This window comes from Myxine glutinosa, chromosome 3 (genome assembly GCF_964187855.1).
Source record: "Myxine glutinosa chromosome 3, kmMyxGlut1.1, whole genome shotgun sequence".
NCBI classification, from domain to species: Eukaryota; Metazoa; Chordata; class Myxini; order Myxiniformes; family Myxinidae; genus Myxine; species Myxine glutinosa.
In genome coordinates this window covers 32,306,796-32,367,743 of record NC_136263.1, presented here as the reverse complement: position 1 = coordinate 32,367,743, position 60,948 = coordinate 32,306,796, and the positions used below count along the sequence as shown (strand labels likewise).

The 60,948-nt window shown below is 45.5% G+C and overlaps 2 protein-coding genes across 2 annotated transcripts; one reads left to right on the top strand and one right to left on the bottom strand.

The window, feature by feature from the left end:
• Positions 1-478: 478 nt before the first annotated feature.
• Positions 479-4,963, top strand: LOC137423700 (ATP synthase F(0) complex subunit g, mitochondrial). The gene is made up of 3 exons (XM_068111130.2): positions 479-601; positions 2,974-3,134; positions 4,791-4,963. The coding sequence occupies exons 1-3, from the start codon at positions 499-501 to the stop codon at positions 4,887-4,889; spliced, it is 363 nt and encodes a 120-aa protein (XP_067967231.1). The 5' UTR covers positions 479-498; the 3' UTR covers positions 4,890-4,963.
• A 6,080-nt stretch (positions 4,964-11,043) lies between these two features.
• Positions 11,044-46,250, bottom strand: EIF3I (eukaryotic translation initiation factor 3 subunit I). Its single transcript, XM_068111131.2, has 11 exons — positions 45,604-46,250; positions 31,367-31,459; positions 29,500-29,587; positions 26,440-26,505; positions 23,507-23,656; positions 19,754-19,881; positions 18,969-19,079; positions 15,788-15,877; positions 15,243-15,316; positions 11,505-11,597; positions 11,044-11,309 (listed from the first exon to the last, which is right to left on the bottom strand). Exons 1-11 carry the CDS (start codon positions 45,604-45,606, stop codon positions 11,228-11,230), a joined length of 978 nt encoding a protein of 325 aa, XP_067967232.1. The 5' UTR covers positions 45,607-46,250; the 3' UTR covers positions 11,044-11,227.
• Positions 46,251-60,948: the final 14,698 nt, after the last annotated feature.

The following is a 60,948-nucleotide window of genomic DNA, read 5'->3' as shown; positions in this document are numbered from 1 at the left end:
TTCTCCAAATAGATAATTTCGTCTCGATAGTCACAATTTTAATTTTGAACTAATATTTTTACACTTGCAATAAAAAAATATTCACATCATCCTTCCACTTCCAGCGCTTTCAGATAAATGATCCTGATTCATCGTTAGAACCACCATATGCATATGAATTGCCTGTCACTCAATGTCTGATTCAATGTGGATGCGTTCTCGTATGAACTGTGAATAACACCAATTAACTTGCGCACAAAATAAATATAAACTAATAATTGTTTTTGGCATTAAAAATTGGGGAAGGGGAGGTTAATTGTTTTATGTGAAAAAATCCAATTGGATCGGGAATCCGGAACTGCATTACTGCAGTAATTATCGCGACACTTCGTTTTAACTTTGATTAATAAATCTGTTTATTATATTATTAAATACATCAAAATAAGAAAGAGAAAAGTCGTATGTTCAAGTTGATTGACAGAGTTTAAAATTCCAACAACAATTACAAGGTGAAGAAGAATGGTAACTGGTAAGGGGAGGAAGAAGAGGTCGGCAAACATGGCGCAGGCTGTGCAGCGGGTTGTTAGCGGCGTGCTGAAGAAAACGCCTCAAGTGGTTTCAGGTAAAGTTATCTTCTTATTCTTCATAAAATGTTTTTGTTTTTGCTGCTGTGTTGATGCGCGCATTATTTCCTCTTTTTTTATTTTATTTGTTGTAGGCCTCTAATGTAGTTTTGTGTGAAAGTCATCGAATGTCATTCCTCTGAACCCGGGTCCGTCGTGGTGAGGAAATGTAAACCAACACGCCGCTGTATCGTTGTTTATATATCATGCTCGGTGTTTTTGTTTTCCCGTGAAATGTTTCTATAAAAGGAAGAACATGATTGAAATTAGGTACTGCCACAGGTATACACAGAAAGCTGGGATATTAACGTCGAATTGGAACTCCCCGCCTCCAATCAGGTCTTCCCGGCACGGATGGCTTAGCCGGTTTTGATTTCACAATTTAATATGATTAACAGACATCCCCGGGAGAGAGAGTGTTACAGTGCCTTATTCGCTACTGTTGTTCCGCAATCAGCAATCTCCTCTTCGTCCTCCTCCGCCCCTTCTTTTACTTCTTCTTTTACCTCTTCCTCTTCTTTTACTTCTTCTTGTATGTCTTCCTCCTCTTTTACTACTTTTATTTCTTCCACTGCTTTTACTACTTTTATTTCTTCTTTTTATTTTTACTTATTTCTTCCTTTTATTTCTTCCTCTTTTCTTTTATTTCTTCCAATTTTCTTCTTTTATTTCTTCTGCTTTTACTTCTTCTTTAACGGCCACAATTCGTTCTTGTGAGTTTTAGTCAAGGCCCTTATGGATATTTTGGTTCAAATTCTTCCAAAAGTAGCAAATTTGGCGCAGATGTTGCCCATGCCATACTCTTTCGATGTTTGACGGGCGGTATGATCCGGGGACCATACCGGTCCATCCCGCCATGTCACCTGACCTATGACGTCATAATTAGGATATGCATCCAATCACGTGGCGTACTATAAGTGGTCAAAGTTCAAAATGAATCGATCGAAAAATGAAGGTAGGGATCCATTTTTAAGGTTTTCATAACATCCAATATGGCCGCCAGGTCACATGACCTATGACGTCATATTTATGACATGTATACAATCATGTATACATGAACCCGGATCATGATCGCACAAAAATTAAACACAAGGATATGGCATACAGTTCATAAAACATCAAAATCCGTACCTTTGTAATTAGACTGATGAACTGCATATGCCTGAAAATTAGGAAATAGACATGTAAATATTTCCTCTAATTGTCAAAAATAAGGTCAGAGTTCGATTACCCAACCCAGAAACATAACATGGTGAACCTCGCGTAAATCGTGACAAAAAAACTCAAAAACCGACATGTTTGACTCAAAAATGACCTTTAAGATGACCTTGACCTCGAATCATCAAAATAACATAATTGGATTCCTCGACCTCGAAAACCCCTGAAAAGTGGTATCATACATGATTCCAACCCTTTTGGTTATTTAACTGATTTTCCTCTAATCCGGGTGGCGGCCATTTAGTATTTCGCCAATATGGGGCCCCCGGGGGGGGGGGGGCGCGCCGCCCGTCAGAAATCGAAAGTATGGCATGGGCAACATCTGGGCCACATTTGGTGCTTTTGGAAGAATTTGAACCAAACGGCCCCAAAATATCCCTAAGGGCCCTGACTATTTGGTTGGGGGAATGGCTTTGGCTCAAGTTGTTCACGAACCGGCTGGCCAGGCCTGACGCTCCACCACGTCGTTATGGCAGGAATTTGTAATTTGTTCCGTATGCCGGCAACAACTCACCTACTCTTCACGAAGGACGCCGTGGGATTTATAACGTCCACCCACTGATGCTAGGAGACGGCACGCCCGTTTAACGTCCATCCGAAGGACGATGCTCGCATTGATGAATCGCCCTGCCTGTGAAACACCGGGATGACGGTTTATATCTGGGCCAGGATTCTCAGGCCCAGGCAAGACAGCTTAGAGGTGAGTGCGTGTACCTGTAGACCATCCTGCCAGCCCTTTCCCCCCACAATCTCCCCATTGTGGGTAATGCCAATGATCCCTGATGCTTTCAACTTTATAATGTGAAAGAAAGACAGTTGAAAGAATGGTGAATATCCAATGGAAAATTATGTTTTCAGTCAAAGCAAGCGAATACTTGTAGGAGGAAGGAGAAGAGCAATGGTAAAATTGTTGTGGAATTTCATGAGGGTTGAGAAGATGAGGTGCTGGAGTTGGGTGTTGTCTTGTCGATGTAGAAACGCCAAGGAACTGGGTTGTATCAAGGGCTTATGACAAATTCTAACTTGTGGACCGTCAGATACGACATTCTTTAGAGAAAGGGGTATAAACCCATTCCGTTAACGAAGCTGGAGCCATCCGCAAAATGGTAGCAAATTGTATCCGTTGCTTAGTTTGCAATTATTCTTCCTGCAGGTGCCGTCTCCTATTGCCGACCTCATTTGATTACGTTCTTGAATCTGGCGCGTGTGGAGCTGACTCCTCCACGGATTTCAGATGTGCGTCCTGCTGTGGAAGTGTTGCGGGAAGGGGTGCAAGCCGCTAAGCTAGGGCATTACAAGCAGCTCTCTGTGAGGGTAAGACAATGTGGCTGTGACCATGCAAGACTGTTAAATGACTGGTGATGTCATATTGGGGGTTTGAACTCAAGTTTAGTCGTGCTTCAATCTCGTAATTATTTTTTCGGCGATTGGTGTTTATTACCTCCACCACCGAAGATGCATGGAGGTTATGTTTTCGCCCCTGTCTGTCTGTCTTTGTTTGTTTGTGAACAAAATATCTCAAAGTTGTGTTCGGATTCGGACGAAATTTGGCAGAGATGTAGCGTATGTGACGAGAACTAAATTATTAGATTTTTGTGACGATCCGGATTCGGATACTAGAATTTAAGCGATTCTTCACCATTGAGTGATATGGCCAACCTGGTGGAGGTATGCTCTCTACTGAGTGCCGTTCTAGTTTTTTTTTTTTTTAAAGTCATGAAACCGAGAGTGGTTTGAAGAAAATAATGGTAAAATAGGGAAGTTTCTTCATCTCCAAATGGCAGCAGAAAGTGACTTTCTGTCGACAAATCAAACTCTGGCCAAGAAGCGGTGAAATGATTGGCCACTCAGTTACAGGCGGAAAAGAGAAACGGAAGATCAACGGTGGAACCAGCATCCAATAATTATTTGTCTTTGGCCATGTTGATTGTCCTGATATTCTAATTACCTGTGCCACGAAGGTGGCTTTTTATTTATTTATTTATTTGCATACTGAATCGAGGCTCGTGAAAGAGCTAACATTTATTTCACAAACAAATCAACCAGACAAACAAAATATATAAAAAGAGGGAGCGTAAGACAAGATGGGGAGAGAAGGGGAAGCACACAAACACAACATTTGAGAGCAGGGAGATGTGTGGGAGGGAGAGGGCTTGGGGAGAGGAGGTGTGGGGAAGGGGGGGGGGGGGGGGGGGGAGAAGTATAACACACAAGGACATCAAGGACTTCCAGGACAGGAGTTGGTATTTCAAAAAAGTGGAATTGGGGTGAAATTAGCGGGGGTAGAAAAGATGAAGGTTTTGGATGGGGGAAGATAAGAGATGGTGGTGAACAGCTGTTTTAAAGACCTGGAGGGAGGAGTGGGATTGAAGAGTGAGGGAGTTTGTTCCAGAGGCTGGAGAAAAGAGGAATGAAGGAGTGAAGGTGAGCAGAGAGTCTTGATTTTGGCAGTTTAACCATGAGGGTTGCAGCTGGAGGTTGTTTTCACCCCTGCCTGTCTTTGTTTGTCCGTCTGTGAACAAGATATGTCAAAAAGTTGTGGACGGATTCGGACGAAATTTAGTGGACAGGTTGAGAATGTGACACGGACGAAATAATTACATTTGGGTTCAGGCCCGGATCCATATCTGACCTATCGGTGGGATACACAACGTAAAGTGTTCAGCCTGGTGGAGGTTTGTGCTCTACCGAGTGCTGTTCTAGTTTCTTTTGATTCCTTTGAAAATGATTTTCCAGTTCAAACATCATGGAGTTGTCCCGTTCTACCTCTTAGACAAATGCGAACCTCCCTTGCCAACATCTTGAAATCTGGTCCCTGTGTTTAACAAATGTATTCGCCCTAACAGTGAATTTGTTTTTCTTTGACAAAGTCTTTCCTCACTTGTGCACATTATTCAATGACAAATATTTTTTTAAATCGGCGGTTTTAGATTTGCTGTTGCTGCTTATAAATTGATTGTGTTGTGACAGGAGGCTGTTCGTGGTGGACTGGTTGCCATGGAGGTGGCCATGTGGTTCTTCGTGGGTGAAGTGATTGGTCGGGGCAGCCTCATCGGCTACAACGTTTGATTTGCTTTTGTGTTGTGTTGTTAAATGGTGGGGAAGAGTGTGCATATCTGAATAAAAAGAAACCTTGAAGCTTACAGTCCTTATCCTGTCTGTCATTTCAAACAAAACTGGGATGTATTGCTTTTCCTGTGACTACCACCGTTTAGAGGCCATTTTTCCCCGCAAAGCGGGGGTTGGCCTTTTCGGGGACCGTGGTTGTTGTTGTTTTTTTGGTCCCCTTTTTGAAGCAATGTTTTACGGCCGGATGCCCTTCCTGCCGCCAACCCTGTTTGTCGCCTTTTTAAGACAAACAGGGATTTACCAGTGAACTGGTCCTCAATTTGCCGACCTCGGAAGGATGACAATCGCCAGCATTCTGTGACTGATGGTTAAAAATTGAAGATTGTTACCTCCGCCACCGAAGGTGGATGGAGGTTATATTTTTTTGTTTGTCTGTGAACAAGAAATCTAAAGAAGTTGTGGACGGATTTGGATGAAACTTGGTGGACCGGTTGGGTGTCTGGCAAGGACAAATAGATTCGATTTTGGTGAAGATCTGAATATGGATTCGGATACGAGTTTTATTTAATTTTTAAGTGATTTTTCACCATTGAGTGATCGGGGAGAAAAGTGATATATAACATATTTTAAAAAGTTATGGACGAGTTACGACTAAACTTGGTGGACGAGTTGGTTAGGTGACAAGAACAAGCTGATTTGATTTTGGTTCAGGTCCGAATCCAGATCATCAGTGGTATACAAAAACGTAAACTGTTTACCAGGTGGAGGTATGCTCTCCACTGAGTGCCGTGCTAGTTTTATCGATGTATTTTAGAATAAGCTTTCAGGACATTGGGGGTTTTCTTTTTTTTCTAATCAAGCTGTTGCAAAATATGTGGGCACGAACCATATCGGGAAGAATAAAACTTCCATTTGCATGAACATTTTATTCTCTCCCACATTTCGAGCTAATTGCTTTAGCCAAATTGTACTCCAACACAGTTCTTATGTATTTGTATACAGATATCCCCTGCTTAGCAAGGGGTTGCGTATCTTTATAACCTTTCATATAGCGAACCTTCGTTATGCAGGAATTTTTTTATTCTACATTTTTAAAACATTTTTAACACTAAAAAAAATTAACATTTTTACCAGAAATTAAAGTTTCCATAAAGTCAAAAAATGAAGATACCACCCAATTTTGAAACATTGCATGGCTGCTTGGTTTGGCATTTTTAACAAACGATAAAAAATTGAACCCCTGAACTGTGGATTGCAAAGGAAACAAGTCTTTTGCTGACATGATCGGTGCAGTGAAAGTTTTCAATTTAAAGCTTAACCTTCCGATAGAACAAGTCCAGAAAAGGAAAATGGACCACCTTCCTTCTATGCTCCAAACACTAGCAGAAAATGGGGTTGCTGGTGGAATCGTGGACATTGACAAGTAGTGATTGCGTGAGCAGACTTGGTCAAAAGTTCAACCATATATTTAATGATTTTGAGGCGATGGAGGATGCACACCAGGTTACGCAGTACAAGTGGACAGCATGTAGTGTAAAGTTCAATTTTCCTTCACTTTATGTAATTTAACTAATTACTAAATTTGTGCCCTTATCAATTCATTTATTTTCAATTTGTTTTAGTAGCTCTTGAAATGTTTAATTTATCAAAAGTAGCTCGCATTGAAAAAAGGGTTTGACCCCTGATGTAATAATAATAATAATAATAATAATGCATTTATTTTATACTAGGGCATGCCCGTACTATATATAAGCTAGGACGTGCCCGTACGTGGGTGCCCGTTCCTTGCCAAAAAAAAAAAAAAAATTTGTGTAGGGGTGTGTGTGTGTAAACATCCTAGGGCGTGCCCGTACGTGGGTGCAAAAAAACATGTGTGCAAACAACAACAAAAAAAAAAACTTTGAAACCACGTGGCAGTAACGACCACAGAACCCCCCCCCCCCTCTATTTACATGAATGGTTTGGTCCATTCGCAACGACCACAGAACCCCCCCCTCTATTTACATGAATGGTTTGGTCCATTCGCAAAGCCAAAGCGAACGACCACAGAACCCCCCCCTCTATTTACATGAATGGTTTGGTCCATTCGCAAAGCCAAAGCGAACGACCACAGAACACCCCCCCCCCCCCCCCCTCTATTTACATGAATGGTTTGGTCCATTCGCAAAGCCAAAGCGAACGGCGAACGGCTAAATCGCCATAGCTCGGTAAGTACTTGTCCGATTAATTTCAAACCTTGAAAAGGCACATCCTCGGGTCCCCAGCAATATACCTGGCAAGTTTCAAGTATATCGGACCGGTAGTTGTCGAGAAACAGCGGTCACAGACAAACAAACAAACAAACGTACAAACGTACAAACAAACACACAGAGATTACTGGAATTATAGATAGATAGCACTTTTCAGGAAGCCCAAAAGTAGATACAAAATTGTTTTTTTGGAACTAGCAGAAGCCCATAGTAAAAATACCACAATTACAAAAAGGAAGCCTTTTATTATTGTGCTTTGTTGAGTTAAAAAAAATTATGTACAGAGAAAAAAAAATTCCAAGACCTGTTGCCTATACACTGCCTGGATTAAATATTTGTCTGATTGTAAAAATTAGAATTTTAACATTTGTTTAGATTAATTAACAAAACAGCTATTGTCATGTATAATTAATCATCCATTTCACACGGTGAACGTTATTCAGAAAATGAGCAAAAGATCCTCCCCCGAGTAGGGAAGGCTAACCCCCGCTCTATTCGGGAAAATGGCCTTTAAAATGCATGTTGTTGTTGTGTTGTACCCTCCCCCAGTAACCAAAATTTTAAAATGGTTGCCCTGCAAGGAAAAAAATATTTTTGGGTTTCCCTGCAGGGCCACCCCCAAAGAGGGTTGGTGTCGAACACTGGGTACACAGGCGTTGTACCTAGTCAATATACCTTTTGTTTGAGTGGGAAAAGAGGGGGATCCCTGTATTTAAATTTATCAAGACCCTCAGTGAATATTGTTTCCTTGGCAAAGTCATTTCTCAGTTACACATGACTTCCATGACAAATACAAAAAAATCAGCTGTTTTAGATGTGCTTTAATTGATTTTCCTCTGAACCAATTTTAGCCGTTTCTGGCTGAAAATTCCATCTCGAGGTGGCTGGCTAGGACAAACAGGTTAAACATGTCACTAGCACATGACAGGTGTAATGTAAAACCTACCTGTCCCATGGCCAGACTGGAAAAAAAAAAAGTAATGAGCTGGGAATACATCTGCTATACACCCCCATCTCATTTGACGTGAACATTCATCCATTTTCACTCTTAGAAATAGTATTTGTCTACACTTTATGGTCAAAAGTATGTGGACACCCAAACAACATCACACCTGTATGTGCTCGTCGAACACCTCATTCCAAAATCATGGGCATTAATATGGAGTTGGTTCCCCCTCTTTGCTGCTACAACAGCCTCCACTCTTCTGGAAAGGCTTTCCACTAGATGTTGGAACATTGCTGTGGGGATTTGCTTCCATTCAGCCACAAGAGCATAGGTGATGTTGGGCGATTAGACCTGACAGTTGGTGTTCCAATTCATCCCAAAGATGTTCGATGGGGTTGAGTTCAGAGCTCTCTGCATGTCAGTCAAGTTCTTCCACACCAATCTCGACAAACCATTTCTGTGTGGACTTCGCTTTGTGCATGGGGGCACTGTCAAGCTGAAACAGGAAAGGGCCTTCCCCAAACTGTTGCCACAAAGTTGGAAGCACACAATCGTCGAGAATGTCATTGTTTGCTGTAGCATTAAGATTTATCTTCATTGGAACTAGGTGGCCGAGCCCGAACCATGAAAAACAACCCGACCATTATTCCTCCTCCACCAAACTTTAGAGTTGGCACTATGCATTTGGGTAGTTGCGTTCTCCTGGCATCCGTCGGACTGCCAGTTGGTGAAGCGAGATTCCTCACTCCAGATAACGTGTTTCCACTGCTCCAGAGTCCAATGGTGGTGAGCTTTACACCACTCCAGCCAATGCCTGGCGTTGCGCATGGTGATATTAGGCTTGTGTGCGGCTGCTTGGCCATGGAAACCCATTTCATGAAGCTCCTGCCGAACAGTTGTGCTGACGTTGCTTCCAGAGGCAGTTTGGAACTCGGTAGTGAGTGTTGCAACCGAGGACAGACGATTTTTACGTGCTTCAGCACTCGGCGGTCCCGTTCTGTGAGCTTGTGTGGCCTACCACTTTGTGACTGAGCTGTTGTTGCTCCTAGACGTTTCCAATAACAGCACTTAGTTGACTTGGGCAGCTCTCGCAGGGCAGAAATTTAACAAACTGACTTCTTGGAAAGGTGGCATCCGATGACGGTGCCACGTTGAAAGTCACAGCTCTTCAGTATGGCCCATTCTACTGCCAATGTTTGTCCATGGAGATTGCCTGGCTGTGTGCTTAATTAGCTCAGGGATTTTGGGTAAATTTATCCCCTGACGCACGCACGCAATGCGCATGCACGCATGCAATTTTCACACACGGAGCCAGGAGTGAGAGACGCACAGCGAGGCCTGGTTTTTCTGCCCACGCGCTGTGCGGAAGAGCGAGCGCATTCCCCCACCAAGGCCTGAGATGATCGTTGACGATTACCTCTAATTTATTCCTTTGTTCCTTATGACACCGCACTAGACATAGCCAAGCCATGCAATCAACACCCTAATTAAGCTCACTAATTAAAAAGCTAACCGGAAGCCAGGCATGAAACACTACCGCTGATTACTCCGACTTGGGAAGCGCACAGGACAGGCAGCTCCGTGGAGACACGCCCAAAGAGCGGTGATTGGGCGGGGAATTTGATCGACACAATGACTAATAAGAAGGGACTCGCTGATTGGTGAAGGAAGGACAAATGACATCAGAGCCTTAACAATAAAGGAACGTGCTGGCGGACATTTTCTCTCTCTACTTCTGGTTTTGATCGTGTGTAGTCAGCATTTATATCTCTCGATTCTGGATGCGATAGTGGACAGTCGTGTCGACATTCTTGCTCTTGTGCCTTCTCGTTCTGCATCCATAGTGGACGGTTGCATTTTGCTATCTTGCACGAGGAGGATTCATCACCCGCGGCCGTGTTCCGAGATCTTGCTAGTGAAGAGGCACGGAAGGAGCTGCGATTCCACAAGCAAAAACGATGAGCTGCGCGGCAACTCCCGTTCGCGTCACGCACGGAGCCAGGAGTGAGAGACGCACAGCGAGGCCTGGTTTTTCTGCCCACGCACTGTGCGGAAGAGCGAGCGCATTCCCCCGCCAAGGCCTGAGACGATCGTTGACGATTCCTGGCGAGACGCACCGGTCAAGTTGAGCTAAGTGCCATAGATAACACCATTTAATTTTTATATCATTATATTTCCCTTTGTCTATGTTAGAGTCTGTGTGGAGGGTCCCTCAATTTAGGAGTTTAGTTTTATCATGTTTCTTTGTTACCGGCATTTTCTTAAATAAACCTGTATTTTTGTACATTTTAATTCCGTTTTGAGTTATTTATTACAGGTTGAAGACTGCCGTTGTGATCTGTAAAAGTAAGCTCTTCAGCTTCTCCCCCCACACGTATTCTCCGCTATATTTTGAACTGAATGCCTCGGAGTTAAAGCTGGTTTGGCAATCCATTTCCTTGGATGGTTTTAATCGCCAGGAACACGACAATATATACCTGTCAGCAATGGGTGTGGCTGAAACAGCCAAATCCACTCATTTGAAGGGGTGTCCGCATACTTTTGGCCATGTAGTGTATGTTCTATTCCACTGTTTTCTTTCAATCGTTGGTTAATCCTCCATTCATTACCAGTTTGACTCAAGGCCAAAGCAGTAATACAATCGCATATTAAGGCAATGTTTTCTTGAAAATAAAAGATTTGACAGAGGAAACAATTTTGGATGTGTGTAATTCAGTAGGTGGGCTGGCAGGATGGCCCAGAGGTACGCACATGCCTCAGAGCTGTCTCATCTGGGTTTGAATCCCTACCCAGCTATAAACTCATCCTGGTGTTTCACTACTGCTAGGAATGCAATAGCAAACCACCTAATATAACCCTTGCTCAGGAAGCTGCTTCAGCAGCACTGACACTCAAGTATGGTACATCAGAGATAATTCAGAAGATGCAAATTTTAAGCCTTTAACAAGGAATACACACAAATGTTTACATAATTTATTTCATGGATTTACAACATTACGGTAATCATGTCATAAGAAAGAAAAAAAAAAGTAATCATTTGAGTGTATAACAATGCTGTGGGAGCAAACAGATTGAAAACTTCAGCTGTAAGTGATTTAGAGTTGGTTCAAAAAGTGAACAGAAGCAGATGCTCCCATAACAAATCAACACTCAAACTGAAAATCAAAGTACTGGGAATCGAAGTTGTGTATACGCACGTAGCCATCCTCTCCACCACTGCTGTAACTGAAGAAAAGAAATGAACAAATGTTACAGAAAAGCCATTTTGGGATTGGCCATTTAATTCGCTACATTTACCTCTGTTACCATGTGCCTCACTCAGATGTGCCTGGATGGTTCGGCTTGCTGTATTTATAGGTACGAGAAACTCCAAGCAAACTGAAATACCGTGATATATGGAGCAGCACATCCAATCCTCACCTTTTTCCATCGGGATGGAAGCTGACACTATTTATTGGACCAAAGTGTCCTTTTACGCGACCAAACTCTTCCTCGAAAATGGAATGAAAGAACCTGCAAAATAAAACGATGAACAACTGCATTCGGCATAACATACCAAAGAAAGAATAAACTGGTTTTTTTCATAGAACATACCCAGAAGCTAAATGAAAGTTGTTGAAAGATTGCAGGTTGGCAGTGGGAGTTGAGGACTTGGTCGCATTATACATGAGGCGGTTTTTCCATGGTCCCTGCTAGTTTTCCACGCCAATGAGCCTATATGAACTAGTCCCAATCTCTCCCGACTATTTTGTCATTGTTCCAGATGTGTATACAATAATTCCTAAATTAACGTTGTTTTGTTACATCGTCGCTGATACAATAGGGAGCATACATACATCCTTGTAACGTTACAAAGTTCGCTGTTGTGTTTGCTGGTGGGCCACAGCGAACTACTTTGTCACATAGACGTAGAGACATACGTAGACGCTCAACAGTTGTATCATGCCATTTTGTTGTTTGATCGTGATTTAATCCCTTACATATGAGTCGCAAATGCTCACTGTGACAGTCGTGAAGCCGAAATAAGAAAATAATAAAAACAGTTGGTTTAGAAATCAAATTAGACTTTTTAAAGCGTTTTGCTGCTGGAAAACAAGCAGTTGATATTGGGAGAGTGCTTGGGCTGTCCCATTAATGCCAACACTTTCCACCTCCAGAACCAACCTCCACACCCAACACTGGGTGAGTTATCACTTATCATACTAAAATACGCAACTTGGTCCATGTTCGTCTGATGATTTTTGACCGTGATACATTCGGTCGTTACTTATTCAATCTCAACCAATTTGAGAGGACTAAAGGTCATGTAATGGAGGTTGTGGCGATTTAACTTCCCCCTACCCCAAGGGGGTTTTCCCTGCAAAAGGGGTTGCGTGTTGAGGTGTATATCTGTGTTAAGATAGCTTTATTGTGGCGTTTTAACAAGGCCACTTCCAATAACAAATGTAACAACACCACTAGATATTAAAAACTTTGTCGAATGGTAGCAGAATCATTGCCATGGATAGAGGCAGCTCGGAAATATGCCGTCTGAAGATTATTATTATTATTATTATTATTAGATATGTTGAAGGCAGTGGGAAATTGGGGTGTGAAGAGAATGACAGATCTGCAATCTGGTGGTGAAAGAAGGCCGCATTCCAGTGGATTGGGAACTGAGTACCCTCGTCCCTCTATACAAGGGGAAAGGTGACCCTCTGGAGTGTGGCTCGTACCGAGCGATAAAGTTATTGGAGCATGGAATGAAGGTATTGGAAAGGGTGTTGGAGAGGAGGATAAGGAAGAAAGTGAAGATTGACGAAATGCAGTTTGAATTTATGCCAGGAAGAGGAATGACAGACACGCTTTTTATTGTGAGGCAGTTGCAGGAGAAGTACATGGAGAAGAGGAAGAAGTTGTTTCTTGGGTTTGTTGATCTGGAGAAAGCATTCGATAGGGTTCCACGTGAAGTAGTGACATGGGCATTGAGGAAGCTAGGAGTGGAGGAATGGTTGATCAGAGTAGTGATGGCAATGTACGAAAGAGCGCGCACATCGAAGGACGAAGGACGGGAACAGTGGTGAGTTTGAGGTGAAGGGAGTGCATCAGGGGTCGGTACTAAGTCCACTACTATTTGTATCTGTGATGGAGGTGCTGGCTCGGAACGTAAACGAGGGTTTACCGTGGGAGTTGTATGCAGATGATCTGGTGTTGATTGCAGAAAGTATGGATGGACTGAAGGAGAAGATGAACAAGTGGAAGGAATGTATGGAGACAAAAGGTCCGAGGGTGAATATCGGAAAAACGAAGGTGATGGCAAGTGGTAAAGCATGTGGTGAGGTGGAAAGAACTGGGAAGTGGCCCTGTGCTGTGTGCAGGAAGGGTGTCGGAGTGAATTCCATTCAATGTACAATGTGTGCTGAGTGGGTTCATCAAAAATGTAGTGGTTTGAGAGGTGTGAAAACATTTTGCTACCTCGGAGACATGCTGAATGGAGAAGGTGGATCAGACTCGGCAACGGTTGCTGGAGTGAGATGTGCATGGAAGACGTTTCGGGAACTGAGTGGCGTGCTGACGAGGAGGGGAGTGTCTTTGAAGCTGAAGGGAAAGGTGTATGCTGCATGTGTGAGAAGTGTTATGATTTATGGGAGCGAGACATGGGTAATAAACGTAGAGCAGCAACGAAGGCTGGAAAGGGTAGAAATGCGAATGGTTCGGTGGATGTGTGGAATATCGTTGAGAGAGGAAGACAAATGATGAATTGTGAAAGATGATGGGAATAGAGCCTGTGATTGATGCTGTGAAGAGAAACAGTTTGAGATGGTTTGGTCATGTGTTGAGGAAGGATGAAAGTGACTGGTTGAGAAGAGTGATGGAAATGAATGTAGAAGGAAGTAGAGGACGGGGAAGACCGAGAAAGACATGGCTAAAGATGGTCGAAGAAGAAATGCGGGCAAGGGGGTTAACAAGGGGAGATGCAGAAAATAGGGCAAAATGGAGAAGATTGTCATGGGGACCGCAAGGCTAACCCCCACTCTTGCAGGGAAAATGGCCGTAAAATGCCTGTTGTTGTGTTATTATTATGAACAAGAAGATGAATTCCCGGGTTTGACCGATCTCGTTTTATTGCTAAATTTTGCTTTTGCCTTGGTCTGGAGAACTGAAAAGTGATCCCTACCTCAACAATCAGCTGAACAGACTAGGTAGGCTCTCATACATGTAGCCTAAGCGAGTTTTTAAAGAAGATACTTCAACTTTAGTTTTGTATGTAGTAGATGGGAGCGACATTTTTTTCCATGCCATCCCTACATAGAGAGTACTAGCGTACTCTCTGATAGCATAATATTAGTGTTATTACAAAACGATACGAATAATATCCCGTCTCCCCAAGGGATATTCCTCCTTGAATAAATGGCATGCTGACGTGTATGAACAGCTTATCCTGCCGTTTTGGTGGGAGCACCTCCTAGCAGAAGCAAAAATATTATAAACTACAAACACGCATGATTACCTTTTGAAACAGTCGCTCCTACTATTTAATACGAAACTGAAAGGTTGGAAACCCGGGGAGTGTTCAGTTACCAATCAGCTAGCTAGTGCTTGCCAAGTCTGCCATTCCTTGACGGTTTCGCATTGAGAATCCAACAGACGTCAAATGAGGACCAAGCATGCAATGCTCACATATTTATCATTGTCTTTTGTCTCCTTTGGAATGGTTTCGGCTGCATTTGTTGCTGTTCCTCTTTCCCCTATGGCATTCTCTTTGTACCAGTTCTTGAAAATATTTTGCAAGGGGAAATTTGGTTTTATACCAGATGGCTTTTCTGGCCTTTCCCCGCCCCCCCCCCTCCCCCCTCATGCTCGTACACAAATTGGATTTGATAATCTGAGCCTTTTACATACATGGTCAATCCTACACTACGGTTCTGTGCATCTATTTCCATGAGGCCGCTGCATGTGAATCTCCACTTGTACTTACATTTTATGTGAGCATTTTTTTTCCTAACATAGCATTGATAAATTAAAGTGGAATCTCATCTCGCCAGATAAAGTACAGTATAATATCTCTGCATGAGAGAATGAGGCACAAACTTTCCTTTTACACTCACGAAAGGAATAAAGCACATGAAAGAATAGGTTACCAAGGACATGCAAGGCAACAATTATAAACACACTGACCTGGCCTCAAATTTCCCAATGCGTGTGGAGGTGGTGGTCACATCCATGGCCTCTTGGCCACCACCAAGGATCACCTGCCCGAATAGAGATAATCGCCACACAATTACATTTAATGGGCTTGTACAATGGAAGCACAAAGACGGTACTTTCACATTAACATGGAAAGTTCAAAATGTATGAAGTGCGGAATATAGATATCAAGCGAGAGGAAATGTGGAGGAGTAGGGAATGCAGCAGGTGCAAGTGAGAGGGAGTGTGGCAGGCTCAAGCGAGGGAGAGTACAGCAGGATGGGGGCTTTATTTCAGCAGGATGGGAGGGCGAGTTGGGAGAGAGGGATAAGGGGGCAAGAGAGGGAGGGCAGGCATGCAGGCCCAAATGAGAAATGGTCTCATCTAGATCTCCTCTTTCTCTCTCCTTTAAGTGAGGAGTCTCCTGGTCTCTCAGTGTCATTGGAGGTACACAATGTGACTTGTGAATAAATAAATTAGTTGCATCAATTGTCCCTCAACTCAAGAGAATAAACGAGAGAAGAGAATGGACTCACATGACTGTGGATTGGTGAAATAGTAGCGGAGTTCACAGGCCGTTCCGTTTTATAAGTTTTCAGCAACTCGAGCGTTTCAATATCAAAAAGCTGCAAAGTAAAATTTAAAGAGAATAAGACACAGAAACATGAATTCATTTCTTTGAAATATCACCCTCCTCTTAAGTGTGGCATTCAATACCAATCCTCAAAAACGATTCTCGGTAACATTTATTTATACGAAACAGATGCAGGTTGTTATGACTCATCCAGTCAAATTAAATTAGTAAAGGTTTATAAATGCAAAAGCTGGATTTGGAAGTCAGTAGAGCCAACGTTTTGGTGAGAAGCCACTCGCCTTGTTCACGGCAGATGTTGTAGTAAAGATGAAGCTTGTAAATCGTCACGTGACACCAACCGTTGGTAAGATGACGTGGGACAAGGCTATTACATCTCTTCCTCATTTGCAATCGTCACGGGATGCCCGGATTAGTCAACAGACCAATTCGTCTTGCCAACGGTTGGTGTCACGTGACAATTTACAAGCTTCTTCTTCACAAACAGTGAACCAAGTGTGGAGTCTCGCCGAAAACGTCGGCTCTACTGACTTGTGTCTAGCTTTTGCGTTTATAAACTTTTACTGATTTATTTGTATTTTCAGTTGTTTAAATTTAAAATAGAGATAAAAACAACACGGAAGAAAGGACTTCAAATTTAGTTTTTTTGAGCTTGAAAGGCAATTAAAAACGACACCGATAGTCTAACAATGGCGTAGCCAGGCTTAGATCTGCTGTCCCAGTCATGTGAACAGATCCTCAGCTCTGATTGGTCGACCTTTGAGGAACATACATACACCGGACAGACAGACAAAAGCTGTTCCAGACAGCATTGCCCTATGGGCTACGACAAAAAATATGGCTGCCGAACCACGTGACCAATGATGTCATCATTTTTTTTTTTTTTACTCAACCAATTTATCCCGAGATCACTCAAGAAATTTCATACTGATCCGATAAAGCGTTCTACTTGTCCATTTATGACGTCACAATGAAGGCACCTATGACATCATCATTAGCATATATGTTATTCTCCATGGGGAGTACTTTACAATGAGCCACCTTTCATTTTTTTCCATGGAGTGGTTTCAGAAATAGAGGTGCAAAGTTTTTCCAAGATGGTGCCCTACCACGTGACCTATGATGTCATAATTATCATTAAAAAATTATATGGGAGGTGGTGCTCCTATGGTGAACATTTTGTGTCAATCAGACCAATGGTTGCAGAAAAAAGGACTTTTCAAGGGAATAAACATGCAAAATGCCAGCGGAAGGGACATACATACATACACCGGACGGACAGACAAACACTGTTGCAGATCTGATTGCCTTATGGGCTACGCCGTTAAAAAAATAAGAATTTTGTCTCGTCAGCAGAATTCGAAGTGATAAATGAGAACATTCATCTCCGATAGTTTTACGGTAAATGTATTTCATCGAGTTATGGTCACTGCATGATCAGAGGGCGATGCAGAGCAAACCACCACCGTTTAACAGCACAATTAGTTATTAACATTTTCATTACCCAAGCATTGTGCTTCCATTAGTTATGTTCATAGCACAAAGCTCAAATTGTTGGATTAAAGTGTAGTAATTATTTGGAACCAACAATTGCACGAAAAGTTAATAATAAAACCAAGAATTGTGGTGTTTCACACGTGCACGGTACAGACAATGGTGCCTGCTATTCAAATAGAATCCGTCTAATGGTTTTGGCCTCAGTAGCTCCACAACATGGTTCAATATCGGAAGCTCCTCCAAACAATCCGTAATGTAAACGAGGCTATTTACTCGATTTCATCCACAAATTTATTGTACAAATGCTATACAACAACCAAAATACAGCCATGATTCTTATAACCTCCTTCACACTAGTGATATCCTCTTACTTTTTGAAGGTGCACAAAGTGGAGTTCATGAATAGTCAGCAGATTTACATTGAGTCAAGATAGCCCCATATTTTTCAACATGCCATAGACAAGAAAAATCGTTTTCAGTCCATTTACCTGAGAATGAAATCCTTCAAGACTTCAAATCAAGTTCAGGGTTAGATACTTAAGGACAATGTCTACATCGAGGAAGGCCACAATCCATAGATTTATCGGAAAACAGCAATAACTGACAAAATCCGTTCAATCATTGCAGCCAAATGTGTGTAATAAACTTTTTTTTCTCGTAGAACCCTCGTGTGCCCGCAGCGTGGAGGCTGACATCCATGTCGTGGAGCATGCGCTCTAACCTCAATTAAATGAATGGCATTAAAGATATCAATCTGAACTTCCATAGTGATCATGCATCATGTGACGTAAATGTGTACCGAAAAACGTCATTTAAAATAAATAAAGAAATATTTATTAAAAATTGTATGGGTGCTTTTTTAGGTGATCACCCTGTAGTTCCTAAGATATGACCTTTCAAAGGTGGCGGCATTGTTGACTAGCAAATCTGGTCCTCTGCTCTTTGCCCATATTAGAAGACATTTGCGATAACATTCCCAGATTGCAGACCTGACATGACCTCACCTTTAGACAGGATTAATTACCTCTACCACCAAAGGTCGACGGAAGTTGTGTTTTCACCTGTGTTTCTTTGTGTCTGTGAGCATGCATGGTTTTGGACGAAACTTCGTGGACAGGGTTTATTCGATTTTGGTGAAGATGCGGATACTAAGAGTACAACTTTTTAAGTGATTCTTCACCACTGTGAGATGGATAGGGTCATAAACAATATATAGCACTACATTTCAAAAAATTGTGGACACGTTATGACAAAACTATGTGACAAGAACAAGCCAATTCGATTTTGGTTCAGGTCCAAATCCAGATCCTTTCTATCATTTGGATACAAAACAAACTGTTCAGCCTGGCGGAGTTATGCGCTCCACTGAGTGCCGTTCTAGTTTTAAAAGTTTTATTTAACAGAAGGCTACACATCTATTCTACATAGCTTAAAATTCTAGCAGGGGGTCAGAAAATAGAAATTGAGAAATTACCTTTTGATTCTGAAGTGGTCAAAAATATAATGCAGAAAAGAAACATAAAAGGTTGACAAAATATATTATGGGGGATGAGAAGAGGGGAGCTATTTTTTATAACTGCTTCTCCAAAATAAGATGTGCATACAATTGAGACTAATGGAAAAAATACCTTGGCTGTGGTGTCCTTAGACGCAGTAATGACCATTGTGAGGTCTTGCGACGCTTGGATGTCGTTCACCTGTTTGACGTGCTCCTTTGTCTGTGTTAACATCTCTCCTGACTAGGAAGTGACAAGGGAGGGGGATGAGGGGAGGAGAAGTGTTATTATATATAATAAAAACAATAAATAAATAAGGAAAATTACAGGTCGGGAATTGCCCAGATTACCCAAAAAGGAATTATTTATTTTCTCTCATCTGGACAAAATCTCAGGCACCTTTTGAGCTGGGAAGCTGATATTTGGACATGATAATAACCAGGTGATTTGCCTATAAAAGGGGATTGTTGATGCATTGATTAATCAATTAATCGATTATTTATTTCTTTTTTCGAATAATTGCTGAATTTTCAAAACGTTAGATTTTGATGAAACTGGTGGTTTAGGTATGCTATTAGCCAATTGATTAAGAAATGAATAATTATTTACGATTATTTATTTCATTTACACAATTAATCAATCAATTAGTGTACACTGCTCCCTCCCAATTCTGTCTCCATGTACTGCATGGCTGCATCGTTGGGTGCCAAAAGGCACGATTATTATTTTTTTGTGCTGCGTGTCTCCGCTGGATGATATGTTTGCCTATTTATTTGACAAGGGGGTGGTGTATTTTGAATGTAGCTGCACTTGTTTTCTTTACATTCATTTTACCCACAAGTTATTGTTGAGAAACACACATGTGAATTTGCATACACAAATACATCCACAGAAAGAATGGTTTTTGTGTGACACACCTTCTTGCTATACTGGAGGAGCTGCCCATTTTCGAGGCCCACCACAATGTATTCTCCAAGCGAGCCCCATACTGCACTCGTCACCTTGGACTCCTTGAATGGTATAGTCAAATAAGGCTCGTTTTGAGCTGCAAGGTTAGAGAGTTAAACACAACATTTGTTTGGAAAATACACACTGCAAGATACATTGCTAGCCATGTGTGAGAAGTTATTTCTGTATTAGAATATCTCAACATTAATACTGGCTTTGCATGTTTAACCTCCTTTTTCAACCGTTGGGGAAGAAATATTTTTTAAAAGCCCAAACTTTACGGCCTTCATTTTATTGTTCCTTGTACTTTTAATCTTTAATCCAGAAATATACGTTATTTGAGAAAGATATTAAATACTTCCAGAAATAAACGTTATTTGAGAAAGATATTAAATTCTCAAAACAAAATGAAGTTAAATAAATAAAAGCCCTGCTCACTATCTCAACTGCCTGTGTAACCATTTGTCCTCAAACCCAATCGGAAATCCATCTCCATCATGCCAATCCCCTCCCCCTTCCCATATTTATCAATCTTAGCCACACCCCAATAAGCCTATTACATAATATATATATTGTTACGTTTGTGGAGGTAGGCATGACATACCTCATAGGAAAGGCAGAATCGTATAAATTAGCATGCTCCGAGTGTGAGGCAAAGAATAAGAAACACATCTCCATGTACATAAGTAGGGTAAATGTTCAGGTTAAGAGTGTTTGCATATCCCCATAAGGAGGGTGGTTTTGGGCTAAGTAATTAAAGGGCTTATGGTTAAAATTCCCCTGGATGTGCTTGCGTTCCTGTGATTTTTCCCTAATGTTCTTATAAAACTCAGCCGGCCAGGCAATGGACTCATTCGCTCACCACGCCGCCAGACCCAGCACATTTGGCAATCGGCAAGTAAATCCTGACGTCATCCGAACATTCCCAAACAGAGATTAGACTCCGCCCCCCGACGACTCATAACGAGGCCATGCCTGGCCTTCGTGATTGGTGGAGGCACGATGGGATGATTGAGTAGCGCTCAGTGATTGGACAGAGTGTGACGTCAACGGTCGAACATTCGAGAGCTGAAGGGAAAAATACGCCGCCTCGCCAGCCAGCTATCTATCTCTGTCTCTGTCTGTGTCTGTCTCGGTCTCTCTGCATTTGTTGGAGGCAGTCGCATTCCTCTTCTGGTTCTGGCTTGGTCATGGGCGGTGGCGCATCTTTGGCTCGTGTGCGCTTGTGGAAAGAGAATGAACAAGAGAGGGTCGGGGCAGTCGGCATCGCGAGAAGTACCTCACGTTGGGACGTCGAGCAGCGAGACTTGTCTTGTTTTTGTTCTGTGGGTTCGGATTAACCCCGTGTGTTCCTGATTAGATAAGGCTTCGGGCCTTTCCCGTGTGCACCAGACGATCCCGCCAAGGTTTGAAATACGCCTCGGAGTTGAAGCTCGTTTCGGCTATTTGTCTGAGGCCGGTCTTCATCAGCCATGGACAGGACAATATATATATATATATATATATTGTTGCAGTTTTTAGAACCTTCACTTTATCAAATTTAGTATTCAAATTCCTTATAAATAACCCCTGTGTACATTCCCCTTTAATTGGCTGTTAATTGAAATGAGTGCACCTTAGTTAGTCCATGAACACCACGTAGGCCACCATAGGACCTTCTCAATAGTTATTTCATTAGTCTGTGTTTCAGTTAAGGCTATGTTCCCACTAGTCGATCTTACGTTGCACCAAATCAAATAAGATAGATCCCCTTTTCAATAGCCCCAAAAGTCCATTGCCAGCAGCGTTTGCCTCCATTACGCACGTGGTCAGCTCGGAGAAGAAGGGCGTGGCCCGCCCCTCGTCATCGTGGGCGGAGCCAGGAAGAGCCCGTGCCAACCAATCGGCACCGCGGAGGGCGACCCGGTAGGTGTGCCCTCATAGCCCGCGGCTTGATCTCGGGGAGGGCCATAAAAGTGTGACTGAGGGACTGCTTATGCAGATGAGTGAGGGATCACGAATTGAGAGTTCTGTGGTGGAGGTGCTTGACCGAGTTGAATTCTGGGGAGGAAGGCGCTTGAGAAAGAGGTACGAGAGAGAGAGGAGAGACGCTGCTTCAAACGGCCCAGCCGCATGCAGCTCTGACGTACTGCTTCGAGCAAACCTTGCCGTGTGGACCCGAGCGCTGAGTCGGCGGCCGCTCGCCTCCAGCCCTGCCGTCCTGTACGGAATCGAACCTCATCCCTCCAGCCCTGTGGTCCCACCTTCTCCCTCCAGCCAATCCTACCTGCAATTCCCTATTCGTGTGTCTGTTTGTGTTGTCCTGTGGGGTATAAGTAAGTCTGTATAAGCTAAGAGTTGCACTGTGCCTTCTGTTCTTTTTCTGTAAATAACTTTGTTCTTCTTCTTTGGGTTTTGGTGTAAATAATAATAAATATCTGTTCCTTCTTACCTTTGGTTCCTTTTTTCTCATCCGATCGCTTTCGTCCTGTCCCCTATTGAATATACGTGGCACGATTTGGCAGAACCGCTCAGAATCGGGTTAGTGTTGTTAACGGCTCGGATTTCGGATTGCTAAACCGCTCGGCAAACTCCATCTTGTCCGGGATTCGAGCGGAGTTATCCACCTGCCTTGGAGGGATTGGCGGAGGTGTACGGGAATCCCTTGACCAATCACCTCGGCCAATCCCACCCCACAGGGGAGCGGGGTAGCTTCAGGATCGGAGACGGCCAGTGCAAAATACAAGGGGGATTAACCCCCCCCCCCCCTTTGGTCAGGGGAGCGCCGTCCCCGTAACAATATATATATCTATCTATAATTCCAGTAATCTCTGTCTGTCTGTCTGTACGTTTGTCTGTGACCGCCGTTTCTCGACAACCACGGGTCCGATATACTTTTAACTTGCCAGGTATATTGCTGGGGACCCGAGGATGTGCCTTTTCAAGGTTTCATATTAATCGGACAATTACTTACCGAGCTATGTCCAAAAAACGATTCAACCAATCAGAGAGCAGCGAACGATCGCGTGTGCCGAACGTGGCGGGCACACTCTGCCTCGGATGGCACATTTGAGAGCGTATTCATTTATTTCACGTTTGCAAACTATGTTGGCGTTAAACTATGTTTTACAACTAATAAAAACGAATTTGCGATTCATTCGCTTTCCTGCGCGTTTGTGCACGCGATGGCGATTTCTTTACCAAACTCCGGAAGCCGTTCGCTTTGGACCAAACCATTGCATGTAAATAGAGGGGGGGGATTGTCACCACTCGCAAGCCGTTCGCTTTGGACCAAACCATTTCATGTAAATAGAGGGGGGGGGATATAATTTTAGATATATATATAGTACGGGCATGCCCTAGTTTTAAAGAAATGAAGCAACTCTGACACTAAATGCGACATGACACTGCTGTCATGCACATCATTTATGCAACAAACACATCACATCCAAACCATTTGACCCTGCTTATCATATATTAAATTCAAAGTCAGTATTAAGCTTTTTGACAAAAAATGATTACAGTCAACTTATTCAAAATGAAACAAAGAATCTATGGTAAATACTGAAAACTCCATCGTGACTATTGCTTATTGTGTCCAGGACAGATCATTTCAAAGTTAAAAAATAAGTAAACTAAAAAATACCCAATACAGAATAAGGTTCATGTCGAGCCTATTATTTTGACTAAAGCCATTGAAAAAAAAACAAATCAAAAACAAATAAGTAAAGTGGACAGCTTACTGATCTGACGAGAGTCACGCATGTCAAATAAATGAATGAAACAGTCGTATCCCATCTGTTTGTCAGTGGAAAACATTATAATATTTCCACTGTAGTCAAAGCCACATGTCCTCACTGCAGACTTGGTGTCAAAAACATTGGTTTTCTTCCCTGCAAAGAAAACATCAAAATGCACCATGAAGTAATCTGCCCATGATAAAGCATCAAAAGCACTATTACCAACCACAAATGCTCCGTCCCAGAAAATATAAGCAGAATTTAACAGCCTCCCAATTCACTGAACCATGTTTATTCAATGTTTCACAGCCACGTCTTCTTCATGAGATGGGGCAGAATTTCCTCATCCTGGAAACAGGCCAAGACTGAGAGTCAGTGGCCAAAAACGATATATAGCATGATACTTCAAAAAGTTGTGGGCGAGTCGTGATAAAACTTGATGGACGAGTTGGTTATGTGACAAGAATAAGCCGATTCGATTTTGTGGGTCAGTTCCAAATCCAGATCCAGATCCGGCCTATCAGTGAGATACAAAACTTAAACTGTTCAGCCTGACGGAGGCATGCGCTCTACAGAGTGGCATTCTAGTTTTTAGTTTTTGCGAGCAGACAGGTCACCTGATCGAATATCCCCCTGTAAAGAGCAATGCACTTTTGATGCAATACCATGTCCCCACTGGTAAGGCCAAAGCCAGAGGGAGACGAAGTTATTTGCTTCTGCTGCATTATAATTGCCATGCTTTAGGAAGGTGCAAATTGGCGCGATCATTCATTCCCGGCGCACAAATTGCCACTTATGGCACATCCAAGCTTTCTTTGGTGAATATTACAACATAAATATATATATATATATATTTTCTTTTTCTGCACCGTACAAGTGTCGATGTAATTTACCTCCCGCTGCAGCCATGAATCATGTACGGAGGTGCGTCTGAACAAGCAACGGCATTTTGAGCAGCAATACTCCCTCATTTTCATGAATGTTCAATGGCCTTTTCATAACCTCCTTTTGCACGTTATGTATTTTTAGCAATTTCATCAAACACTGTATGTAGTTTGCACTCAAACGCCTCCTAATTAATGGAGTTCCAAATGACATTTGCACATCTTAATAGCATGACAAAACCAACAACCCTCTACTGTGCGTTTATTGCATTACGGACGAGACGGAAGCTTTATTTTTTCGCTTCTTTGTTTAAGACATCACTATGATGAACATTACTGATCCCAATATACCTTTAGAAACCTTTAATGAACAATTGGCATTTTTGCACCATTCATAACGATGTGTTGTCACACAGACTCATGACAATGAAATTGCACATTGTGCTATCAAATCAAAACCCCTCTCATTCATGGAAGGTGCATCAGATGTTTGTGCAATTCACAGGTCATAATGACACCTATTAGCTGGAAACGCCATGATAATTGTGCTTTGCTGTGCTCTGGAGCGCAAGATGGATCAGGTTGGAATGGGGAGGAGTGCAATAGAATACAGAGGAGCATCATCATTTCAGCCCTCTGTTCTACAAGTACAGTGCATTCATTCAGAAAGTATTCAGACCCCTTCACTTTTTTCACATTTTGTTATGTTGCAGCCTTGTGCTGAAATCGTTTAAATTCATTTTTTCCCTCATCAATCTACACTCAATACCCCATAATGACAGAGAAAATGGGATTTTAGAAAGTTTTGCAAATTTATTAAAAAAAAAAACTGAAATATCACATTGACATAAGTATTCATAGCCTTTGCTATGACACTTGAAATTTAGCTCAGGTGCCTCCCATTTCTATTTATCATCTTTGAGATGTTTCTTCACCTTGATTGGAGTCCACCTGTGCTAAATTCAATTGATTTGACATGATTTGGAAAGGCACACACCTGTCTATATAAGGTCTCACAGCTGACAATACATGAATGAATGATCGTTTTAAGGCCATTTTCCCCGCTAGAGCGGGTGTTAGCCTTACGGGCCCCATGACAATCATGGTTCCCTGTTTGAGACAATGTTTTTATGGCCGGATGCCCTTCCTGACGCCAACCCTTAGTCGCCTCTTACGATGCGCAGGGATACGGTGTACCTATTCTAAATCGGGGTACACACCGTGAAGATGCATATCAGAGCAAAAACCAAGCCATGAGGTCGAAGGAACCTGCAGAGCTCAGAGACAGGATTGTGTCAAGGCACAGATCTGGGGAAGCCTACAAAAAATTTTCTGCTGCATTGAACGTTCCCAAGAGAACAGTGGCTTCCATAATTCTTAAATGGAAGAAGTTTGGAACAACCAGGACTCTTCCTAGAGCTGGCCGCCCGGCCAAACTGAGCAATTGGGGGAGAAGGGCCTTGGTAAGAGAGGTGACCAAGAACCTGATGGTCACTCTGGCTGAGCTCCAGAGATCCTGTGTGGAGATGGGAGAAACTTCCAGAAGGACAACCATCACTGCAACACTTCACCGATCTGGGCTTTATGGCAGAGTGGCCAGACGGAAGCCAAACAGTTCAATCTTGGTTTCATCAGACCACAGAATCTTGTTTCTCACAGTCTTGGAGTCCTTCAGGTGCTTTTTTGCAAACTCCAAGCAGGCTTACATGTGCATCAGCATAAGGCTGCAACATAACAAAATGTGAAAAAAGTGAAGGGGTCTGAATACTTTCTGAATGCACTGTACAAGGAAGTAAAGGTGAGCTTTTGTTTAATGCTCTATCAATAGAATGGATTCCACTTTGAACAAAGTCTTCCACCGACATGCGCATTCACAAATACACGAGAGCCTGGGGAAGGGTCTGGTGAAGAGTACAAACATCACGACAACCAAAAAGAAACCCTGAGGGGGTAGAGGGAGGTGGGCAAGTTTCCTTGCTCGTGGAATGAAGAATTGCTTCAATGTGAAAACCCAAACACTTCCCGGGACAAAAACAAGGTGCAATTCATTACCTGTTTCACAATCCCAAAGGCGGCACGTGTTGTCCGCTGCACCTGTTAGCACCTTCTTTGTGTCCCCTGTATGATTTTAAGTTTTTGCAAGTTATGGATGCACATCGGGAGGACTGTGAAAAGTGTCAACTTCAGCTATTTTAAAAAATATTAACATTCCAACAACGAATGCAGCATTTTGAGGGAGAAGAAGACAATGACAACTATTTTAGCATCAATCTGGCCTCCAAAGCCAGTCGCCGACTGGGCATCCTCCGTCGTGCGAAGTCCTTCCTTGGCACACCTGAACTCCTCACCACATACAAGGCTTTCATCCGCAGCTCTATGGAATACTGCTCTCCCCTCTGGTCTGGTGCTCCTGCCTCACACCTAGCCCGTCTTCACGCTGTTGAAACCAAAGCGTTCAGAATCATTGGAATCTCCCGCGATGAAGCTAACTCCAAGGGCCTTTCACTCACTCACCGCAGGCAGGTTGGTGGTCTTTCCGTCTTCTACCGACTCCTCTCTGGCCTTGCCCCCCCAGCCCTCTCTGGGCTCTGTCCCCCAAATATTCCTACAGGTCGCACAAGATCTGCCTGCAACCCTCTTATGGTTAAACTGCCAAAATCAAGACTTTGTGCTCACCTTCACTCCTTCATTCCTCTTTTCTCCCGCCTCTGGAACAAACTCCCTCACTCTCTTCAATCCCACTGCACCCTCCAGGTCTTTAAAACAGCTGTTCACCACCATCTCTTATCCTCCCCCATCCAAAACCTTGATATTTTCTACCCCCGCTAATTTCGGTCCCCTTGTGTTTTATACCTCTCCCCCCCGCCCTCCCCCTCCCACGCCTCCTGCCCCCAAGCCCTCTCCCTCCCACACTTCTCCCTGCTCTCAAATGTTGTGGTTGTGTGCTTCCCCTTCTCTCCCCATCTTGTCTTCCGCTCCCTCTTTTTGTGTGTTTTGTTTGTCTCGTTGATTTGTTTGTGAAATAAATGTTAGCTCTTTCACGAGCCTCGATTCAGTATACAAAAAAAAACAAAAAACAAAAACAAAAAAAAACCGAGTTTCCTGCTCAAGGGTTCATGCCACTTGGCCCGTTGTTACTGATCCGCATGAATGCAAATGCATCAGTTTAATTAACCTGCACATTGTCATCATCAGAAAATAACCACAAAGCAGGGAAATGGAAAAAGTGTACATTGCCAGTTATGAGCACCTTGATAATGATAATTTTGCCGAGTGCTTCGACTACAATAAATCCGCAAAATGTTATTGGAGCTTTTAAGTTGAATAACCCATTCCACATTTACAGAAGATTGAAAAGATGTTGATGGTGGCAGAGAAAATGGAGAAAGACTTGCCAACCTTTTATTCCCTGTCTCCATTTCTCCTTCCCATCCCCAGTTTCCTTTATGCCCTCTCACTCGCTTAGAATTCCTCCACCCACTCTGTCTTCCACTGTTACTCTTCTCGCATCTCTTTCATTTTCAGCCAATGAAAGCAACCAATGCCATTTGCTTATTGGACCAAACCATGCCGACTAGCTAATCGAACATGAGGGCCAAAAATCCAGAAAGCTAGCATGAACAAGAGGACGAGGACCATTTGGGGATGGGGTAAAAAATAGTTATCCGTCACCGAAGGTAAACGGAGGTTATGTTTTCACCCCTCTCTGTCTGTCTGCCTGTGAACAGGATATCTCAAAGTTATGGATGGATTCAAACAAAACTTGGACAGATTGAGTTTTTGAAAAGGATGAATTGACTCGGTTTAGGGGAAGATCCGAAACCAGATCCAAGCTTTTTTTTTTTTTTTTTTTTTTTAAGTGATTCTTCACCATTGAAAGATAGAGCCAAAACTATATATAATACAGTATAACATGATATTTTAAGAAGTTGACGGGTTACAAGCCTCATGACAAAACTTGGTGGATGAGTTGGATAGGTGACAAGAAGAAGTCGGTTGATTAGATCTTGGTTAAGGTCCAGATCTGGCCTATCAGTTGGATAGAAAATGGAAACTGTTCAGCCTAGCGAAGGTGTGCACTCCACCAAGTGCCGTTCTCGTTCAGGATATATATATATATATATATATATACACACAACAACAACATGCATTTTAAAGGCTATTTTCCCTGCTAGAGCGGAAAATATATATATATATCCACACCTACATCCTTCTAAAATATGGTTAACATCTAAAATCCTTGCATCCCTATCATTATAATGTCTAATCAGCTTTACAGAACTGGGTTGGATGTGCTGCTTTTTATGTATACTAAGTCAAAGCTCGTATAAGAGCTAACACATATAACAAAGAAAGCAGGAGACAAGAGGGGGTGAGAGAGGGAAGCACAACAACAGTAGGGAACAGCAGGGACATCAGGAGATCTGTGTGTGTGTGTGAGAGAGAAAGAGAGGGCTGGGGCAGGATAAACAGGATAAACAAGATAGACACTACAGGGACTTTCAGGAAAGAAAACAAGGCATTTGAAGGTGTGTTTGGGGTGAATTAACGGGGGTGGAAAACATCAAGGTTTTGGATGGGTGAAGATAAGAGATGGTGATGAACAGCTGTTTTGAAGATCTGGAGGGAGGAGAGGGATTGAAGAGAATGTGGGAGTTTGTTCCAGAGGTGGGAAAAAGAGGAATGAAAGAGTGAAGGTGAGCAGAGTCTTGATTTGGGCAGTTTCACCAGATGGTGGTTGCTGGCAGATCTTGTGCATCCTGCAGGATTATTGGGGGTGGGGGGACAGAGCACAGACAGAGCAGGGGGGAGCTAGGCCAGAGAGGAGTCTGTAGAAGACAGAAAGTCCACCAACCTGCCTGCAGTGAGAGAGAGAAAGGCCCTCAGAGTCAGCTTCATCGCGGGAGATTCCAATGATCCTAAAAGCCTTGCTATCATTAACTTTAATGAACATAACGATTGTTCGACCCCAAATACTCAACCTCGACATGCTCTATCATTGGATTGTTAAGAGCTTTGTTGTGCTTTCGGTAGCCAAAGGGATTACGACCCATCGCAACATGTCAAGCTCGTCAGGTGTACTTTTGCTGAAGCAAAAGCAAAGAAGGATACAATCAACATCAACACACCAAACGGCACCAGTGTGACCATTGTAGGAACCGAGCCTTTCACCATTGAGCGAGTACCAAACATTCACCACCTGTCAACAACACAAGGCATGGCACTAGAAAAAAAAACAACCTTTGAAATAAACAAAAATGTTATCAAACCAGGCATGTCCTCGTGGTTCAGAAGGATGACAAATTGGAGTACAATTGCATCTGTAGGCCTTCGTGTTTCGTTAAATGAGCAAAAGGTCATCGTGTGTCCATCCATCGAAGGCCATGTAGTAACAGGCACGCTTTGACACACTTGTGCGCAACATATAGATCACCATTGAGACAGATTGTTAATCATCGAGATAGCTACGTGCTTCATCAAGTGTCACCACGTACTTCAACCTGTCTCCTGCAAAAGGAGGCCCGTACAGCTTTTTGGCATTTGTCTTTCGTTCCTTATTGTGCTTAACCCAAGCTGTTCACATAGCCACGAATCGTGTTTAATCGTTCCATCTACAGCGCGTACTGACACTCCCAATCATGATGCAAACACGTTACAAGGTCTGTTTGAACCAGTTACAAGGAGCAGACATACAAACGCATGTGTAAATCTCAAAGATGGCAGTTAGCACAGAGGGTGGAGAAAAGTCAAGAATGAATAGGTGACTTTCGAAATGGCGTATTGATGCTAACAAGGCCTTCACGCATGCTCCGTGTGCGTGTTTTCAATGACAGTTCTGCTCATCCGGGCACTTTTTACTCGCCATTGCTGGCGTGAAATGTGCAAATCAAATAGTCTGAACAAATTTTCAGCATTTAAACGAAAAGTGGCGATTCGACAATGCTTCAGCATAATCATGTTCCTGAATGCAAATCAGACTCATGGAAATCGAGGAAATACGAGAAATATCCGTGGATGAGACCGAGGTGTTGAGTTCCTATAATTTCCTGTTAATACAAGTGAGTGGCCGCAGTGCACACGCATGCCCATCATTTCAGAAACAGATACAAAAATATAGTATAATTTATATTGTGGCCCCGTATCCAAACAAACAACATAGAATTTACCACAAGCTTCACAGCTCCTGTACCCCCTCCCAACCTCCCCACATGATGAATAGCAGTAAATAGTCCGTTTAACCTTATTCTGCACATTTACAAGACCCAGATATGTCCTTCCCATTGGTGTTCAGAAGCACCAAACCAAATAAACGGTCAATTCACTGGAAGCGATCCGTAGGGGGTTTGTGGAGCAGACATATATCCACTCGGGCCTTGCACTCGCCCACCCAGTCGTGAGTTCACGGTACTACGGGCAGCTGCTCGGTCAGTGAGCTACAAAAGCTACTTTTCCTTGGATTTCCGGCTTCTTTTAGAAGCAATCTGAACAATTTTAGGTGACCATCCTTACCTCGCACACACGATATGCTTTATGATGCCACAAACAACGTTGTTTCCAGGGATTTGTGTGCATTTCAACTAGCATTCTGAGGAGGATTACTTAATGATGAAAGTCGCGTATTAGTAACAGATTAGGAAAAATAAAATGCCACCTGCTGGCCAGCTAACGCCTACCATGCATGGCCCAATAATGTAATGGTTACGTTCTTAATGGAACCAGACATCAACAGAAAGACAGTCAGAGAAACCACAGACAGACTCGTACAAACATGCAAAATAGTGGCATTCAAATTGGTGAGAAATTTCCAACGAAGATCCTGTTGAAATTGCTGCGCACAAAATAGTTGGCATCAAAATTGTGGAGCACCGCCTGTATTGATCCGTTGAATAGTAATGCCATATATCCAAACTGGAGTGTGCATGCATCTATGTTATCCGGCCAGCCAAACAAAACATGCAGCGTATAAAGAAAAGCAAACCTGATCCTTGGCACAAGAGAAAAGTAGGTCTCCATCTCTGTTGTACTTTATCTGGGTGATGGATCGCTCGTGCCCTTGCAGCAAAATCGGTTTCTGTCCAGAAAGATAAACACAAATCGATGGCCTTTCAAAATACAAATGTTAACCACCTAATTCAAAACAAATATTAAAATAAAAAGGTGAAATTAAAATGGTCCTCATGATACACAACTTAAGTGATTAACATTTAAAAAGACCGACACTGTACAGGCAAAATAAATTGAACAAGAGTTCGTAGAACACTTTACACCACACAGTCTTGAGAAACAAGGACATGGGCAGGTTCTGCGAGCGGCAAATTTGATTGGTCGAGATGATGTAAAATTCCGTAATATTTTGTCCAAGCACTGCTAACCAAAAGGTTTTTGAAAGTGCTAAAAAGGAAATTTGTGTTCTACAGTGTTCAATTACAGTATATAATGCAAATGAAAAAAGAAAGAGCAATTGAAGATTCCAGACCCTTTCAAGGACACGTTTTAGTGTTTTTTAAGGCTTTTGTGTAAAAACAAATATGGCGGCCTAACCACATGACCGATGACGTCATTATTATTTTTTTCTCGCCCAATTTATCCCTAGATGACGCTCAATAAATTTCATATTGATAGGATGAAGTTTTGTACTTGTCGAATTATGACATCATAATGGAGGCACCTATGACATCATCATTAACATGTTATTCCCCATGGAGAGTTCTTTATAATGAACCAGGTCTCAATTTTTTCCATGCAGCGCTTTCGGAGATATAAAGGTGCAAAGTTTTTTGGGTTTTTCCAAGATGGCGCCCATACCACGTGACCTATGATGTCAATTTCCATTAAAAAAATTATACAGGAGACGGTGCACCTCTGGTGAAAATTTCCTGTCAATCGGACCAAGGGTTGCAGAGAAAATATATCTATGCTGCACGGACAAACAGACAGACGGACTCAAATGCAATACCCTCTCCTCTGGCGTTGGTAATAAAATAAAGATTTTAAAAGTTGTAGAAAAAAAAATTCAGAAGTTTATCACCATTGATGCAACATCTTTTACACCACCTTATTTAACACATTACATTAGTTATTGCTGCTTGTTGTTTGTGTCCTTTGTGACATCCTTAAAAACATCAAGTTTCCACTTTGGGATGATTTTCAATTTTGTTTAACTGTCAGACAATGAATGAATGAATGAATGAATGATCGTTTTAAGGCCATTTTTCCCCACTAGTGCGGGGGTTAGCCTTGCGGGCCCCATGACAATCATGGTTCCCTGTTTGAGGCAATGTTTTTATGGCCGGATGCCCTTCCTGACGCCAACCCTTGGTCACGCTCTTACGATGCGCAGAGATACAGTGTGCCTATTCTGGATCGGGGTACACACCGGGATCATTCATCCCAGCATGCTGGTACTCAATTTGCCGACCTCGGAAGGATGACAGGCCGAATCAACCCCCCGACGTTAATTCAGCGATCGACCGGGATTCGAACCCAGGATCCAAGGATCCCAAGCCGGTACCCTAACCGCTAAGCCAACGCCAGACAGACAGAGTAAAAATATTATCTCGATCCTTTCCGCACGTGCTCGATTGGGAATAATTCAGAGTCCAAGTACTGTTAAACTACAGGTTTTTTTTCCGGTTAATGTTCAAAATATAACGTTCAATTGAAATAAAGTTGTTCCTCGATCATAAACTTACATTTGTAGACAGACAGCCGCACCCTCAGCCAATAATGCTACCCCGCAGCCTTGTGTTGCATACGGACGGAGAAGTTCAGGTAAGAGGGCTTAAATTGTAAAATCACCTCATTGACAATGTCGGCCGATAAGGTAATAATGTTACAGCGATTGAGAAAGCACAAGTTTACCACCGCAAGAAACAAGGTGAGGAGACCTGCATTGCCGGCATTACAGATTTTGCTCTGAAGAAGGGGTAATGCCCTCCAACGGAGCCAACCATAAATTAGTCAGCATAACAGATGGGATTTTGAGCAGTTTCCACGCTATTGAAAGTGCCAGTGTTTATAATTGTAAGGCTCGAAGCGTTTTTAGCACAGTGGCTCCAACCCATCGGTGGTCCGCCTTTTTAACGGCAATTTAAAGCAGAGTGCCAGGCCTGGAGCGGTTATGCTGCGTGGGCAAGATGGCAAAACAGCGTGCTAAATAAACCGAGATTTAGGATCGAGCTCTCATACGAATAAGATCTGTGTTTAGTACACAACGTTCCCTCACCATGATGCCATCAATCTCATCCTCGTTCTCGTTCTCATTTTCACTTTCACTTTCCCAATGCGTGCAGTCAGCAGGAAGCACTTCTAGAATTCTGAGATGTTAATGATTGCTACTTGGAGTTAGAGCAAAGTGAATGGACATCCACATTATATCAAAACACCAAGAAAAATAATCCCAGAGATTTATTGCTCGTGTGGCGCTGGCACGATGAGTGGCTTGATACTATCTGGCTTCGATATTCCATTTTCTTTACATATTAGACTGGCAGGATAGTCTGGAGGTAGTATGCACACTGGCCTCCAGGCCATCCAGCCCGAGTTTGTATCTCGCCCGGCCCAGGTATAAACCCCGGCGTTTCCAAAGCCGGACGATTCATCAAAGGGTGTCACATCTGCTTGCATTAGTTGGTGGACATTAACGATCCCATGGTGTCCATCCCAAGGAGTAGGCGAGTTTCGAATATAGGAGTAGGTGTCCATCCCAATAATAGTATAGAGGAAAAGTTCGACAAAGGTCAGGTGTTGATAGATCCTTAACCATTGTGATCATCGCATTAAACATCGTGGTATGTATTCATGGTGTAAAAATAAATGATTAAATGGAAATATTAATCCGTTACAAGGCCTCATTTACTGGAAGTGGATGAGATCAGTCCTGAATAACTTGTCATGGAGAAATGAAAACGGGAGTGAAGAAAATCCATGTAAAGCACTCAGGAGTGAAAATAATATAAAAAGTCAGGAGACGACGATGGTTCACAAGCGAGTATTCAATAACAAAGGACGGACTATAACCGAAACAGGCCCGGACTGGGGGTCGGGGGCCCACATGGCAGGTGTCGGGCCCCGACATGCGGTGTACATGCCTATTTACAAAGGGCCCCAATGCGCTGCGTGCGCAGGCCTTTAAGAGCCAGCTGTACGTAATTGTGTGTGGTGCTGGCCTGGAAATGTCAAAACGAAGGTTACTGACCTTGAAATGAGATAGAAAATAATGTATAATCAGTTATGAGGTTAGTTAGCTACACAATACCGAAAATTCGGTTTGATTCCGACAACTTTGAAAATTTGACCTTTGTGACTTTCAAAGGTCGAAGATTCTGAAATTTGTTGAAAACTTGTATTTCATGATGTATGTGATAATATAAGATCATGTACGACATTTCACCCTATCAGGAAGCGAACAATGTTATAAAACCATCAAAAATCGACTTTTCTAAATTTAGTGACCTCGTGACCTTGACGCGAAAATGAAAAATCGAGCTCCGCGGGGCTAGACACATGACATTGGCCTAACCAAATACCGAAACCCCTGTCAGATTCCACCAACTCCCTCAGAGAAGATGTAGCTTGAACTCAATTACCCCCTAAAAAGACATCTTTTTCGGGCGTCGCTCCACCCACAATGGCGCAATACGCCCACTCTAGGGAGGACATAACTAGATCATGATATCAACCTCCCACACAAGTTTCATCAAGATCGGATGATATCATCGGGTAGTTATGCTGCGGACAGACAGACACACACCCATGACGAATATAGTGGTCACTCTGTTTGATAACTCGTGAACCAATAAATGACCAAATGAATACCAATGATAAACATTTTTAGTTATTCGAATGCATTGCCTTCTATTAGACACAGCGTACAAGTACAGTACTGTATACACGAGTGACGTCTACAATTTGAGGGACATGAAAAACATTTACAATACAAAGATAAAGATAAAGACATGAGAAACAACACAGCACGACTTCCCTCCCTCCCTCCCCCCCCCCCACCCCCACCTCCCCCACACTATAGAAAGGGAAACATATGAAAATCTGTTAACTAAATTGTTACCAAAAAATTTCTTCACCAATATGTTTGTAAAGGTGTGTAATAACATGTGTTAAAATGTTGAAGGTCAACTCCCGTGGGAAACCCAGAAAAAAAGCTGTTGAATTCGGGTACCGAAAAATTATTTTCGAGAATTTTTATTTTTTTTAATCGGCCCTTAAGTAACTTATGAGGGGTCAAATAAGGGTTTTTCATGATTCCGAGTTGATTGTTAACATTTATATTTCACCACAGACACTCCTTTGTGGAAAAATAATTTGTAAATATATCTCATTTTCTACTTTGCAGGACATAGAGTCTAGCAATATGGATGAAGACGTTACTCCACCTGTGCTCAATTGCTTCATCTGTGCACGCTCGGATACACCAGCTGAAAGGCTCATACAGGCAACTCCAAAGGGATACTCAACTTTATTGAAACAAGCAAAAACTGTCGAAAATGTTACTGTTGTGTAACGTATGAAGGAGGCTCAAAAGGAAGGAAAACTGAGGTACCACCAGAAGTGTAAAAATGATCTGTACAACAACTTTGTTGCAACCACCAAGAAGTCAGCTCAAGCATCAAAGGCAGAGAAAGAGTCATCAAAGTTGAAGAGAAGACGCACTACTGGTGAGTTCAGTTCATCAACTGGCTGCAGTTCTAGAAGATCACAGTCAGTTGACCTCCTGTATAAGGATGTATGCATTCTTTGCAACCAACCAGCCCAGCTCTACAAAAATAATCCAGCACAAGCGAGAAAGTAATACAGAGTGCCAGATAATTTGACTGCAGATACACTGAAGGCAAGCTTGCTGAAGACAGCACGGAGTCGCGGGGATGACTGGGGCACTGAAGTCACTGGACGCCTGGAAGGGATCAACGACTTGGTAGCAGAAGAAACACTGTACCATTTGCGATGCAAACTTATGTTTGCGAGAGGTGACAGTTTGTCCAAGACTGATGAGGAAGGAAAAAGGAAGAGAGGACAGAGGAGTATTGATGAGGAGCGAGAGGCAGTTTTTATTGAATTCTGCGAATGGTTAGACTCAGAATTAGAGCATGGGGTAATGAACATGGACCAAGTCCATGAAAAGCTGCAGGAGTTTGATCAGTCACCAGAGAAGAGCCTTTCTTATTCAAAGCATTGGCTTAAGATAAAACTTCTAGAGAAATACGAAGACACCTTGTATTTCACAACACAGGAAAGAAGGGCAGATGTACTCTGTCTCAAAGATGGCACCGACAATATTCTGCGAGGGCATCATGCTAATCTTGACCATGGAGATGAGAAGACTCAGATCATAAAGACGGCACTCAAGTTCATATCCAATGATATTGCCTTGATTGATTTAGGTCCAAAGTCATACCCCACCACACACAGTATGACTGACATCGATAGTCAGCTGACACTTGTTCCTGCAAGCCTTCAGATGTTCTTGAGACCGATTGTCAAGACAGACGAAAGAGTTGCCGTTTGGGGGCAGAATTTTATTAAGGCCTGTCGACCTCGGTCTGGAGTATTGCCACACCAAATGGGGCTTGCCATACAACTTGATCATAGATTTGGGTCAAAATGGATGCTCAACAAGTTCCACCGGCTGGGATACACTGAGTCTTACACGGAGACACAAAACTACAAATACTGCTTCCTTAATAGTAGGAGTGGAGATGATGTTCCAGATACTTCTGGCACTCTTGACACCATTGTGGAGGAAACCGATGAACAGATCAATGATGAGGTTGCGGTTGATGCTGCGCTTGAGGATCAATCAGTGATGACAGCCAAAGTGCCAGCCAGTGAAAGTGAATTGTCAAGTAATGATCAGGTGGTCTTTATGGAGGTTGGGGAAACAAACAATGCAGTCACTCAGTTTGTTGGAGACAATATAGATTTAAACATTGTCTCTATTCACGGAAACACTCCCTTTCACTCAATGGGTTGGATCGAAGTCACCTCTCCGGCACCACCTTTGCCAGATCCACAGACAACAGCAGCTTTCGCCCGGGTGAAGTTGAAGGCACTCGACAAAGCTAAGATCCTGAGAGGAACTGAAGTAAAGATTATTCCATTTACGAACAGGAAACAGATAGGAACGAACGCGATCATGTTTCTCCCCCTCGCTGAGCTTTCCTCCTCCCTGGCTCATGATCAGCCACTCCTCACTCCAGGTGACACACTCTGGGCAGTGGCAGGAGTGATCAAACCAGAGACTCTACCTCCAACAGAGGGTGCAGCTGCACAACATTCACTCCGTGCCTACCTGCAGACCCGGGACTGGATCCTTCTACAGAGCATGTCTCTGAACCCCAGTGACTATGGATGGACAATAGGTGTGCATGGGTATGAGCCAGTTCCAACACTGGACCCCACGGCTCCTGAGGAGCTATTGCAGTTCACGAGCTGTAATTGTCATGGAGATTGCAGCAACCGGCGATGCAGCTGCAAGAAGAATGGGGTCACGTGCATCTCGGCCTGTGGAGTTTGTAATGGCATTACATGCAGAAACTGCAGTCATGATGTTGTTGAGTCTGAAGAAGACACAGACAATGACTGTTGAAACTTCTGACATTGTGAATGAGAAATAACTCTTGAGTATTATATATTGTTGCGAATATGGAATTTGGCCTCCATATCCGCTTGTAAATATTCCCCTATTTCTCCAATACTCCCCAACTTTCCCCAATCCCCCATTCCCTAGTCCCATTGCATGTAAATAACACTCAGTAGAGCCGACCTTCCCCTTATTCCCCCATTAAATGTCGTGCCCAGGTCCACCGCACCACACGTAGACAACTTTCGGACATCTTGCTAGTTATTCTTAATCTATGTCAGTTAAGGCCTCGTTTCCATTAATTATGACTCTTCGTTGCACCAGAATGTGATTATATGGCACCAGTAGTGAGTTTAGGACCTTTCCCATACCTCCTCCCATCTTCTTCCCCGTCTACAACAACAGAGGGGCACGGCGCTGCGCGGGGGGGAGTGTGCGTCCTCCCACCGGCTCGGTTCGCCGCCATCGACAATGCGCTCCAGACGATGCGCTCCAGACCATGCGCTCCACGGGGTTACCACGAAGGGGCTCCTTGTCAGCTCCTCGTCAAGGGCGGAGCCTGGTAAACCCCCCGCACGCACCCAATGAGAAGCAACGTGCCGATTCCACGAGGCGGAGCTAACGAGCCGAGGGCGTGTCACTCCCCGCCGGATATACGCGGCCCCGCGCCGGATGTGACGTCAGATGCGCCCCCAGCTTGAGACGAAAAGACGCCACTTCGAGCGCTGTGCAACCTTCCGCATCTCTGGACCGGACCGGGTCGATCCTGCCCTGAGCCCAGGAGGACCTGGAGCCATCGACAACCGCTTTCCTGCCATCAACCCCCGTGTGAGTCAGCCTTGTCCCGTTTGCCTGTCGTCTGTTGGGGAATAATATAAGATTGTGTCTAAGTGCTTGTCTTTCTATGTTGTACCTCTCGTCCCTGTAATCTGACCTTCCGCACGAATATAATCTCCTCCGGAGGTCTTGAGAACCGTATCCCTGGTGTCTGTCATTATAATCCAGCCGTGTGTCTTCTTTTTCCTTATTGAGCCAGCGTGGCGCGGCTTCGTCAACGTTCGAGTACAATCGGGTAATTTGTGCGGACACGACGGCCATTCCGCTCGGCCCACCTTAACATCAAAGTCGTGTCTGTAACAATATGTATGTGAAATAAAAGCTACTTTGTGTGCAAATGTAAAAGTGAAAATATAAATGTTAACAATCAACTCAGAATCATGAAAAACCCTTATTTGACCCCTCATAAGTTACTTAAGGGCCGATTAAAAAAAATAAAAATTCTCGAAAATAATTTTTCGGTACCCAAATTCAACAGCTTTTTTTCTGGGTTTCCCACGGGAGTTGAACTTCAACATTTTAACACATGTTATTACACACCTTTACAACCATATTGGTGAAGAAATGTTTTGGTAACAATTTAGTTAACAGATTTGTGAAATATCTCATAAAATGCCCTTACTACTAACACTACCCACTTCTCTCCCACACCGACACCAACACTACCCACTCCTCTCCCACACCGACACCAACACTACCCCCTCCTCTCCCACCCCGACAGCAACACTACCCACTCCTCTCCCACACCGACAACACTACCCACTCCTCTTCCACACCGACACCAACACGACCCACTCCTCTCCCACACCAACACTACCCACTCCTCTCCCACACCAACACTACCCACTCCTCTCCCACACCAACACTACCCACTCCTCTCCCACACCAACACTACCCACTCCTCTCCCACACCAACACTACCCACTCCTCTCCCACACCAACACAACCCACTCCTCTCCCACACCGACACCAACACTACCCACTCCTCTCCCACACCAACACTACCCACTCCTCTCCCACACCGACACCAACATGAAACCAACACGACCAACTACACCCCGAGCCCACTCCTAAAGCAACACTACACCCCCAGCCCACTCCCAAAGCAACACTACACCCGAGCCCACTCCCAAAGGAACACAACACCCCGAGCCCACTCCCAAAGCAACACTACACCCCGAGCCCACTCCCAAAGCAACACTACACCCCGAGCCCACTCCCAAAGCAACACGACACCCCCCAGCCCACTCCCAAAGCAACACTACACCCCAAACCCACTCCCAAAGCAACACAACACCCCCAGCCCACTCCCAAAGCAACACTACACCCCCAGCCCATTTCCAAAGCAACACTACACCCCCAGCCCACTCCCAAAGCAACACTACACCCGAGCCCACTCCCAAAGGAACACAACACCCCGAGCCCACTCCCAAAGCAACACTACACCCCGAGCCCACTCCCAAAGCAACACTACACCCCGAGCCCACTCCCAAAGCAACACTACACCCCGAGCCCACTCCCAAAGCAACACGACACCCCCCAGCCCACTCCCAAAGCAACACTACACCCCAAACCCACTCCCAAAGCAACACAACACCCCCAGCCCACTCCCAAAGCAACACTACACCCCCAGCCCATTTCCAAAGCAACACTACACCCCGAGCCCACTCCCAAAGCAACACTACACCCCCAGCCCATTTCCAAAGCAACACTACACCCCCAGCCCACTTCCAAAGCAACAAGACACCTCCCCCCCCCCCCCCCCTGGGACGGAATTACTCCACCCCCACAAGTAACACTATCAGTATTACTCCCACACCTCGGTCAAAGGAGTCTACTTCCCCCTTCGGAAAATCAATAACCACCCCATGCCTTGGACCAATACTACCACTCCCCCCCCCCCCTCCTCAGACCAGCACTACTACTCCACCACCTACTCCTCCTCCTCCTCCTCAGACCAGTACTACCCCTCCTCCTCTTCTTCTTCTTCTTCCTCTTCAGACCAGCACTACCAGCACTCTACCCCTTCTCCTTCTCCTCCTCCTCCTCCTCCTCAGACCAGCACTACCAGCACTCTAGCCCTTCTTCTCCTCCTCCTCCTCCTCCTCCTCCTCCTACCAGCACTCTACCCTTTCCCCTCCTCCTCCTCAGACCAGCACTACCAGCACTCTTCCCCTTGTCCTCCTCCTCCTCCTCCTCCTCCTCCTCCTCCTCCGACCAGCACTGTACCCCTTCTCCTCCTCCTCCTCCTCCTCCTCCTCCAGACCAGCACTACCAGCACTCTACCCCTTCTCCTCCTCCTCCTCAGACCAGCAATACCAGCACTCTACCCCTTCTCCTCCTCAGACCAGCACTACCAGCACTCTACCCCTTCTCCTCCTCCTCCTCCTCCTCCTCCTCCTCCTCAGACCAGCAGTCTACCCCTTCTACTCCTACTCCTCCTCCTCCTCCCAGCACTATCACCACTACCACTTCCTCGAACCAGCACTACCACCACTACCACGGACCAGCACTACCACCACTACCCACTCCTCTCCCACACCGACACTACCCACTCCTCTCCCACACTGACACCAACACTACCCACTCCTCTCCCACCCCGACACCAACACCAACACCACCCACTCCTCCTCCTCTCCCAGACCGACACCAACACTACCCACTCCTCTCCCACACCGACACCAACACTACCCACTCCTCTCCCACACCGACACCAACACTACCCACTCCTCTCCCACACCGACACCAACACTACCCCCTCTCCCACCCAGACAGCAACACTACCCACTCCTCTCCCACACCGACACTACCCACTCCTCTCCCACACCGACACCAACACGACCCACTCCTCTCCCACACCAACACTACCCACTCCTCTCCCACACCAACACGACCCACTCCTCTCCCACACCAACACTACCCACTCCTCTCCCACACCAACACTACCCACTCCTCTCCCACACCGACACCAACACTACCCACTCCTCTCCCACACCGACACCAACACTACCCACTCCTCTCCCACACCGACACCAACACTACCCACTCCTCTCCCACACCGACACCAACACTACCCACTCCTCTCCCACACCCACACCAACACTACCCACTCCTCTCCCACACCAACACTACCCACTCCTCTCCCACACCAACACTACCCACTCCTCTCCCACACCGACACCAACACGACCAACTACACCCCGAGCCCACTCCCAAAGCAACACTACACCCCCAGCCCACTCCCAAAGCAACACGACACCCGAGCCCACTCCCAAAGGAACACTACACCCCAAGCCCACTCCCAAAGCAACACTACACCCCGAGCCCACTCCCAAAGTCAACACTACACCCGAGCCCACTCCCAAAGGAACACTACACCCCGAGCCCACTCCCAAAGCAACACTACACCCCGAGCCCACTCCCAAAGCAACACTACACCCCGAGCCCACTCCCAAAGCAACACTACACTCCCAGCCCACTCCCAAAGCAACACTAAACCCCAAACCCACTCCCAAAGCAACACTACACCCCCAGCCCACTCCCAAAGCAACACTACACCCCCAGCCCACTCCCAAAGCAACACTACACCCCCAGCCCACTCCCAAAGCAACACTACACCCCCAGCCCACTTCCAAAGCAACACTACACCCCCAGCCCACTTCCAAAGCAACATGACACCTCCCCCTCCCCCTCCCCCCCCCCCCCCGGGGCCGGAATTACTCCACCCCCACAAGTAACAGTATTACTCCCACACCTCGGTCAAAGGAGTCTACTTCCCCCTTCGGAAAATCAATAACCACCCCATGCCTTGGACCAATACTACCACTCCCCCCCCCCCCTCCTCAGACCAGCACTACTACTCCAACACCTACTCCTCCTCCTCCTCAGACCAGCACTACTACCACTCCTCTTCTTCTTCTTCCTCTTCAGACCAGCACTACACCCCTTCTCCTCCTTCTCCTCCTCCTCCTCCTACTCAGACCAGCACTCAACCCCTTCTCCCCCTCCTCCTCCTCCTCCTCCTCAGACCAGCACTACCAGCACTCTAGCCCTTCTCCTCCTCCTCCTCCTCAGACCAGCACTACCAGCACTCTACCCCTTCGCCTCCTCCTCCTCAGACCAGCACTACCAGCACTCTTCCCCTTCTCCTCCTCAGACCAGCACTGTACCCCTTCTCCTCCTCCTCAGACCAGCACTACCAGCACTCTACCCCTTCTCCTCCTCCTCCTTCTCCTCAGACCAGCAATACCAGCACACTACCCCTTCTCCTCCTCAGACCAGCACGACCAGCACTCTACCCCTTCTACTCCTCCTCCTCCTCCCAGCACTATCACCACTACCACTTCCTCGAACCAGCACTACCACCTCCTCGGACCAGCACTACCACCTCCTCGGACCAGCACTACCACCACTACCCACTCCTCTCCCACACCGACACCAACACTACCCACTCCTCTCCCACACTGACACCAACACTACCCACTCCTCTCCCACCCCGACACCAACACTACCCACTCCTCTCCCACACCGACACCAACACTACCCACTCCTCTCCCACACCGACACCAACACTACCCACTCCTCTCCCACACCGACACCAACACTACCCACTCCTCTCCCACACCGACACCAACACTACCCACTCTCCCACACCGACACCAACACTACCCACTCTCCCACACCGACACCAACACTACCCACTCTCCCACACCGACACCAACATTACCCACTCCTCTCCCACGCGGACACCAACACCACCCACTACACCCCGAGCCCACTCCCAAAGCAACACTACACCCCAAGCCCACTCCCAAAGCAACACTACACCCACAGCCCACTCCCAAAGCAACACTACACCCCCAGCCCACTCCCAAAGCAACACTACACCCCCAGCCCACTCCCAAAGCAACACCACACCCCCAGCCCACTCCCAAAGCAACACTACACCCCCAGCCCACTCCCAAAGCAACTACACCCTCAGCCCACTTCCAAAGCAACATGACACCTCTCCCCCCCCCCCCCGGGACGGAATTACTCCACCCTCACAAGTAACACTATTAGTATTACTCCCACACCTCAGTCAAAGGAGTCTACTTCCCCCTTCGGAAAATCAATAACCACCCCATGCCTTGGACCAATACTACCACTCCCCCCCCCCCCCCCTCCTCAGACCAGCACTTCTACTCCAACACCACCTCCTCCTCCTCCTCCTCCTCCTCAGACCAGCACTACTACAACTCCTCCTCCTCCTTTTCTTCCTCCTCCTCCTCCTCTTCCTCTTCAGACCAGCACCCTACCCCTTCTCCACCTCCTTCTCCTTCTCCTCCTCAGACCAGCACTACTAGCACTCTACCCCTTCTCCTCCTCCTCAGACCAGCATTACCAGCACTCTACCCCTTCTCCTTCTCAGACCAGCACTACCAGCACTCTACCCCTTATCCTCCTCCTCAGACCAGCACTACCAGCACTCTACCCCTTCTCCTCCTCCTCAGACCAGCACTACTAGCACTCTACCCCTTCTCCTCCTCCTCCTCAGACCAGCACTACCAGCACTCTACCCCTTCTCCTCCTCCTCAGACCAGCACTACACCCCTTCTACTCCTCCTCCTCCCAGCACTATCACCACTACCACTTACTCGGACCAGCACTACCACCACTTCCTCGGACCAGCACTACCACCACTACCCTCCTCCTCTTCCTCTTCCTCAGAACAGCACTACTACTACCCACTCCCCACCTCCTCCTCCGACCAGCACTATCACCACTACCCTCCTCCTCTTCCTCGGAACATCACTTCTACTACCCACTCCCAACCTCCTCCTCCGACCAGCACTATCACCACTACCCTCCTTCTCCTCCTCCTCTTCTTCTTCCTCGGAACAGCACTACTACTACCCACTCCCCACCTCCTCCTCAGACCAGTACTATCACTCTAGTGCAGACCAGCACTATCACCACTACCCTCCTCCTCTTCTTCTTCTTCTTCCTCGGAACAGCACTACTACTACCCACTCCCCACCTCCACCTCAGACCAGCACTATCACCACTACCCTCCTCCTCCTCCTCCCCTTCCTCTTCCTCGGAACAGCACTAGTACTACCCACTCCCCACCTCCGACCAGCACTATCACCACTACCCTCCTCCTCCTCCTCCGATAAGCACTATCACCACTACCCTCCTCGTCCTCTTCCTCGGAACAGCACTAGTACTACCCACTACCCTCCTCCTCCTCAGATAAGCACTATCACCACTACCCTCCTCCTCCTCCTCTTCCTCGGAACAGCACTAGTACTACCCACTCCCCACCTCCGACCAGCACTATCACCACTACCCTCCTCCTCCTCCTCCTCCGATAAGCACCATCACCACTACCCTCCTCCTCCTCCTCCTCAGACCAGCACTATCACCACTACCCTCCTCCTCCTCCTCAGATAAGCACTATCACCACCACTACCCTCCTCCTCCTCAGATAAGCACCATCACCACTACCCTCCTCCTCCTCCTCAGACCAGCACTATCACCACTACCCTCCTCCTCCTCCTCAGATAAGCACTATCACCACTATCCTCCTCCTCCTCTGAACAGCAGCACTACTACTACACACTCCCCACCTCCTCCTCGGCCCAGCACTAACCTAGGTAGGCCTAGAGTTTTAACCCCGGTTTAGCATTAACGACAACTGGGGAAAAAAAAAACAGTATTATCTACACTGATATACAGAAGTACAATTAAGATACCTATTTCATAACACGTATCATTCTTTAACTTTAAGCCAAACTAACCATGGTAAGGATGATATCGGACTTCGGAGGGAGCGGAAATTCAATACCACGCGTGAGGAAAACCCGGAACCGGAATTCCTCTGCTTCCTCTTCTTCCTCTTCTTATTTGGTGTTTTGCGGCGTTTTCAGAGCCACGAGGCTCTATACATGCCACGCGCCTGAACATCACAGTATTGCATTTTTAAAAATTAGATTGAAAAGGAGGCCTATGAGATATCGAAAGAACTATATAGGTCTCCCACACGCTTTCACAAAGTTTATGACCGCCTCGCACAAACGAGGATGCTTCTGGTTTAAATGACCAAAAATGACGGGCAGGTCTACAGGGGCGGATCCAGGAATCTCCAGACGGGGAGGGGAGGGGATGCATGAAACTATAGCGCTGGGGGGGGGGGGGATGAAGGGGGGTCTGGGGGTCCTCCCCAAACAATTTTTAAAAATTGATCGTCAGAAACGGCATTTCGTGCATTCTTGGAAGTTTCTGCAGTTCCTTGTGTTCTTCTTTAGTCCAACAGTTCAACAGATTCGCGATGACTAATACTAATAGTCAAATAGAGGAACTGGGGAAACGACTTGCCCAGCTGTTCCTTCAACAGCTGTTCCTTCCTGTTGATGAATTTTGTAGGTGTGTGTGTGTGTGTGTGTGTGTGTGTGTGTGTGTGTGTGTGTGTGTGTGTGTGTGTAGGTGTGTGTGTGTGTCTGTGTGTAGGTGTGTGTGTGTGTGTGTAGGTGTCTGTGTGTAGGTGTGTAGGTGTGTGTGTGTGTGTGTGTGTGTGTGTAGGTGTGTGTGTGTGTGTGTGTGTGTAGGTGTTTGTGTGTGTGTGTGTGTGTGTGTGTGTGTGCGTGCGTGCGTGCGTGCGTGTGTGTGTGTGTGTCTGTGTGTAGGTGTGTGTGTGTGTGTGTGTGTGTGTGTGTGTGTGTAGGTGTGTGTGTGTGTAGGTGTGTGTGTAGGTGTGTGTGTGTGTTGTGCATGCATGTGGCATGTTTTTTGTGTAGGTTTCTGATACACACACACTGGAGGTTTCTGATATGGACTTTCTGATTTGTGTAGTTCTCACGAAATGATTGTTATGATCTCCTGAGTTAATTAGGGTAATTAACTTCAAAGAATCCAGAAGAATTCCCATGTTTCTAAACGCACGCCATGTTAAGGTGTATAGAGCAGCTTAATAGGTCCTTCCTGTAATGGCATTACATCAGGTGCGTGGAACCGGAAGTGCTTGCTCGCGTTTTGGAGTATGAAGGTAGAGTTCCGGCCAAGGGGGCAGGCGGTGTGTGTCCGGGGTCGTCGACATGAACCTCATTCCGGGTGCTGCAATAAATGATTGTTCTCTTTGACGTCGCCTCGTGATCTGTTCTACATCAGACCTTTACATGGTGGCAGCGGTGGGACATTTGGGTCCACAACAAGCTTGTGCATTGTATGAAATTCAGCGATGCAGTCAAATTGTTGTGGGTGTGCATCCATAAGATCCTTCACACTGTTGTAAACCAGTGGTTGGTTACTGTTCACTGAACAATGCAACCTAACAACGTGTAGATTCTCACACGATGGAAGGCCCAGAACTGCAGAACCACGAACATCCACAACAAAAAAAACGTGTGCTGGTCCACGGTGATCCCTTGCGACTGCAGGCCACGTCTACAGGGCCAAAACACTTGATGTGGGTTCCATTGTACACAGTTAAGACAATCTCTGCTGTCTGAAGAGAGCCAATGTAGGGTTCATAATTTGAATTCAACATTTCAGGAAACATGTGTCGAAAAGTGCGAATGGGCAACGTGTTTCCTTGTGCACCTGTGTCCACCTTCAGCTTAAGATAATGAATACCCGGCCTGTTGCATCGATTGACATGAAGTGTTGTGTAAACCTCATTACGTTGACCAGGTGTATCAAGGAAACATACTGTGTATATACTGAATACTGAAGGACACTGTGGCCTGGTTTAACGTTAACAAGGACATTGATCGGCTAGTGGAATGCTGTCCTACCTGCCAACGACACCAGAAATCTCAGCTACCTGAACCACTACAGCAACATGACATTCCGCTCAGACCATGGAGCATAGTCGGATGTGACCTGTTCCTTTTTGATGCAGCTCAGTGGCTTGTCATCGCAGTTATTATTCCAATTTCCTATTGTTCGCAAAGTGCCCGAGTCTGCTCCCAGTCGCACGATTATGGCGACCTTGGGACAGATTTTTTCTGAGTTCGGAATTCCTGATACGTTTATGAGTGATAATGGTCCTCATTTCTCCAGCGCAGAATTTCGTTCATTTGCTGGGAAATGGAATTTTGACCACGTCACTTCATCCCCAACATATCCAAAATCTAATGGATTCATTGAGCGCCAAGTCGAGAGAGTGAAATCCATCCTCCGCAAATCAAAAAGTGCGGGAAACGATTTTCATCTGGCACTGCTAGCTTGGCGGTCCACCCGGGTGTGCTACAGCTTGGCAAGTCCTGCTCAACTGCTAATGGGCAGAAAAATGAAATCGCTGGTACCAACCAGAATCACCAACGTGCACGACGATGACAACCTCATCCATGAGGAGCTGGAGAGGCGCCGCTACTTACAAAAGCTCCACCACGATAGGCATGCTCGGACACACGAAATGTCGGGCCTATACCCTGGACAGCGAGTTCGCGTTGAGAACCACAACACCCATTGTTGGGAGCCGGCCACGGTTCTCTCCTCAGAACCACAACACCCATTGTTGGGAGACGGCCACGGTTCTCTCCTCAGAACCACAACGCCCATTGTTGGGAGCCGCCACGGTTCTCGGCATGTGTGAAGAGCCACGGTCATATTTGCTCGCATCACCAAATGGTCAAACACTCCGACGCAACCGAATTCACATGCAGGAGCTCCCGGCGTGTGATGCGGTGCCCCATCAATCTTCGGGCCAAAACAAGAGTTCTGAAGCCACAGTGAGTGGGAACAGCGAACCAACTGCAAGGTCTGGTAATGAACCTGTGAATCATGACTGTGACGTCACTCGTGCTACCAGAGATGCTACCAGTGATGGTTCACCAATCTCCCCAGCGTTCTGCCAGTTTTAGTCACATGTTGCCTCCGTCACAGAATCTGACAAATGTCATACGAGGTCTGGCCGAGCTGTGACAGCGCCATGCCGTCTTGATCTATAAAACACTTTCGTTATCTGATGTTTGCATTCATACACTTTGGTTATCTCGTGTTAACTGCTCTGGGTTACTGGTGTGGTGTTGTAATGATGTAATTGTAGCGGTTACCGCTGGGTGTACACAATCGCCTTGCACCTGCCAGGACGCGGCCAGGGCGCAATCGCCATGCCGGGCTCGTCCGGACGGGCCCAGACGCGCCTCTCCCGGGCATGCCCGAACTCGCTGTTCCTGGGCTCGCCCGAACCTCCCGGGCACGCCCGGTCTCGTCTTTCCCGGGCATGCCCGCTCTTGCCTTTCCAGGGCTCGCCCAGAACGCCCGGGCATGCCCGCTCTCGCCTTTCCAGGGCTCGCCCAGAGCGTCCGGGCATGCCCGCTCTCGCCTTTCCAGGGCTCGCCCAGAACGCCCGGGCATGCCCGCTCTCGCCTTTCCAGGGCTCGTCCAGGACGCCCGGGCATGCCCGCTCTCGACTTGCCAGGCCTCGTCCAGCACGCCTGGGCAGATCCAGACTCGCCTTTCCAGGACTCGCCCTTGACACCCGGGCATGCCCGGTCTCGCTTTTCCCGGGCAAACGCTCCGGCATAAATGTGTATATATATTGCTGCCCGATAAACGGGCTTTTCAGAGTACCCGAGTTTGATACGTGCAATAAAGCAACTCGGACGAATTTCCGTCTTTGGTCGCGTCAATCCTTTCGACTCGCGTTGGAGCACAGCTCCTTTATTGGTGACTCCGAACATGGACACGGCAGTGGCTCTTAAACTGCCTACCTTCTGGGAGGCTCACGCGGCTGTTTGGTTCGCCCAGGCGGACTCCCAGTTCGCCCTGCGAGGCATCACCGCGGACGACACCCGCTTCCACCATATCGTGGCAGCGCTCGGCTCCACCACCGCGGCCCGCGACCTGAGCCTCCTCGAGCGCCCGCCAGCTGCTGACAAGTATGACGCGATTAAGATGCTCCTCCACGACGCTTTCGCCCTCTCACCGGCGGCACGCGCACGGCGCCTGCTCGACCTGCCCGAGCTCGGCGACACGCGCCCGTCCGAGCGCATGGACTACATGCTCTCGTTGCTCAGTGAGCACTCTCCGGATTTTCTGTTCCGCGAGCTGTTCCTTCGCCAGCTGCCTCACCCGGTACGCCGCGCCCTGGCTGGCACGTCGATCACAGATCCCCGCGCCCTCGCCAGGGAAGCCGACAAGATCTCCCCGGCGGGCCAGCACATCGGAGCGGCTACCTGGAGCCCGCCGCCATCCGAGGCGACACCCACGACGCCCGAGCACCCTGCGCGGTTGGAGGCCGAACTGCCGGTGCAATGGCGGCCGCCACGCCACGCCGACCGCTTCCACCACGACGGCCGGGGCCTCCACCTGACCAGGCGTGGTGTTATTACCATGCCAGGTTCGGACACAAGGCCCGGACATGCCGACCCCCGTGCACTTTCGGCAAGTCGGGAAACGGCCGGGCCGGCGTTCATTACCAGCCATGAGCGCCGGCCACTCGGGCAACTTGCTTTTTATTAAGGACAAAGCGTCCGGACGGCGTTTCCTTTGTGACACCGGCGCCCAACTGAGCGTCATACCCGCCCCCGAGCAGGACAGGCGGAACGCCGTTTGCGGCCCCTCTTTGGTCGCTGCTATTGGCTCGGCCATACGCACTTTCGGCCCGCGCGACGTCACCCTCTGCTTCGGCAGGCAGCGCTTTCAGTGGACCTTTGTGACCGCCAGTGTCCCCATGGCTTTGCTGGGCGCCGACTTCCTCTGCGTGCACAGGCTGCTGGTCGACGTCAAACGACGTCGCCTTGTCAACGCCGAGACCTTCAGCTCCCTGGCGTGTACGATGAGCAGCTCCGCGCCGACCGAACTGGCATGCGCCCTCCCGACGGCGAACGAGTTCGCTCGCCTGCTCGCGGAATTCCCGGCCCTCACGCGGCCGACGTTTTCGGCCGTCGCAGTGCGACATGCGATCGAGCACCACATACCCACTACGGGTCCGCCGGTCTACGCCAGGGCCCGCCGCCTCGACCCGGCCAAGCTCGCCATGCCAAAGGCCGAGTTCGACGCGTTGGAGCGCCTCGGCATCGTGCGGCGCTCCGATAGCGCGTGGGCCTCACCACTGCACATCGTGCCAAAGCCGGGGGGCGGATGGTGCCCGTGTGGCGACTACCGCCGCCTCAACGACGCTACCACCCCCGACAGGTACCCGATCCCGCACATCCAGGACTTTTCCGCCCGTTTGGCGGGACGGGTCATATTTTCAAAAATTGACCTGATACGGGGATACCACCAGGTACCTGTCCGGGCGGCCGACGTCCCGAAGACGGCCGTCATCACGCCGTTCGGCCTGTTCGAATTTTTGAGGATGCCATTTGGCCTCAAGAACGCGGCCCAGGCGTTCCAACGCTTGATGTACGGCGTGCTGCGCGACCTGCCATTTCTTTTCGTCTATCTGGACGACATCCTCGTCGCCAGCACGTCCCGCGCCGAGCACCTCCTCCACCTCCGAACACTGTTCGGTCGCCTCAGCGAGCACGGCTTAATTGTCAACCTGGCCAAATGCCACTTCGGCACGACGACCGTTGACTTTTTGGGCCATGAGGGGACGGGGCTTGGTAACTAGAATTAGGGAATATGCTAACTCCATTGTGTGTCGTTCCCTCTGTGAACATCCCGGTGTCCCTTATGGCAACGCACTCTTGTAGACATTAGATAGACCCTGAGTGCACACATTAATTAAATCCCCCCCCTTACAATGACTGACCATAAGAACTGACTGGAAAAAACAGGCAGGAAGCGGCCGCACAGTGGTAAACCATGGCTTTCACACATCGAGCTCAGGCAGGCTGGGAGCCACGCCCAGGAGAAATACTGATTGGCCAGTGGAGGAGCAAGCAAGAAGCAGGGCACCGATTGGCAGAGTAGGGGAGGACGTGCGATTGGTGAAAGGAAGGGCAGAGAGCTTCCCCGTGATTGGAGAGTAAAGAAGGACTTGTGGTTGGCCACCGACCAATGGCATGGAACAGGGCGCCAAGCACTCGGCCAATGGGAGGGGATGGAGGAGATCAGAAGATTCGGGAAGGTTAGAAGCGACGCATTGGTTGGAGGGGAAGCGAGCTGATGTCAGAAGACCACCAGTAAAACTGCTCGCTCGCTGGCATTTTGAATTCTTCCCTTGCCTCTCTCTGATACTGGATTCCTTCCTGCGCGGACCTCTTTGCCTTTCTCTCCCGTTTGGACCATTTCCCTTGCGATCCACAAATTGTCGACGATTACGAAGGACGTTGGAGAGACGGTGGAGCGCCGACGATCATCCTGACCTGTTGTCCGCGTACGGGACCTTGCGGGTGAGCAACGATCATGCGAGCGAGGCCTGCCGGGCGGCGTGCGCTGGACCAGCGGGCAAGGGGCATCGGGGCCTACTTCCCGCCAAGCACTGAGCCGCATTGGACGACGGCACTCAAAGCTGACGAGTCCTGACTCACCACAGACAGAGCTAAATCCCCACGAACGAACACAACATTTTATTTGATTCATCCTCTCCCATTGTTTCATATCTGAATTCTGTGCAGGGACGTCCCAACCTAGGTTTTAGTTTAATCATCGCATTTCCCTGTCCAGATAGTTATTTTAAATAAACCCTTTTATTATTTTCTGTTCTATTCAAACTCTCGTGTTCGGTTTGAGTTAATTTCCACAGGGAGAAGACATCGTTGGGGCCGGAAAGGTAAACCGCGGCATTTCCCCCAATCCCCCAGCCCGTGTATCGATCTGCCATTACATTAGAAACATCTCGTTAAGCTCGATTCATCCGTGGTGACGCTCGGTGTTAACTGAGACAAACCACACGACAATATTGATGACAAAATGCATGTTTTACATGTTGATAACGAAAATTGAATGGTTTACATGTTGATAATGAAAATTGAATGGTTTACATGTTGATAATGAAAATTGAATGGTTTACATGTTGTTATGAATTTTGGCGTAGGGACATATATAGATTCAGGTAGATATGTGTAGGTATCATGCTCCAGTTGTCGTGATAGGGAACCTCACCTGTAATAACTTCTGTTTAGGCGGTTTGTTTGGATTAAGGTGTATCTTCGTCCCCATTACAAGGAATGGGGCATGTTAAGTAGTTCAGGGATCATGTTCATTCTCTTGTACGTCGTTCCCTCTGTGATCATTCCTTTGTCCCATATGGCAACGCACCATAGACATTAGTTAGGCCCATTAGCACACACACTAATTAATTTCCCCTCCGCCACAATGACAATAAAACTCACCGGAGGCCAGTTCCGGGCACTGCCAATGCAGCCACAGCTAGCCACATCACCAGCTGGCATAGCAACACACATCGAGCAAGCCAGGCAATAGCCATGCCGACCTTGCGTGATTGGTCCAGGCAAAAGCAAGAAGCAGCTCGCTGAGTGGTGAAGCAAGAGTAAGGGAAGCGACAGACTGATTGGCGACCGACCGATGGGATGAGAGAGACGTGACACGGCCATTGGCGGATAATTGAGCCTGTGATGTTGGCCGGCAGGGATTGGCAGAGAGAGGGAGATGACGTCAAGAGGGGTTGACAAAAAGCAAAGGAGACTGACATTTTCTCTCTCTCGTCCCTGCTCGTTGATATAGCCAGTGGTGCCTGGACCTCATTCGTTCTTGCCCTCATGCCTTCCTTCACCCTCGACCTACTCTCCCTTCTAATCTGAACATTGGGGGCATCGCAGTTCCGTGCCGAATCCGGGAGGACATTGCACGGCTGAGGAGGCGAGTTGCACGGCTGAGGAGGCGGAATGCATGCCCGCCCGCTTGCTTTGCGCGGGAGGCCTTGTCGGGGCCTGGTGAACGGGGGCCCGTCGAGGCCTACTCCCCACCGACCGGAGCCGCGTCGGGCGACTGCGCTCGGAGCCTGACATCCCTGACGATCCCTGACACTGCAGCCAGACAGAGCTAAGCCGCACCACACAGAACACAACGGTTCCTTTCGTAAATTCTCCCTTGTGCTTGTTTTTGAAGTGAGGTGTGTGGGATCCCAACTTAGGACATTTATTTACCGGCGTGTCCATTGTTTCGGGTTCCGTTTAATAAATATTACTTTTGTACATTCTCATTCCGTTTTCGGTGTGAGTTTAATTACTTTGCAGGTTTGAAGACTGTGTGCAGATCGCGTCAGGTAAACCTCCCGCTTCTTCTTCTTTTCTATTTTTATTTATGCTTTAGCTCTTTTCTTTTTTTGGAAGATGTGTTTTTACACGCAACATAAATTGTATATTATCTGTACGGTTAAGTAAGGTTAATTAAGTCCAAAAGCTTTTCACTCCTCCTATCATCCAACAACATAACTATGACCACCGCTGGGTCACCACCCCTCGTGGTACCAAAGTTTGTCCTTTATAAACTCCCAGTAGATAACCCTAACCAACCTGTTATTAAAAAGTATCAGCACCATGTACTGTAACCACCTCCAATGGTAATCCGTTCTGCAACTTCTTATTCTTATAAAGGCAAAGTGTTTCACAGGGAGGGTGGGTCCCTCGGATGGACGTTAAGTTGGACGTCCTGTCTGCCAGAATTAGTTGTGGACATTAAAGACCCCACCGTGTCCTTTGCGAATAGTAGATGAGTTATCACCGGCACCCTGGGCCAAATTCCAAATTCCTGCCTTCTTTCTCTTACCTGTCCCAAGTCCCGCACTTTTCAACTCAGGTCACGCTCTCACGCCCACCCACTCAAATCTCACATGAATTTTTTTTTTATAAACGATATTTTATTTCAACAAGATCATTCGACGGGTCCAGTGTCAAAACAGCTGAGTTTCCAACCAATGAAAAACACTGACACTTTCAAGGTTGTTTGTGGAGCCACTGGATCTGCTGAACCAGACAACAACCTCACTCTGACTTAACAAGCGATAACTTGGTGTTCCAAAAGATATCCAAGAAGATCAGACAACTTGCTCCACGCACTTTATGCAGGAATTTGTAATTTGTTCAAGTAGTCAGTGATAACTAACCTAGTCTTCACAAAACATACCGTGGTACCTTTAACGTAGACGGATCTGTAACATCCATCCGATGGACGGAGAACGCATTGATACCTCGCCCTACCTGCTAAATACCAGGACGGCAGTTTACACCTCGGCAGACATCAATTTTGGTGTCCAGAAATTATTTCAAGGAGCTTAAAGTGGGACAGATATGTGATAAAGGTGAAATTACTTTTGATTCTAAACTGGGAATATGTCTTATAAGTACATATCTGAATACAATTTATTAGTTTGAGGAATTCAGTCTAAATGTGAATATTTTTTTTTCCTTCTCCTTTGCTACTATAACAAGAAAGAGCAATCAGAGATTGCAGACCTTCGCCAGGATGTGTTTTCAGTGGTTTTTAAGGCTTTTGTGTGAAAACAAATATGGCGGCTGAACCACGTGGCCTATGACGTCATCATTTTTTTTTTTCTCCACCAATTTATTCCGAGATTATGCTCAAGAAATTTCATCTTGATCAGATGAAGTTTTGTACTTGTCGAATTATGACGTCATAATGGAGGCACCTATGACATCATCATTAACATATTTTATTCCCCATGGAGAGTTCTTTACAATGAGCCATGTCTCAATTTTTTATATGCAGCACCTTCGGAGATATAGAGGTGCAACGTTTTTCGGTTTTCCAAGATGGCGGCCGAACAACGTGACCGATGACATCATCATTAAAAAATTCTGCAGGTGGAGTTGCACCGATGGTGAAAATTTCCTGTCAATCGGATCAACGGTTGCAGAGAAAATCATATTTATTCTGTGCGGACAAACAAACGGACAAACAAACTGACAAACAAACAGATAGACAAACAAGCAGATAGACAAACAGACAAACAAATGGATGGACAAACAAGCAAACAAACAGACAAACAAAGGGCCAAACAAACGGCCAAATAAACAGACAAACAAACAGACAAACAGACAAACAAACAAACGGACAAACAAACGGACAAACAAACGGACAAACAAACGGACAAACAAACGGACAAACAAACAGATAGACTAACAAACAGATAAATAAACGGATAAACAAACGGACAAACAAACGGACAAACAAGCAGACAAACAAACAGATAGACAAACAAACGGACAAACAAACAGACAAACAAACAGATAAACAAACGGACAAACAAACAGACAAACAAACGGATAAACAATTGGACAAACAAACAGACAAACAAACAGATAGACAAACAAACAGATAAACAAACAGATAAACAAACGGACAAACAAACAGACAAACAAACAGATAAACAAACGGACAAACAAACAAACAGATAAACAAACGGACAAACAAACAGACAAACAAACAGACAAACAAACGGATAAACAATTGGACAAACAAACAGACAAACAAACAGATAGACAAACAAACAGATAAACAAACGGATAAACAAACGGACAAACAAACAGACAAACAAACAGATAAACAAACGGACAAACAAACAGACAAACAAACAGATAAACAAACGGATAAACAAACGGACAAACAAACAGACAAACAAACAGATAAACAAACGGACAAACAAACAGACAAACAAACAGATAAACAAACGGACAAACAAACGGACAAACAAACAGACAAACAAACAGATAAACAAACGGACAAACAGACAAACAAACAGATAGACAAACAAACAGATAAACAAACGGATAAACAAACGGACAAACAAACAGACAAACAAACGGATAAACAAACGGAAAAACAAACGGATAAACAAACAGACAAACAAACGGATAAATAAACAGACAAACAAACGGACAAACAAACGGACAAACAAGCAGACAAACAAACAGATAGACAAACAAACGGACAAACAAACAGACAAACGAACAGACAAACAAACGGACAAACAAACAGACAAACAAACGGACAAACAAACGGACTCAAATGTAATACTCTCTCCTCAGGTATAAGATTTATAGCCAACAGAGGTCTCCATTTGGGTTCTATTTTACCAGATTTGCCCTGGGCAGGTGGGCTCGTCCCCCCCAGGTGGGCATCACCCTGGACCTGACCGGTATGAAATCTTCTCACTCCTTCATGCAGGTTTGGGTTGACAGGTGTGCTTTCTGTGTTGTAGGGGCGACCTGACCAGGATTGCATACCTTGCCACAGAAACTGCTTCGGCATCACCGACCCTCTGTATAGACTATAGAGCAATAGAGCATGGCTCATGAACTCACCTGATATAAATATCTTCCTCTCGTTTGTTCCTCTTTTTCCCCCACCTGTGGAACCAACTTCCACATTCTCTTCAATATCTCATCCTTCTCTGGAGCTCTTCACGGTAGCTGTTCACCACAATCCCAGATCATCCCCCATCCAAACCCATGATCTTTTGTACCCCCGTTAAGCTCCCACCGACCACCCCCAAGGCCACCTGCTTCCAACTTGGTAGATTTTTATGCCTCCGTTGACGAAGTCGCCCCGGAGATTCGTTACCGCGATAACTTGAGAACGGCTGAAGGGATCTTAGTCAAACTTGGTGCAGGTATGTATAATGAGGTAACGATGAACTGATTAGATTTTGGGGTCACGAGGTCAAAGGCCAAATGTGAGGTCATGTTAGGTAAAAATCCTGTTACCGCGATAACTTGTGAACCAGTGATGGGATTCTGACCAAATTTGGTACACTTATGTAGAATGAGGTAGAGATGAAATGATTAGATTTTGGGGTCAAGAGGTTAAAGGTCAAAGTCTGTAATATGTCTATAACTTGAGAACGGCTGAAGGGATCTTAGTCAAACTTGGTGCAGGTATGTATAATGAGGTAACGATGAACTGATTAGATTTTGGGGTCACGAGGTCAAAGGCCAAATGTGAGGTCATGTTAGGTAAAAATCCTGTTACCGCGATAACTTGTGAACCAGTGATGGGATTCTGACCAAATTTGGTACACTTATGTAGAATGAGGTAGAGATGAAATGATTAGATTTTGGGGTCAAGAGGTTAAAGGTCAAAGTCTGTAATATGTCTATAACTTGAGAACAGCTGAAGTGATCTAATTCAAACTTGGTACAGGTATGTATCATGATGTAAAGATTAACTTATTAGATTTTGGGGGCAAAGGTCAAATCTGTAATAGGTCTAAAACTTGAGAACGGCTGAAGTGATCTAATTCAAACTTGGTACAGGTATGTATCATGATGTAAAGATTAACTTATTAGATTTTGGGGGCAAAGGTCAAATCTGTAATAGGTCTAAAACTTGAGAACGGCTGAAGTGATCTAATTCAAACTTGGTACAGGTATGTACCATGATGTAAAGATTAACTTATTAGATTTTGGGGTCAAAGGTCAAATCTGTAATAGGTCTAAAACTTGAGAACGGCTGAAGTGATCTAATTCAAACTTGGTACAGGTATGTACCATGATGTAAAGATTAACTTATTAGATTTTGGGGTCAAAGGTCAAATCTGTAATAGGTCTAAAACTTGAGAACGGCTGAAGTTATCTAATTCAAACTTGGTACAGGTATGTATAATGATGTAAAGATTAACTTATTAGATTTTGGGGTCAAGAGGTTAAAGGTCAAATCTGTAATAGGTCTATAACTTGAGAACGGCTGAAGTGATCTAATTCAAACTTGGTACAGGTATGTATAATGATGTAAAGATTAACTTATTAGATTTTGGGGTCAAAGGTCAAATCTGTAATAGGTCTAAAACTTGAGAATGGCTGAAGTTATCTAATTCAAACTTGGTACAGGTATGTGTAATGATGTAAAGATTAATTGATTATATTTGGGGTTCCCGAGGTCAAAGGTCAGAGATCATGTCAGGTAAAAATGCGATAACTTGAGAACAGCTGTATGGATTTAAATCGAACTTGGTACAAGTATTATAACGATGTCATAATGTGGGCAGACGTCGAAGAGTATCGTTCTAATTCTTCTTAAGTATGTTATGCATACTATACATACAGATACATAAGCATACTTCTTAAGTATGCTTATGTATCCATCTTGTCCACCTCATGCATCCTCCCATACCCCTCGTTCCTCCCCACACCCATTATTTGTCCAAGTCTCTTTCTATTTTGTCCTTTGACCATGCTGTTGGTGTTTACCTCCTCTCTCTCTACTGCTCCTTTTGTTCTGTTGAGTACTGATCCGTTTAGTGTTGTTGCTCATCCACGAGCAATGACTGTATACCAAAAAAATTAAAAAAATTGTATATTTCAATAATTTTCCCTCTGATCCTCCATTGATCCAACGTTGGCAGACCCAGGACCTTTAATCAATAATGATAACGATGATATGAAATACCTTGTGTTTTTGTTCATTCTGAACAAAAATACCATCGTTAACTGAACACGTGACTATTATGGCCGGTATACCCATATCATCTATGCCCCCCTATTATATGTCACATACATTGCCATTGTCCGTAGCTTTATTGATTGCTTATTCGGATATTTATTTAAGGTTTTTGTTCAATCCAAGATGGCTGCCAAACCTATGACCGGTGATGTTTTAGTTATCGCCTTTGTATCCCCATAGGTAGTCAATGACATACTTAACGTTTCGGATCCATTGGTTCAACAGTTTGAGAGAAGATGCTTGTTGAAGATTTTAGCTTAAATCGAACATGGCTGCCAGATCACGTGTACTACAATGTTGAAAATTTCAAACTATATTCTCCATGGCCAGTCGATCATAGGTATGAAGTTTCACATCGATCTGTTCAGCGGTTCTGGAGAAGAAGATTTTTACGGGTTTAAAAAAAATCCAATATGGCCACCAGACTACATGACGGATGATGTCATAAATTTAATTATTCACTCACATATTGGGTCATATATCAGATATATGAAGTTTCTGATTTTTCTGATAAGGATATTGATTCAACCAATTATGGTTGGAATACAACTTCACTGATTATGACATCATTGTTATCACCCTAACATGGAGTCATGGAGTGTATAGCCCTATTTCCCTTCCACAGATCTCCCGATGTCTCTGTTCTCCACTGCTGTTGTGTTTCCCTCTCTCTCTCCCCCTCTTGTCTCCCGCTCCCTTTATTATGTTTCATGTGTGTTTATGTTTATGTTTATGCTTTTGTGTTTTATGTGTTAGATCTTACACGAGCCTCGACTTTGTACACAAAAAAATATTTGTTATCACTCTATATACCCCATGGAGTGTTGATGAAATATGCGAGGTTTCAGTTTTTTCCCGTTTTCTATTTTTAGCCTTTATTCAAATATGGCTGCCATACCATACCATGTGATCTTTGACGTCAAAGCGATCAATAAAATATTCTCCATGGGAAGTCCCTCCTATGCTTAAAGTTTTGCATCGATTAGACAAGTGGTTGCAGAGAAAAAAAAATGTTTAAGCAAAAATATACACATGGACACACTGATACACAGACAGACAGACATGGGTGTTACAAGTCTCGCAACCCATTGGAGGAAGACTAATTGAGAGCATCCTAAATTTAATCTCACAATAGTGGGGCGGCTTAGCCCAAATATTCAAAAGAATTGTGCATTTTGTGATACAAGCACCAAATTTGGCACAAATGTACATTAATATGTTGCGAACATTTTCAGATATTGGGCCACTTGAAATTCTCTCTTTATGTCCGCCATATTGGATTTCAAAATGGCCGCCACTTGAAATCTACATTTGCTATTATCTCTGGACGTAATGCAGCTATTGACTTGATTCTGGTATCTAAATGTATGTTTTTGGGGACAAGGAATCCAATGGTACCAATTTCAACTTAATATTATCTATCACAGTCTGTTATATAATTTTATTTGGAAATTATCTAGGCAAATATTGGATTCAACACAATACTTTGAAAAGAATGTCTTAGTTCTGTAAATAAAAAAAACTAAAAAAACTATACTAAATCACTAGTAACAACTCAGACAAGCTCATATATACTGGCAGTCTAAAATATAAATTCATATCCCATTAGGAAACAAAGTGACCCATAGATCACAACCCCAGTGCAACAACATCAAAGGACTCCTTCCATGGTACCGCTATCTCCCTCATACAACATCCTTCTTACACTGGTGAAGGAGTGGATCGGAGTAACGTCATTGTTGGAGGATCTGGGGATGCACGGTCCAAGACAGTCGCCCCCTTGCCGCACTACTACATTGATGTACCCCCTGTCACTAGCAGCATCAAGA

Bases quoted from the DNA above. Each gene is read 5' to 3' on its own strand.
- LOC137423700 (XM_068111130.2), top strand. From the start codon at position 499: ATGGTAACTGGTAAGGGGAGGAAGAAGAGGTCGGCAAACATGGCGCAG. The intron at 602-2,973 runs GTAAAGTTATCT...TTCTTCCTGCAG, and splicing joins AACGCCTCAAGTGGTTTCAG to GTGCCGTCTCCTATTGCCGA. The intron at 3,135-4,790 runs GTAAGACAATGT...GTGTTGTGACAG, and splicing joins ACAAGCAGCTCTCTGTGAGG to GAGGCTGTTCGTGGTGGACT.
- EIF3I (XM_068111131.2), bottom strand. The intron at 19,882-23,506 runs GTAAGCTGTCCA...CTAACCTTGCAG, and splicing joins GCGTGACTCTCGTCAGATCA to CTCAAAACGAGCCTTATTTG. The intron at 11,310-11,504 runs GTGAGGATTGGA...TCTTTTCTTCAG, and splicing joins TTCCATCCCGATGGAAAAAG to TTACAGCAGTGGTGGAGAGG.